We start from the raw sequence: 72,089 nt of genomic DNA, 5'->3' as shown, positions 1-72,089 counted from the left end.
ACCCACTTTTTATTTTATTATAACCATAAATATTATATTAGTATGAATTTTATATTTTTCTTAAATCCTTACACTTGAAACATGTACCTACTATTATTAATAAAATTATTTAATAAGAGCGATTAATTTAAGAAAATTTTAATGGGAATTGCACATATTTGCTTTAGTTTAGAAAAAATATTGGTAATATCTATGGCAATTGGCAACACCAATGTTGTCTATATAATTGGGCAGACATAATAATACGCCAACCGTGTCTGGGAACAGATTTGATTAGACGTAATATTACGTTCTCCGTACGGATGGAATATATTTGTTGTGGCGTATTATCTCGACCATCGCTCTGGAGAAGCGATCTCACAACAAGTCTTCCGTATGGAGTCGACGACATTAAAAATATGATTCCGCATGAAAACTATGGAAAGGGTTAAAAGAACTATTAGACATCAGACATACGTCTATTTAGAGTGTCACAGAGTACTGAGAGTATCACATCAAATCACACCAAAATGACCTTACGGCTCGGGTATATATACCTTCCGTGTGAACGAAACCATAGTGCGATTCAGAAATTCGAATTTCGACCGTGCCATCTATAGGCACATAACCAAACTATGATTTACGTTGAACTTCTGAATGCGCTATGGCTTTACATTATGCATCCTGAACATGCCGCCCACCAAGGACGACATTGAAGGAACGTCCTTCTTAAATTGAACTAAATCTATATAATATGTTTGAACATTTGTACTGCTTAATTAGATTGTTGTAAGGTAATACATATTACTATACAATGGCACTAGAATCTTACTTTAAAACAGTTAATAATACGAACTTAACAAAAATTGCTTGATTGATTAACAGTAAGTTTTTAATCTACAACAGGCAAAATACTTATTTTTGAGGTTGGCCTTTTAATTGTTGACGATTGTGTTCGTACTGTGACCACACGGGTTATGCCATCATCACCAGGATGTTTATGGAGAACTCGACCTAATAGCCACCGGCTTGGGGGCAAATTATCCTCCTTAATGAGAACTATATCTCCTACTTTCGGTTCTGGAATTTGAGAAGCCCATTTGTAGCGGTTCATTAAAGTAGAGAGGTATTCCGGTGACCAGCGACTCCAAAACGACTGTACCATCTATTGTATGAACTGTCAACGAGTTAAACAGCTTACATTTAAACTTGCATAGGAACCGTCTGGCACACTGATCAACGGTTCGCCAATAAGGAAATGTCCCGGGGTTAAAGGTAAGGGTTCGCCAGGATTAGTAACATTAATTACACTCATTGGCCGTGAGTTTAAACAAGCCTTCACTTGATTAAGAAGTTGAAATGTTTATGTCAAGCAGAAATATGGAAAGATCTTACTTTGATTCTGCAACCACCTTTCCGCGAGACGATGTTGTTTGTTGACTGCCGCCGGTCTGGGTACTCTGGAAGCTCTGCTCTGGATACCCTGCTCTGTTGCAAAGCGCGAAACACTGTTCACGACGCGGACCCACTTGTTATATGTTTGTTCGCGAGTTACGTACGACTGTTTATCCAAGGTAGCTGTTTGCTTACTTAGATTCGAAGGACCAAAATTGAAAGGAAATGCGTTTCCAGACAATATCGAACTCTTAACACGCGGCGTGTTACCGAAGTTAAGAGTGGCCTTCTTGGTGGGTTGTGTGTGGATGTTAAATAAAATATTTATGTTGCCTTTAACTGTATAATAAAGGTTAAAATGTTACAATGTTAACTGTTGACTGTTTTGTACGGAACTAACTTAATTCTAGATTTGTTACAATAGGAAGACGCGGCCACCTAGTCAGCAGTTTAGCTAATCTAAGTTACCAGCGAATACTAATAAAATATGCTTATGTTAATTGCCCTCAATATATATTAACTATATAAATCAATATAATAAATGTACGTTTGTTCGTACATGCTGGCGGGCAAAAAGAACCTAAAAGGATACATAATAAACAATTCAACTGTGTTAGTAAACATTAAAAACAATAAAATTAATAAGCTATGTTAGTAATCATTAGGGTCCTTAAGGTCCAAGTCCTTTCCTAAAACCTGTTCATTTGTCATAATCTATACTTATATAATAAAGCTGAAGAGTTTGTTTGTTTGATTGTTTGTTTGTTTATTTGAACGCGCTAATCTCAGGAACTACGGGTCCGATTTGAAAAATTCTTTGTGTTAGATAGTCCATTTATCGAGGAAGGCTATAGGCTATATAACATCACGCTACGGTCATAAGGAGCGGAGTAGCAAAAAAAAAATGTTACAAAAACGGGGAGAATTTTGACCCATTCTCTTAGGTGACGCAAGCGAAGTTGCGCGGGTCAGCTAGTTCACTATATACACATAAACATTACACTGTTGGACACTACACTCATGCACTATTCACTCCTTGTGAACTCGAAGAGCTGTTTGGGGGAAGTGTCATCCGAATTCCGCCGTCTCACAGTAGGCGGGTGGTGTTCAATGCCTGGGTTTGGTTCCGAAGGTCGTATGACCGACATCTCTATATTTTCTTGTAAAGGTAAAGATCTTTCCGTCTGTAGTGGCGTTATCTTACTGTTATCTTTCCTTACATATCTTATGTAACATATGCCGCCGGTGGCAAGGATTATTACAATAGCTAGGGTAATATAAGAGATAGCTGACCCGCGCAACTTCGCTTGCGTCACATAAGAAAGAACGAAAAAAAAATCCCCGTTTTTGTAACATTTTTCGTTGCTACTCCGCTCCTTATGGTCGTAGCGTGATGTTATATAGCCTAAAGCCTTCCTCGATAAATGGTCTATCTAACACTGAAAGAATTTTTCAATTCGGACCAGTAGTTCCTGAGATTAGCGCGTTCAAACAAACAAACAAACAAACAAACAATCAAACAAACAAACAAACTCTTCAGCTTTATAATATTAGTATAGATTGAGTATTGATGCATGTCATGTGTAGTTATCTGTTGGGGAAGTTGGCTATTTTGTTTTACGGCTTCTAATTGGGAGTGTACCTCTTCAAAGGTAACTGTATGGGTTTCTCGAATCCTTTGTAATGTTTCGGGGAGTGTTAATTTAGTCAGGTTATTCAGGTCGTAAGTGTTTGGTAAAGATACTGTTGGGTTTATATATAACTTGCTGTGATATTCGGTCTCAGTAAATAAGTTCGAATCATCCTTTTTTATGGTGCATCCTTGACCTACGGTAAGAATACCACTTTCACTGATACTCTTAGATATTATGTTACCACTATTACACATCTATATACTTATAATAAATCTGTAAAGAGGTCAAGGTCAGATTTTTTCCTGTCTGTATGTTACGCTGCCACGTAAAAACTACCGATTAGAATGCACTGAAATTTATATGCATAGAATAAGTAGTGGAGCAACTTATAGGATACTTTTTATAGCATAAAATTTCATATATTTTTAGAAAATTGAAAAAAATACGTAGAAATCGTTTGAACCTGCGTTTCCCTATAGAGACCTTAGATGGCGTTGCAATCCATTTCACAACATTCGCATAGTGAACGCGGCCCCGGCCGTATCCGATACCTGTTGTCGCACCAACCAATAGATGGCGTTATAGTCTGCGACAAAGTATGTTTTTCCTTATTAATTTATTTTGATAGCTTAATTGTAAAAAAATACCTTTGAAACAGGCTATACATTTATAAGATTTTCAAACATAAATGTTGTATGATATATTACACAAAAATGTGGGTTTACGTGGGTCCGGTGCGGTCGGGATATCCTAGATGGCAAACAGAGTAATTTCGTTTGTTGTTGTTGTTCGCCGCAACTAACAGATGGCGTTGCAGTTCGTAACACATAACCAAATTAATTGGTTGCAGTAAGGAAATAAATTGGATAGATTTTAAAAAATAAACCCGTAATTATATAAAAAATAATTACGGGTTACGCGGTTTCGGACGTATCATCGCAAGTATACATTATTACGCGTGTGAAGAGCTCCGGCGCAGATAGGTCTGTCTGTAGCTATAATAATATTCTGAATCCAGACGGGTAAGCAATGGTCAGTCTATAATAAGGTATTATATTTTACACTGTAAACTGGTACGGATACAGACGAGAGAGGAAAAGAAAGTAACTACAGGAAATCAGGCCTTTTTTTTTTTTTTTTTGACGATGGGGAAATGCATTTACGCATTCCCGGCTTGAAATTGGGGCATAGCCGGGATATGTGGGACTCACCCGAGACTGGGTACTACCCACTAAAACCCCACCGGAACAACGTCTTCGCCATAATGGGGTGGTGCAGGTTCACTTGCGTATTTCACTGCGACCACCCCGGCGCGGCACCTCCATGCCAGGCGCCCAAAGTTTGTAAGGGCGCCCAAATTTACCCAAGTGGGGGCCCCCAAGCCCCCAAGAACACAACATTACAAAAATTTATACAGCACAAACACAAACATAATGGCAGGCTATGGCGGGGGGAGGAGGTGCGCATATCTCCTCCTCCGCTGTCCTCGTCTCCGCTGGCGGCGCGGGTCGGAAGAAGACGCCTCCCGATCCCGCTCCGCGGCCTCCTTCTGCGACATGACTGACTCGCAGAAGGAGGCCACCGCCCTCCAGGACCCCTCGCTTTCAAGCATCGAATTGATGACACTTGGTAGCGAGAGGTCCCCCTCGACGTACGCCGACAAAACGTGCCTTTGTGGGCTCCAGGCCGGACACTCCTCCAGGGTGTGACGCGCCGTATCCAAAGTCGCGTCACACTCATGGCAGGCCGGGGTTGCTTCACGGCCCGCAATCTGGTGCAGGTACTTTCCGAAACAGCCGTGACCGGTAAGCACCTGCACCAGCCGGTACGACAGTACCCCCCATCTCCTTTCTAACCACCGCGTGAGGTGAGGCCGGATTGCCTCCACCGTTTCTCGGCCAGCGGCGGGGGACGACAACTGCTCCTCCCATCTATTAATCAGGTCGGCTCGAGCCTCCGACCTGACTCTCCGCACCTCTTCGCAATCCGGCCTCTCGCCGCGAGCTCGCGCCTCCATCTTACAGCGGAATACTTCCGCTAAGACCCCCGCCTGAAGCTCCCAGGGGGGGTCGCCCGCTAGAAGGGTGGCCGCCGTCCAAGACACGGTACGGTACCCCCTTATTGCTCTCACCGCTATCGTCCTTTGGGGTCTTCTAATAAGAACTCGGTTTTTAGCGGTGAGAGCATCAGCCCACACGGGGGCACCGTACAGCGCCATACTTCGTATGACGCCGGAGTACAGGCGCCTGCAGGCCGAGCTCGGGCCTCCCAAATTCGGCAGCAGCCGACCAAGAGCAGCTGCGGCGGCTATCAGTTTCGGGGCCATTTGTGAAAAGTGGGCCCCGAAATTCCACCTCCCATCAATGGTCAGGCCCAGATACTTCAACTGGGCCCGAACCGCGACCTCCACACCCTGTACGACGATGCGCGCGCCTTGGGGTGGACCCCTGCGCGGGCCGTGGAAAAGGAGGGCCTCCGTCTTTGATAGGGAGACCCTCAAACCCAACCGCGCGAGCCGGTCCACCACCAATGATACAGCGGTGGTGGCCAGTTGCGCCGCCTCCTCGTATGAACTCCCCCGGGTCGCGACGAAGGTGTCGTCAGCGTAGCCGATCACCTCCACGCCGGGAGGGACCGGACCCCGGAGGAGCCAATCAAAACCAATGTTCCACAGGGTCGGACCTAAAACCGAACCCTGTGGAACGCCGCAGCTTATGCGCCGCGCGCACCGCCGTCCATCGCTGCCGATCCAGGCGACTTCCCTGACCTGGAGGTACGCCCCCAACAGCCTCCGGAGATACGGGGGCACTCCATGGTACCGGAGTGCCTCCATGATGGTTTCAAATGGGATGCTGTTGAAGGCATTCGCCACGTCAAGCGACACCCCCAGGACAACGTCTCCTTCAGCCACCGCCGCCTTGGTCAACTTTTTTAGAGTGGTCAGGGCGTCGATGGTAGACCGCCCCGACCTGAACCCGAACTGGGCCTCCGATAGCGGGGGCCCTACCACCTCCAGATGTTGGACGAGACGGGCCGCGAGAATCTTCTCGAGCAGTTTACCCGTCTCGTCAAGTAACACTATAGGCCTGTATGCCGAGGGGGAGTCAAGCGGATGATCTCCCCCCTTCGGGAGCAGGCACAGCCGGCCCACTTTCCACTGCTTCGGGAACTCTCCCCTGCCGATGCATGCATCGAAGAGTTCCCGAAGCTGCACCCCCAGGTGCTTCAGGGCGAGGGCTAATACGCGCCCTGGGATGCCGTCTGGCCCCGGAGCCGTCCTCCTGCCACGAAGACGGTCAAGAGCCATCTCCATCTCCCCCTCAGTAACAAGAGGGGGGGCAATTTCCTCCGCTGCAGGCTCCACGAAACTTGGGGCCATCACCGGGGGCGTGTGTCCCGGCGAGTTGGGGAACAATACGCCTACCACCCTTCCGAGGAGATCCGGCTGAAGCGACTCCGTCAGGGGTGCGCCTAGTGTGCGCAGCTTCTTGCGTGCTGCGCGATACGGACGCCCCCAAGGATCCCTATCGAGGTCCCTGAGGATCTCCTCGATTGCAGCCGATTTGGAGCGGCTTATAGCGAGCTGCAAGTTTTGCTTTGCCACCCTGTACCGTTCCCACAACTCAGCCTGAGCCTGCTCGGCCCCCTCCCGACCCGGGTTTCTCCAATTACGGGCCCTGCAGCGGGCATGGAGTCTCCGGGCTCCATTGGCGGCGTTCCGGAGTTCCGCTATCTCCGGAGACCACCAGTACACCGACCGGCGCGCTTGACGGCGTCGCGCCCTCGGCATGGCCGCGTCGCACACTCTTGTGAGGGTGGTGCGCATACGACCGGCCAGCATCTCCGTGCTGGCTCCTTCTTCCGGTGCAGAGGCGAACCAACGATGAACGATGGCCGCCTCCTCCGCCACGCCGATACCACTGCAACGGGAGGTCGTGGGTTCGATTCCCACACGGAGCAATTATTTGTGCGATCCACAAATAATTGCTTCGGGTCTGGTTGTGCTTTGTGTCCGTTGTTTGTATGTTTGTAAAAGTCCCCGCGACACAAGAGCAATTCTTAGTGCGGGAGTTGTCTTTTTTAATAAAAAAAAAAATAAAAAAAAAAAAGTTCTTTATCCAGCCGGCTGAATACCCATCTCGGGAAAGAACTGGCCGGTCGTACTGCACCCTCTACGAGGGGGGAGACCTCGAATCGTATGTAGAGGTGGTCTGACAAGGTCTCGACCCCCTCCTCTACCCTCCATCCGGATACTTTCCGGGCAACCGCCGGAGTGGCAAATGAGAGGTCAACCACTGACCCCCCATTGTGCCTCACACAGGTGTGGGCTGTTCCCTTATTGAGCAGGGACAGCCCGGAGAGGAGACCCCAAACCTGCACCGCCTCACCCCTCCCGTTCGTGACGGGACAGCCCCACGCCCGGGACTTGGCGTTAAAATCGCCGAGGACCACAACCGACCCTGACGGCCCACGTGCCACGGCCGCCCTGACAGAGTCCAGGAAAACTTCGAACTCTGCCAGGGAACGGTTGGGGGAGAAGTACACGCCGACAATGGTGTACTCCCCCCAACCGGCTACAACAAAACCTATCCCCCTCTCGACAACCATGAGAGGGGGCCCAGCGCCCATACGGCCAACAACCGCCAGTGAGCCGGCCAAGTCCCCGGCCCAATTTGGTTGGGGGGGATGAGGTAAGGCTCTCAAGCCACCGCCACATCAACTTCCCACTGCGCTAGGGACTGAAGGAAGAGGTCCTGGGCCCCCGCGCAGTGGTTGAGGTTCGCCTGGAGGAAGCTAGCGTGTCCGTTGTTAGCCATGGTTATTCGGACATGCTAGCCTCCCGAGTCACTCCCGCTGGTCGAGTCGTGGCGGTGGGAGCGGTCCACGCCCCCACGCCCGATCTACCCTTTACCATGGGGGGAGAGCAGAATCTCCCCCCCATTAAGTGTCCGGCCGGCTTCCCGGCAGCAGCGCAGACGCTGCAACGCATCGCTGCAGACTCGCAGGCCGCAGTCTTGTGACCCTCCTCGCCGCACCGGTAGCAAACTTTGCTTCGGTCAACGGTGGAGGGGCAGGTTGGCCTAGTGTGGCCTACGGCCATGCACCTATAGCAGCGCAGGGGTCGTTGCTCCAGCAATCGGACCAAGGCGGAGGTCCAGCCGACGAGAAGTCTTCCCGCTTCCGAAATGGCTTTGGCGGCCGTCACCGGGCACTCCACGATGCATGAGCCCATGCCGTCGGGACCCGGGATGATCGGGTGGACCTTCACCTGGCCCAAAAGACAACCCCCGGCGTGGGACACGGCGATGGCAACCTTTCCCACGGTGGCCGTGTCCCCGAGTGCCGTCAGTCTCAGGTCCGCACACTTGACGGGGACCGCTATAACCGCAACCCCGTTGAGGGCGGCCTTCAATTTCTCCGCCAGGGCGCAGGCCTTCTCTTGGCCTTGGGAGCCCGGGATTTCGATGATCCTAGCCCCGGTGGCAGACCGACGGAAATGGACGGACTTTATGCCCAGGTCCATCGGGTTAACTGCCTCCTCCGCGCGCTCCATGGCCTGGGCATAGGTCACACCCTTGGCGGCAGCCTCTGAATGGAGGGTTACCACCACCGCCGCCGACTTCGGAACGGTCAGCCTCGGCCTGGCCGGCTGCGGCTTCTTGCCTGCCTGAGAGGCCGGCACCTGAGCCGTCGCGTTAGGGAGGGTTTTCTTCCCCTTGCCCTTCCCCTTGCGTACCACCTCCGACCAGGTGGACGCTGATCCCGACGGACCCGCCTCCGGAGGAGCCTCAGCTGCCCTCGGTGTTGGGGCAACCGCCGGCAGTTCGGCGACAGGGGGGTGGCTTACCCCTTTCTTCTTCCCCCTTTTCCCGGCCCGCGAAGTGGGGAGAGGTCCCACGACATCCGACGTCGGGGCCGGAGTAAGCACAGGCGTCGGGGTGGCAGAGGACCCCGCCGACATTCTGTCCGCCCTAAGGGGAGGACGGACCCTCGCCTCCGGGAGCAGGCGCCCCTCAATTCCTTCAAAGCGGGCGTCCAGCATCGTCCCTACCGAGGCGATGAGGGAGCGCCTAAGCTCTTCCGAGAGCTCCGCGACGGTCGGAGTGGAGTCCGAGGCCACAGGGGCAGGTGGTGGGCACGTTGCTCTTGTTGCAGGAGGGGGGGCCTTTGCCTGCTCCAACTCCCGCAGGAGCGCCTTCCTTTCCGCCCGAAGCATGTCGTTCTCACGACGGATCCGGGCGGATTCCACCCTGGTACAGCGGACTTCATCGGACACCGTCCGGTCCGCCAGGGCCTCCACAATGTCCAGGAGACCCGCTGCCGCCAGCTTAAGGGTTCTCTGGCAACCCCCCTGGAGGTGGCCCGACTTGCGGACAACCTCGTAAATTGCGGCCGCACTCTGGCCGGCCTGCGCCCTCAGCTGTTCGGCGTCCATGCGGTATGGAGACTCAGAGGCCGAGCTCTCCATACCCTCCTCAGGGTCAAAGACGGGATCAGGGGGAGCCATGACCCCACGGGACGAAACCCCGCCTCTGGAGGATGTAGCCCCAGAGGACGTTTTCCCGCGCCGCGCCACCGGCCCGCGCGGGCACTCTGTCTCGGTCTCAGACCCAGACGGCCCAGATCCCAGGATTGGGGAAGTCCGGTGCCTCTTACGGCGGGCACCGCCGCCCGAAGCCGAACTGGAGTCCGACTCCATCAACAAATGCCGCGAACGGCAAATCCAAATCGGAAGCAACGGTATCCACAAAACAAGCCAAGGTCAACGGTCAAAGTATGAGAGATCAGTCCAAAATGCTACGCGAAGTCGATGCAGAATACTAGAGAGTCATCAAGATAACTCTCTAGCAAAAAGCAGTATCAAAGTCCAGAAAACAGGCCAGGTCAGTCAAAAAAAATCAATAAAACGCTCTAACAACACCTCCAGAATATCCTCCAATCAAAATCCCAAAATCCCTCACAGGAAATCAGGCCTGCCTGAGCCTGTGTCACATTGTGTGTCCCTTTCGTAAATAACCATTAGATGACAAAGAGTTGTTAGCATTTTTATGTGTACGTGTATCGAGTGCTTCGCAATTCGCGTGCTCAAACGAATAAGCAACAGTACTAAATTCACGCGAGCGGAGCTGCACGGGTCAGCTAGTCACGCTTAATTGGCATACGTCACAACATACGTAAAGCCATGTGTTTGGCCGGTGTAATACGGTTCAGCTATCTTTGCACTGAACCGCTTGATATGCGCAGGCTTTTTGTTTATTATTTACTAGCTGACCCGCGCAACTTCGCTTGCGTCACATAAGAGAGAATGAGTCAGAATTTTCCACGTTTTTGTAACACTTTTATACTGTTACTCTGCTCTTATTGGTCGTAGCGTGATGATATAAAATATGCTTTTTTTTTCACGAAAAATATTCTTAAAGATATTTATATCTCTTAATGTAACGAAGTCGCGCTAATGCATATCCGCCATTATGACAGTTGCCATGACAACGGAATTTTGTTAATTTAATGTCATTATAATATGATTATTCGCGACTTCGTTCGCCACCTGAATTTTCCCGGGAAATGCGTCATTTTCCCGGGGTAAAAAGTAGCCTATGTCCTTTCTCGGGTATCAAAATATCTTCATACTAAATTTCATGCAAATTGGTTCAGTAGTTTAGGCGTGATTGAGTAGCAGACAGACAGACAGACAGACAGAGTTACTTTCGCATTTATAATATTAGTATGGATAGTATGGATGAGTCCTGGTAATTAACTATTTGTGTATCACATTTCAATCAACTTAGTTATTTAAAGTGAAAGAATAACAATAATGACTCCATCTCTACAAAAAATCGCATTTTAAATCATTGTGTAGGTATTGTTAGGATTTACTTATCCATAAGTAGCAATCTATCATAGAACTTAATCGATTGGTAGACCTTTCATGAGTTGTCGGAACCCTCATAAAGTTGATTCTCGGTTCATAACGATTGAAGTTAAGTCTTCAGAGTGACAGAGAGGGTTTGAGAGCAGGACAGCGAATAAGTCCGAATTTTAACGAGCTAGCTATAACAGGAACATGCCGAGCAATGAGTAATACGATACTTAAGTTATCTGTCAATTTGTTTACCTAATGTATTTGTATATTGTACTTGTGTAATAATTTGTAATATTTCGATTCAAACGAGAATCTAATCACCATTTTATTATACTTTTTTGTGCAATTAGAAGTGAGAATATAATTGAGAGTCTAAGGCCCCGTGAATTTTGCCTTTCTGTGCAAAAGATAAGTAGATAGTATAATATATTTATTAACTACAAATTCGTGTTGCTCTTCAGTGGTTTTAAAATTTTGAAATAGTGAAAGAAAAATTACAACAATACTCGTAATAGACGCCAATTCCTTTGTTGATTAGGTACAGATTAATGTATTGGGTTTATAATGTAATACTTGCAACTGGGTTTCTGGCCAGATGACTTATAATTATCATGTTTAATGTGTATGACAATATCAAGGGATGGTTTGTCCTGAGAGCAATGCAGTGCCTGGGCTATAAAAAATATCTACGATTGTTAATGTAATACTTATTAAAATAAATCCCAACAAGTCTTCTTTCACGAGTTAATTGACAAACACTGTACGGAAAATGTTATACTTACGGCAGTAATCCCCGTTTTCTGAGGTACATTTAGCGGTGGTTTATCTATTCAATAGCGCTTTTTTCAATGAGTTTTGACACTATTGAATAGATAAACTACCGCTAAATGTACCTCAGAAAACGGGGTAAGGTGAAAGATAAATTCTTATAATACTATCGTTTTGGTTTTGTGTTAGTTATATTTTATTGTATTTTGTCGGGAAGACTGTGTAGTCTATTTGAATGTTGCTGACTAATTAATCGAACAATATAGTGTGCGTTATGAAACAATCATAGCACAATTAGATATAAATAAGTTGCAGCAGATAAAAATAATTTTAAGCTATCCTAGCGATGTAACCTCAGTTATCCTGACACAATCCATTAACTTATCCTCATAAAATTAAGGGTAAAAAAGGAATGCAACAGCGCAATGTATCGTCACATGGGCCGGGCCGAAATAGTGCGCCTATATTTAGTTGAGACTCATAGGGCATTCACCCCGCACCTTCCCTTACATCACAAGAATAACATTATTTCGCGCAATACGCTATAACTATTGTAAATATAATGTATGACGGGATATGGCCCACTTATCATCATTTTCTTCAGTGCCTACTAAGACTGGGAGGGACTATATTGAGAGTAGTATCCCCGATAAATGCAACAGCTTCTAGTAGGTACTTCTAGTATAATTTAGAAAGTTTTTTTACAATCACTTATCTATACATGCAATAACTCTGTGTAGGGGTCTGTTGGTATCAGGGGTAAATAAGCTTAAATACGCTTACGCATTAAGTATTGTTCTCTTATTTTCTCAGAGTGTCATGAAGCGTTAGGAAAATGAATTACTTTTCTAATATACTTAAGTCAATATCTTTCAGCGACAGTGAAGATAGCGGAGTATTTCAATCTCTTATAATAATAATTATGTCAGTGCATTGATTTAAAGTTGAAGAGTACCTACTTAAGAATGTAAGAACAGTTGGTCCCGCGCCATAAGCTGCAGAACTTTGCATTACTATACTACATAGCTACATACGAATGCGAATGTTTCCGGGGAGTGACCAGTGTGGCCGTGCAGATTCTGACCATGTTTATTCGATGTGGTCCATATGATCTAGAAGTCTAATAAGCGGCATTCAGCGGCAACACTTTGATGTACAATCAAAGTTATTTGTAAGATTAGTTTAGGTATTATTTAACGCTTCGTTTTGGAACTTAGCTTATAAAGTTTGGAATAGAAAGGCTACATCATACCTACAATTCTTTTTTACCAAAGCATAGGAATACGAAATTTCTAGAACCTAAGTTCGGTTTCCGTCAAAGGCATTACAAAATATTTTGAAACAGCTAATTTGCAGTATTAATTATTCTCAAAGCAGGAATATTTATACTGTAGCACGTATTCGATGTTAAAACTGATGAGTTTTGTTTAAATAAAAGCTAATAGGCTTTAAATATGATGTCTTTGTTGGATGTACACATTTTTATGTAGATTAAGCAAGGGTTGTAGGAATCGTAGCAAGTGGCATTCTTCGGTCTCTCTACCCCAACGGGAAAATGGTGTTATTATTGTGTGTGCGTCTTTATTAATGAACGTGTGAATTAAGTTTTGTTAGTGATAAACTTAAATTAACATAAATTTATCTCAAAACTGAGGTTGTTGACCCTCGGGAGGCTGAAATAAGATTGACAATAAATGTACTTTTCTACTATTACCATTTTAGTGCTTAGACCATTTTCTAGAAGTCAATTCCTATAATAAAATTAAAATGCATCACTGAACTGCTTGCAAGCTATTCGTTAATGCTTTTTGCTTTGATTGTCACGAAGCAAATTTTAAGAGTATTTAAGGAAACGAATTAAATGGCTATTCGCGTCAATAGATAAAAAGCAGCTTTAAGGATATTGACCCAATTACGCAAAACGTTCATTTTTCTTTTCCAAATTACACATTTAAATCCAATAAAGTATGTATAAATCGATCAATTCTGTCCCCATAGAAAGCTTACAATAAATAATGACACAATTACATGTAGACAAAGCGACGGATGTGATAAGTTTGTTCCGATGCGCGCTGGCTCTGATAAGAGACATTAGGTGGAGCAAACGAACTCATAACGAATGAACTCGCCATACATGCTGATAACCCCCTGATAATCTCCCAAATGTAACAAACTGGCAACTGTGTGAGGCGTTTCTTAATACATTTCTTAGTTATGACTCGCGCAACTTCGCTTGCGTCACATAAGAGAGAATGGGTCAAAATTTTCCCGTTTTTGTAACATTTTTTACTGTTACTCTGCTCCTATTAGTCGTAGCGTGATGATATATAGCCTATAACCTTCCTCGATAAATGGGCTATCTAACACTGAAAGAATTTTTCAAATCGGACCAGTAGTTCCTGAGATTAGCGCGTTCAAACAAACAAACAAACAAACAAACAAACAAACAATCAAACAAACAAACAAACTCTTCAGCTTTATAATATTAGTATAGATTTAGTTATTGGTTATAACATAATGTAAAATGTTAGCTTGCTATGTTGATAGTGTTAGATTGTTAGCTTGCATGAACCCCTCCTCGAGTGAAGGTGAAGGTCTCCTCTAAAGAGTTCCATATGTCTCTATCCTGGGCTATTTGCGGCCAGCAGGGACCAGCTATTTTTACCAGCTCGTCTGCCCATCTCGTGAGGGGTCTGCCTTTGAGACGTTTGCCGATTGGGCCTTTCCACGTTGTTACCCTGCTGGTCCATCTTTCGTCCTTTAGCCTTGCTACATGCCCAGCCCATTTCCATTTCAGTTTCTTAGCGTAAGTTAGAGCATCTGTCGCTTTGGTGGTTTCTCTGATTTTTGTGTGACGAATTTTATCCATCTTTTTAATGTTCAGCATACTTCGTTCTATTCCGCGTTGGCAGGTAATGATTTTGCTTTTTAGTTTGGATGTATATTTCCAGGTTTGGCATGCGTAGGTTAGACAGGGTAGGAGGCATGAAGTCATGACTTTTGTTTTGATATTTGTTGGCATGTTACTTTTGAATATCTCTTTTAATGACCAGTATTTATTCCAAGTACTTTGTACTCTTCTTTCTACTTCTAGTTCATTTTGTTTTTTTGTTAAAGCCAATTTCTTTTCCAAGATAGATGTATTTATCTGTATATTTCAGGGTTTCACCGTCCACCGATATTCCTCTCTGTGTACTATTTGTCATGACCATAGTTTTCAAAAGATTCATTTCTAGTCCTATCTGCTTACTAGCTGTATTTAGTGAATAAATCATGTTTTGTAATGGTGTACTAGATTCTGACAGCAGAACTAAGTCGTCTGCAAAGCGCAGGTGCGATAAATACTTGCCATTGATATTTAATCCTGTGTTTTCCCAGTTAACTCTTTTTATTACTGACTCTAGGATTGATATAAATAATTTTGGAGACATCGGGTCGCCCTGTTTCACGCCTCTCTCAATAGAGAATGAAGGGCCAGTGTTTTCTAGTTTTATTTTTGCTGTGCTGCCTTTATAAATGTTCCTGATTATATTTATATACTCTTGTTCAACTTTTTGAGCTTCCAGAGCGGTCCATATACTTGAATGTGACACGGTATCAAACGCTTTTTTATAATCAACGTATGCGATGTAGAGCACTCTTTGCTTCTCTTGGTATTTTTCTATTATTCGTTCTAGAGTATGTATATGGTCGATTGTTGAGAAGCGCTTGCGAAAGCCTGCTTGTTCTATTGGTTGGTATGCTTCTATTGTGACACTTATTCTTTTGTTGATTATGGAGGAAAACAGTTTGTAGATACACGAGAGAAGGCTTATAGGCCTGTAGTTTCTAATATCTTTTGAGTCACCTTTTTTGTAGATTAAAATTATTTCTGACTCTACCCACTGTGATGGTATTTCGGCGGTTTTTAATATAAGGTTAAATAAGTGTGTTATTGATGGAGTCAGTAGCGGCCAGGCAGCTTTTATAGCTTCGTTTGTAATGCCGTCGGGTCCTGGGCTTTTATCTAGCTTTAACCTTTTTATTTCTTGTATGACTTCATTTTCGGTTATTGGTGCTATATTTCCGCTCTCGTCTGTAGAGTTTATATTATTTATGTTTCTAAAACTGGTACACTCTTTATCTCGTGTTTTGTAGAGGTTTTTATAGAAATGAGTTGCTACATCTATGATTTCTTTGCGATTATTTACGGTCTTGTCTTTGCAGTTTAAGCCATCTATCCAATATTTATTTGTTCTTAGATCTTTGAGCGCCTTCTTTGAACTTCCTGCTTTTTCCAAATGTTTTTCGATAGTCTTCGATCTGTAGCTTTTGTAGTCATGTTTAATATATTTGCTTATAAGTTTATATAAAGCCGATAGTTCGTTTTTTGTGGCACGAGTTTTTATTTTTTTGTGTTGTAACTCTTGTCTTCTTTTGATAAGTTCCAGTGTTCGCTCTTTTAGGACTTTATGGTTGCCTTTTGATGCTTCGTTAAGGCTTCGAGCGTCCAGTAAGCTCTGGGTTATAGTTTTGGTCAGTTTGTCATAGAAAGCCTGAAGTGATGTATTTTCTTGGTATTCATTTATATCCTCTAGTTTAGATGCGATGTTTTGTCTGTAAGATATTATTTCGTGTTCAGTTTTCAGAGATGAATATCGATTAATGTATAATAGAATACGGGAATGAACGCGAACACGCATTTTACCTTAAAATGCCTAACGTTTCGGCGCAGGTTGCACTCGCCGTGGTCCCAGGCAGACTGGAGCAGCGATGACAGGACTTCGTGTATATGAGGCGGACGAATGTCCATCCACCCTCATATTTTGATTTTTCCAACCGCCACCACACACTACACTAACCGTGTCCCTATTCTGTGAGCTAACCGATTGCGAAACATAGCGAGGTTTTGTAACAGTAATCACTGGATTCCACGTCGCGGATAATTTGAAGCCGTCTTCCTGTCAGTCTGCCTGGGACCACGGCGAGTGCAACCTGCGCCGAAACGTTAGGCATTTTAAGGAAAAATGCGTGTTCGCGTTAATTCCCGTATTCTATTATACATTAAACATGCAACGCGAGAGTTTAAAAGTTATGAATATCGATTGCTTTTGTAGGCTGTGCGGTTTTTCCTCTGTTTTGTGATAGACATGGTTGCTCTGATTGCTCTGTGGTCCGACGGGTAGTTTATGTTTAAGACTTCTATGTTTCGGAAGATATTTAGTTGATTTGACAGAATGAAGTCTATTTCATTTTTGAATTTGCCATTTGGTGAACGCCAGGTCCATCTTTGGTTTGGTTTTTTACGGAAGAAAGTATTTAAGATCGCAAGTTTGTGTTCAAGGGCGAAATCAATTAGCCTCTGACCTCTCTGGTTTCTTTCACCATACCCGTTTGGTTTCATTATGAGATGTTCATCGTCTCTTGGTTGGCCTATTTTTGCGTTAAAATCGCCCAGTAAGATATAGTTCTTGTAAGCTTGGTCTATGGCTCTATAGACATTCGAGTAAAAGATGTTAATCTCTTCTTCAGACGCAGTTTCAGTCGGTGCATATATTTGTATAAGTGACATAGACAGTCCTTGTATATTTAAGTTCAATAATGCTACTCTCTCATTTATGCCCACGAAACTTTCAATCCAATTCTTGCGGGTTCTATTTATTATGAAACCTACTCCGTGTCTGCCGGGTGTGTGTCCCGTGTGGCATAGTATAAAATTATTATATTCCTCTATCCGGGTGCCCGTTCTTCTTATTTCACACAATCCAACTATGTTATATTTAACTTTAATGAGCGCTTCGCTAAGTTCGATTAAGCGTTCGTGAGTAGATAAAGTTCTGACGTTGTAAGTTACTATATAAATGTGATCTTTTTGTTTTTTGTTTGATTTAAGTATTTCTTGGGTTTCCGTCTCTTTTCTTATTGTTGTAGAAGTTTGAGATATCTTCTTTAGAGGGTTTTGGTCTTGATCTTCCACGGTGACCAGCCGGGTTGGAAGATGGTTTTTGTTGTTTCTTTGTATTTGGTTTAATGTTGCATCGTAGAGGGAGGGGGGCGTTGGTTGCTATGAGTTTAAGTTATCGGTTGTATCGTTGATTTGGTTGCGTGGTGTGTTGATGTTGTTGTTTACGAGGTAACTCAGGATGCTTGGTTTTATAACTCCTTCAGAGACACTTGTATATTTAGAGTATACACTGGGGCTAATTAAAGTCCAAATTAGATATAAAAAACTTTATATTGCAAAAATATTCCGTGTTACAGTGTGACCGATATGGTAGTTCGTATTGGAGTGACAGTTCAAAATAAATTAGCTGAAGAACAATGTAGTGCGCAAGCGCCTATTAAAAGTTTAATAGCAATCACTGGATTGACGTGTTTAAAACTTTCGACGACGTGAGGCGTTAGCCGCAACATATTCCCGGCCCTTGAAAGGTTCCTTTCAAGCCTGTAGTTCGTCAGCGGTGGGCAGCGGGCATAGACGAGTGAACGGACGGCGAACGCAACCTCGCTGAGTTTTGACTTCCGCGACTCGTGCTGCTCCATCTGGTCCAGGGAACAGTCGTAGAACTCGACCTAGGCGCCAGCTTAATGGAGGAGTGTTATCTTCCGCCAGCAGTACCATGTCACCAACGTTGAGCTTAGCATTGTCCTTGCGCCACTTCGTTCGCTGCTGCAGCTCCGATAAATATTCCTTTTGCCACCTCTGCCAGAAATGCTGCCTTATGGTTTCAAGGCGCTTATATCTGTTGCGATTGTTGTTGTCTTTTTCTACCAAGGCTGGTAAAGGCAGCGCGTTTAGCGGCCGGCCTATGATGAAGTGCCCTGGGGACAAGGAGAGGAGGTCATTGGGACTGGATGACAAAGGACACAATGGACGGCTATTAAGAATCGCCTCCACTTGTGCAAACAACGTAATAATTTCCTCAAATGTTAAATTACTATTGCCGATAACGCGTTTGATGTGGTATTTAGCCGATTTAACGCCGGCCTCCCAAATGCCGCCGAAGTGAGGAGCGTAAGCAGGTATAAAATTGAACTTAATACCCTGCTGACTTGCAAAATTAGATATTGGTTCAGTGTTTTGTTTAATAAAATCTCCTATCTCCTTCGCGGCAGCAACAAAATTGCGACCATTGTCACAAAATATTTCTAATGGTTTTCCTCTACGTGCAATAAACCTTCTAAGAGTCATCACAAATGCATCTTTACTTAAATCACTAACTGCCTCCAAATGAATACATTTATAACGTAAACACACAAAAATACACATATAACACTTAATTAAACGACTTCCACGACCTTTACGATTAAGGATAGAAAAAGGTCCAGCAAAATCTAAACCCACGGATATGAATGGATAATCTGGGTTTACTCGCTGTGAAGGTAAGTCACCCATTTTCGGGCAAAGTGTTTTGCCACTTAATCGCCTACATCGCACGCATTTGTTAGCTGTCCGCCTAGCAAGATATTTGCCATTGACAGGCCAAACTGTTTCCCTTACTGTTGCTAACAACAACTGCGGACCTGCATGCAAGTTTACTAGATGCTCTTTTTCAAAATACAATTTTGTTAATTTATGCGCAGCGTGTAAAAGTATTGGATGCCTTTTTTCAAAACTACAGGCGGATGCATTTATGCGTCCACCAACGCGAATTAAATTATCTTCATCCACAAACGGAGATAATGACAATATTTTACTTCGAGCAGGTAGCTGTTTACCTTTTGTAAGTAAATCATATTCATTAGGAAATGACTCACGCTGAGCGATAACGCATAATGAATGAAACGATTCCAACAACTCGTCAGCTGTTAGAATGCCTATACGTTTGTTAACTGGATGTTTTGTATTATAAATAAACCTCCGGCAATATGCAACTACATTCCGAAGTTTATTGAAAGATGCGAAATTATCAAAATTAATTACGGTATTGTTATTATTATTATCTATTGATGTGAATGCCTTTACTTCGGGTAAGTCATTTACCTTGCATTCTTTTAGCAGTGGCCATTTAGATTCATCCTGACTTAGGAAACTAGGACCTGACCACCATAATTCCTTTGATAACAAACTTTTTGCATCCATACCCCTAGATATCAAATCTGCAGGGTTCAGTGCAGTGGGTACATAACGCCACGATGATGCATTAGTTAGTTCAACTATTTCGCAGACACGATTTGCCACGAACATTTTTAATTTGGTTGGATCATTGTTTATCCAACTCAAAACAACACTAGAATCACACCAGTGCACCAATTTTCCCGGGTTGTACCGTAGCGAATCTAAAACAGATTTACAAAGTTTTGCGGCCATTAGTGCAGCACATAATTCCAAACGTGGTATTGTACTTGGCTTTATAGGCGATACCTTTGACTTAGCGCATAATAGTTTGATGGTGGTGTCGCCATTACGATTTACTGATTTTAAGTAAATACATGCGCCATATGCACATTGTGACGCGTCACTAAACGAGTGTAACTCTATGAATTCAGGCTTATCACATAGCACTAATCTAGGAATCTGAAATGAATGTAAATATTTTAAATTATCAGTAAAATTTAGCCATTCGTCTCTCAAATCACTACTAACTGGATCATCCCAATCTAATTTTTGTTGCCACATTTTTTGTAACATGATTTTAGGTTGAATGATGACCGGACTCAAGATTCCTAGAGGGTCAAAAATTTTAAAAGAATTTGACATGACAAATCGTTTTGTGACTGTCGCTTGTTTATCAAGCGAAAAGCCTTTAATTGGGAAAAATAATGTATCACTGGTTGGTCTCCATCCTAAACCAAGAGTACTTGATGATTCACTAATAGTTAAGTTACCTTGATTTAAGTTTATATTTTCAAAAATAGATGGATTATTACTTTTATATTTTCTCAAATTAAAACAGCCCTTTCTTAGAGCTTCAGAAACGCCTCTTTGGATGTAGCGTAAATCCTGATCATTATCTGCGCCCGTTATCAAATCATCGACGTAAAAATCTTTTTGTATTACGCGTTTGATGACGTCATCATTATGTTCGTCGCCTAGTTGCCATAGGCAACGAGTGCTTAAATAGCTAGCGCTTGCGGTACCATAGGTGAGAGTATTTAAGTCGTACGCTGTAATAGGTTGTGATTCACCCTCACGCCATAGAATACGCTGTAGACAACGATCGTTTTCAGCTACTAGGACCTGACGGTACATTTTTTCAATGTCACCAGTTAAGAGGTATTTGTATTGTCTAGCACGTATTAATATAGCAAAGAGTGAGTCTTGAAGAGTCGGACCTACCATTAAAATATCGTTTAAAGCATAACCTGATGTAGAAGCTGCTGACCCATCAAAAACTACCCGTAATTTAGTCGACTCACTTTCTTGTTTCAATACCGCATGATGACATAAATAATACGATGGGCTTTGTATCTCTTTGGCTAAGGAGAGATGACCTAATTCGGAATATTCGCTTATAAATTCTGCATATTCAGATTTTAAAAGCGGATGTTTTCTAAACCGTTTTTCTAAATAATGTAACCGTCTTTTGGCTAAACTATAACTATCACCCAAGCAGTCTGGAGTGTCCTTTAGAGGTAGGTTTACACAAAATCTGCCGGTGATTTCTCTACGAGTGTGAGTGATGAAATGTTGTTCGCAAGCTTTTTCATCTTCGCTCATTACACGTTTCGTAGGAACCTCTTCTAATTCCCAGAATTTACATAATGATTTTTTAATATCATTAATATTTGAAACAATAACTTTATTGCAATAAGTATTTTTGTTGTTAAAATATGAATTTATTGGTCCGGATATTATCCAGCCCAGCTGCGAACTTATCAGCTTTGGATTTTGTGGGCCTAGGGAACGTTGCTCGTCACCTAGGATGTCCCAAAATAGATCAACGCCTATCAAGACGTCTACTGGTGCAGGCTGCCCGAATGTAGGATCAGCCAGTGCTATGTCTTTAGGTAAATTCAATAAGTTAATATTGACCGGGTACCTAGGTATTACACCGGTTAGGTCTTTTAGAACAAGACAACTGCATTTTGCATTGTATTTATGATTTAAAGATTTAATTTGTACATTACAACTTTCTGCAATGTGCGAGGAAACAGTATTTCCAATTCCTACGATTTTTAGCGAATCAATAGGTATAGATTTTAATGCAAGTTTATCCTTTAGCGATTTAGAAATAAATGATGATTGACTGCCACAATCTAGCAGCGCTCGAACTTGCTCCTTTTGCTGGGTCAACGGATTCGAGACTACAATCATCGCTGTTGATAACAGTATTTGATTTGAATTTCGTTTTGCAAAACTAGCAATGGTTTCATCATAGCTAGTTTCATCTACTGATACAAGATTAACATTAGGGCATGACGCAGGACGGTGCAGCAAACTATGATGCCTTTTATTGCACTCACGACACGGTCCCATCCGACATGATTCTACCTGATGTCCCTGTCTAAGACAGTTAAGACACAATTTGTATTTATTAACTTCTACCATTCTTTCATCTATCCCCTTTGCTTTGAAAGTAGGACAGTCATAAATTCTGTGATTATCATCACAAATAATACATAAATAACCGTTAGAACTGTTATCTTTGTGAGTGTTTTTTGATTTATTAAATTTAGTATTAGAAACAGCAAATGATTTTGTAAAAGTATTTAAACTAGGACGTTTTTGGTTATTTGCTGTAGTAAGACTACTGCGCGCACCTGCTGTGTGGCATTTAGGTACATTACTTTCTTGCTTATTCCGATTTGATGACTCCAATACATCCGCACGGTCAGTCAAAAACTTATAAAACTGTTCTAACTTTGGGTCATCATCGTCAGATCGTTTAATAAATTCTTCCCATTTTGCTACAGTATCAGTGTCTAACTTTTCTGACAAAATGAAAATTAGTAGACCATCCCAATGGTCTGTGGGTTGCCCTAAACTGGTCAACGCACGCAAGTTTTTAGTGACATGATCAACTAGAAATCTTAATGACCTTTCTGATTCACGTGTAAACGGCTTAAAATGAAGTAATGATTTGAAGTGATGATTTTTTAACACTCTGTTATTATTATAACGATTACAAAGTAATTTCCATGCTTCCGAATAGTTTGCGTTTGATATCTCAAGATTTGAAACAATTCTCGCGGCGTCACCTTCTAGATAAGAAATGAGGTAATGGAACTTCTGAATTTCTGTTATACGATCATTTTTGTGTATCAAACTTTCAAAAGTGTCACGGAATTCTAACCATCGGAAATAAGAACCGTCAAACTTGGCTATTTGGATTTGAGGCAATTTTACGCTAGCTGCTTGATGATCCGAACAACAAGAATTATCATGTATTGAACTACGTCTATGTTCAGATTCAAGATTGGAAAATTTGTCCACTAAAGTTTTTGCAGTGGCAATGTTCATAATAATGTCAGTTTCGATATTTTCACGCTCATCAATTTCAGCTTCTAAATTATCTGAATTTAAAACCTCAATCTCATTCTGCAAGTCACCAACCCTTACTGACAGTGCCTCGAATTTTGCAAGCTTTAACCTTAGCTCAGTTAATTCTACAGTATCAAGCTTAGTAACTTTCGTAATGCTATTCAAATAATTCTTAAATTTAGTTATCTGTCCTTTAGCAGACGATCTTTTAACAGTCAAATCCCTAAGACGTGTTTTATCTACACTCTCGTTAGGCATTGTGAGTAAATATGTGTAAAATATTAAGTTCAATGATGTATCAAAACAAGTTTAAATGACTAATCAATTAATAACAAAGAATGGCTCACGCTCCTTAATCTCGGCGACACCTGGCTGCCGGGAACCGGTTGCGCTCGATCAGCTGATTGCAGACGGCGAGATAACGCACTCGGTTCAGCGTAGATAACAATCTGAAATTATCGGCATCAAAATAAGTATCTATTGCTAGACTAGGAAACGTTAGCGACCTTTGGACCTAAAGACGATTCTTTCAAAATTACCTAATAATGATGAGCAAATATTGGTCTAATGTTATTTTATCAATAGGTTTAATAATTATGGATCAGTTTTTCAACAAAGAAGCTAATTTATTCAAAAAAAAGAAATTAGTTAGATAATTATTTTATCTTGTAGGTAGACTGAGAATGACGATGCAATTTTCTAGAAATCTACTTAAATTACTAATTTGCACAAATGAATTTGACTGCTAAATAACTGGAAAGAATATTTATGGAATTTGGATTGAATATTAGGTGAAGACTAGGTAATTAGGAAGGACAAGGGCACTTATCTGGCTTTGCAGAAGTCCGATGCGCGATGTGATACTTTTGTGGAATCACTGCTCGCTCCAGCCTGAACTCGTAGATGATTCTGGCTGCACCTTCAGTCTTGAACTCTTCTTCAGTGTTCAATGTCTTCAATCACGTCGAAGAAACCCGCTCATCAATTCGTACGGCACGTGCTGGCTTGGTTCCTCAACAGATTTCATGCGCTGATTTCCACTATTTTGTCGTATTTTTGTTTCTTGATTGTATTTTCCCCTCATGGGCCACCAATATGTATATTTAGAGTATACACTGGGGCTAATTAAAGTCCAAATTAGATATAAAAAACTTTATATTGCAAAAATATTCCGTGTTACAGTGTGACCGATATGGTAGTTCGTATTGGAGTGACAGTTCAAAATAAATTAGCTGAAGAACAATGTAGTGCGCAAGCGCCTATTAAAAGTTTAATAGCAATCACTGGATTGACGTGTTTAAAACTTTCGACGACGTGAGGCGTTAGCCGCAACAACACTGTTTGATCTGGATATAGATGGGTTTGATTGTTTTATTTTGTTTTTCTTGCTGGCTCTTGTTGTACTAGTACCAGTTTGTGGTTGAGTATTGGGAACAGACTCCGGTGAAGCTTCCAATGTTCTTTTGTTGTTTGATTTTAATATGACAAGTTTATCGTATTTTATCGTTACTTTATTTCCCTTTTCACGTTCTTTATTAGCTTCTGCCTGAAGTTCTTTCCTTTTTTCTAATATGTACTTAGGGTAATCTTCGCTCAAGTGATATTGGGTATCTTTCAGTGATCTTTTTTGCTTTAAAATGTTAATCTTTGAACCAAGGGTACAAAACGTAACAATTATTGGTCGCGGCCTTTCTCCTTTTTTTCCCACTCTTTTAATTTCCTGAATATCTCTACAATCCATTTGCAGGGAAAAAATTTCATTTATGAATTGCAATATATTGTTTTCCAAGTTATGGTAGGATGCCTCGCCTTCTTCAATACCAAAGAAAATTATGTTTCTTTGTCTTGCTTGTTTTTCCATAATTTGAATTCTTTTTTCTTGTTGTTCAGTTTTTTCCTTTAAGATTTGATGTTTTTCCTCCAATACTGTAAATTTCTCTTCTAATTTGTTACTTATGTTGAGTATTACTTGTTCTGTCACCTTTTCACCGCTTTTCTGAATTTCTATCTTTTGTGCGTTTAGTTCTTTTTGGATATTTTTAAGGGCTTTCATAATCTCTTCCATGGTGTCTATTTGTTTTAGTACTCGTTGCGCCCTCTAGTAGAACTGGGTGGTACTATTTTGTAGCTATGGTGCGTGTGCTATTGTGCGTGTGCGCACATCAGTCGAACGTAGTGTGTGGTTTTTCTAATAGATAGCGCTGTTTCGCACTTTATTTTCTACGACGAGGAGCGAAATTGCAAATTCATTATGATGTGAGGTTATGTTTTTCTAAAAGTAATTAGAACAACTCAGATCACCCAGTTATTTACACTTTGGCACCTTCACTGATTAACACAGACGCAATTTAAGTTTATAGAATAGCGATAATGGATTTCAAAAGTTTGTACACTGTTGTTTGTTTACACTTCAGTTTTTTAGATTTTTTGGATATAATTCGTACACTGGAACTCTGTCTTCAATATATAGTCATAATCACTCGTTTATTGTCACTTGTACGAATTTTTAACACTAAATTCACTTTAATTATATTTTTAAATAACTTTTCTGTACGGAGTATACGACCACATTATTAAATCACATTAAAAAGAAGCATCCTACCACTGTTGCCATCGAGGAATGTCAGAGTTCAACATCAACAAATGGAGGTAATACCAGTATTCCAGTCGATTCATCTTCATCGCAGTTACTGGTATCGACAAGCACATCGAATGTTGAGCCTGAGCCTCCTCAAAAAAGGTTAAGGCACATCCCCAAACCCGTCTTACTGTGCCAAAAAAAAAATTACGCAAGATTCTGGTGATAACGCTTTAATAAATCTGATAGTTAAAGATTTGCAGCCATTTCAGATCGTGGAAAATTCAGGATTCCGTGAATATATATATATTCGCTTAGCCTTTGTTCCAAACTATGTTGGAGTCGGCTTCCAGTCTTACCGGATGCAGCTGGATACCAGTGTTTTACATGGAGCGACTGCCTATCTGACCTCCACAACCCAGTTACTTGGGTATTAACACGATACCCTTCGGTAAGACTGGTTGTCAGACTTTCAAGCTTTCTGACTACTGTTAACGACTGTCAAAGATCTTCGAAAATGACAGCCGGGACCCACAATTTAACGTGCCTTCCGAAACACGGAGGAACTCGATATGTATAAGATGGTCACCCATCCACGGAACAACCTCGGCAAGCGTAGCTTAACCTCAGAGATCGATCCGTTCGGCTGTTGTAAACTAAGCCACGAGCTCAGGATTCCGTGAATACTCGAAAGCATTGAATGCTGATATTATCAACTACCGAATAGAAAACAATTAGCTTTGATGGTAGATGAAAAATATAAATTGGTGTCCGAATCTTTAAAACATGAGTTACATGATGTATCCTATTTAGCATTGACATCTGATATTTGGATATCTGACAGTAATAAAAGCCTTATAAGTCTGACTGCACATTACATATCAATATAAATTGAAATTTGTAGTTATTTCGACTTCAGAAATACAACTACATCACACGGCTGAGAATATTGCATTGGCTATACAAGATGTAAGGGACCAGTGGGAAATAAGCTCAAAAGTAGTAACTATTGTTACAGATAATGCTGCAGCTATGAAAAAAGCTGTAAGTGAGTGTTTGAATACAAACGAAACCATTTTTGTGTAGCTCACACTCTTAATCTCGCGGTTAAAGACTGTTTCGAGAAAGAAACTTTTGATTTAGCAGGAAACACTTCTAACTGGCAGCTACAACAACTTTTGGCAAAATGTCGAGCAATTGTGTCGCATTTTAAATATAGCACCAAAACTTCTTATGCTTTACTCAAAATGCAAGAGCAACTAAATGTAAATACATTAAAACTCAAGCAAGACGTTCGGACTCGATGGAATAGTATTTTCTATATGCTCGAACGTCTGTTAGAAGTTAAAATACCTCTTTCTGCTACTTTGCCACAGCTAGATACATCTCCGCCTAATTTGGATTCCAATGAATGGATTATAACAGAAGACATAGTGACGCTTTTACACACTTTTGAAAATATTACTGTGATTTTATCAGGAGAAAAATATCCAAGTTTGTCTTCTGTTATTCCTCTTATGCTTGGACTACAAAATGCTATAGAAAACAAGGCGCCAGTAACGGAATTGGGCACGAATTTAAAACGAAGTCTTTCTGCAGGAATAGAAAAACGGCTTGCAGTATATGAGACTAATAGAACAGCATCAAAAGCCACCTTCCTTGACCCTCGCTTTAAAAAAAAGGCTTTAAGTTAGAAAGTAATGCCAATAATGCGCAAATGTGGGTAATCAATGAGTTATCAAATATGACCACCGATCAAGTCCTGCCTTCATCTAGCCCAAATAGCCCAAGTACTTCAATTGTTGCTGCTTTGGATAGAGACGACATTTGGGGAGTTGTCGATAAAGAGCTCATTAGCAATAAGCAATACATAGATATGCAGGCATCAAATGTGAAGCTATGGAAAAGATATGTCGACGATGTGTATTGTATCATGAGGGGAGATAAACAGGACGTAGAACGGCTGTTGAACACCTTGAACTCTATTCATACTAACATAGACATTTTATCTTGCTTTTCTAAGGTATTCGAGCTAAGTGTTTGCCCTGAAGTGTGCGGGGTACGGGATGATAAATAATGAGACGTGTATGCGCTACGAATGGTTTATTACGACTGACTTAATACTAAATACTTATAATAACATAATTACTTATACCACACTACACCATAGGGGTACAAGAAATAAAAAAAATGAAGAAATACATTTTTTTTTTTTTTTTAACTAGACCAATATTATTATTAATATTAGTATTAATTATAACTAAAGTTCAAAGTTGTTAACACAATAAGTAGGTACCTACATAAATTGTATACATTCTAAAAGACACTATTACTCTAAACACATTATAATAAAAGAAACAACATTACAAATTAAGTTTTGAATAATTTTGTACGATTCTTGTAAACAATTTCTTCTTTATTGTTTTTTAAAATTTTTACATTAGGTTCCTGATCATCAATAACAATATATGGACCATTAAACAAAGCATCTAATTTATTTGCAGTTTCATTTTTTACCAATATTAAATCACCTTTGTTATACACTATTTGGTTTACATTATTATCATACTTAGATTTTCGTATTTGCTTACATTTTAACAAATTATTTAGCGCATCTTTGTGTGCTACTTGTAAACGATATTTTAATTCTAAACTGTAATTATCTGGATTATACAAAGGTTCTAATTTACTAGTTATTCTACATGGAATGTCGCAAGGCTTGCCAAAGACTAATTCATATGGCGCATATTTTGTAGAAGAATGTACAGTATTATTAAAAGTAAAACACCAAAATGGTAGCCAATGGCTCCAAGTTTCTGGAAAACTGTCACACTGTATTCTTAAAAATGAACCCAAATGCTATTATGTGTATTTTCAAGCGAACCTATTGATTCGTGATGATATGAAGTAGAATTTAATTTTTCTATTTCTAAAAGTTTACAGACTTCTGTCATTGTTGAGGACATAAACTCTGTACCTTTATCTGTGGCTATTCTTTTTGGATTGCCGAACCTTAATATAAAATTATTAACGAAAGCTTTAGCTACAGTAAGAGTTTCCTTATTTTGAAGAGGATAAGCTTCCACAAATTTACTTAATTCACACTGTAATGTAAGTATGTAATTATTACCATCTATATCTATATCTAAAGGACCTACTAAATCTAAAAACACTTTTTCGAAAGCATATGAAGCCGTAGTTGTTATTACCATAGGCTCTTTAGTTTTGCGCAAAAACTTAGACTTTTGACATTTCTCACACTTACTTACAAAGTTTTTGATGTTATTTTCCATTTCTGGCCAATAATATTTTCTTTTGATATTATTAACCATTCGCCGAACACCGGCATGACCACTAGTTGGTAGTAAATGATAATCATTTATAATAAATCTTTTATCATTTTCATTATGTATTCTCTGAATACCTCGCAATATACAAATGCGTGGACCGGTCCATTTATCTTTATTTTTAATCTCTTCTATTAATTCTTTTATAAATAACGCGTTATTATCTTTTTTTATTAAACATAAATTGTCGACATTAATATTTTTACAAAACTGTCTTAATTTTTCCACAAAAACGTCTCGCGTGTATTGTGCTTTAAAATTAAGATTAATCTATACTTATAATAAATCTGTAGAGTGGTCGATTCTGTACATTGAATATATTTAAAAAAAAACCAAGTGGGGGTGTTTAGTAACGGATACTGATACCGAATCTGCAATTTATAATTTTCTTTTCTGTCTGTCTGTCTGTCTGTCTGTCTGTCTGTCTGTCTGTCCTCCGTCTGTATGTGTCGCTATCACGTAAAACCTGCCGGATAGAATGCACTGAAATTTGGTATATGCATAGAATAAGTAGTGGAGCAATTTCTGGGATACTTTTTATAGCATAAAATTTCATAGATTTTTAGAAAATTGAAAAAAATACGTAGAAATCGTTTGAACCTGCGTTTCCCTATAGAGACCATAGATGGCGTTGCAATCTATTTCACAACATTGAATTGGCTTTGTTAACGCGGCGCCGGCCGTATCGATACCTGTTGTTTGCACCAACCAATAGATGGCGTTATAATCCGCAACAAATCATGTTTTTCCTAATTAATTTATTTTGATGGCTTTATTGTAAAAAAAATACCTTTGAAACTGGCTATACATTTATAAGATTTTCAAACATAAATGTTGTATGATATATTACACAAAAATGTTGATTTACGTGGGTCCGGTGCGGTCAGGATACCCTAGATGGCAAACCGAGTAATTTCGTTTGTTGTCGTTGTTCGCCGCAACTAACAGATGGCGTTGTAGTTCGTAACACAACCAAATTAATTGGTTGCATTAAGGAAATAAATTGGATAGCTATGAAACAGACTATGTGGTAAGTTTTAAAAAATAAACAACGGATGATATATAAAAAAATATTACGGGTTACGCGGTTTCGGACGTATCATCGCAATTATTACGCGTGTGAAGAGCTCCGGCGCAGATAGGTCTGTCTGCACCTATAATAATATTCTGAAACCAGACGGGTAAGCAATGGTCTGTCTATAATAATGTATTATATTTTACACTGTAAACTGGTACGGATACAGACGAGAGCGGAAAAGAAGGTAACCACTGGAAATCAGGCCTGCCTGAGCCTGTGTGTCACATTGTGTGCCCTTGATGATGAGATGACAAAAGGGTTTTTAGCATTTTTATGTGTAGGTGTATCGAGTGCTTCGCAATTCGCGTGCTCAAACGAATAAGCAACAGTACGAAATTCACGCGAGCGGAGCCGCACGGGTCAGCTAGTTTATAATATTTTCTTACTCTGGGAAAATGCAAAACATTCAGTTTCTACATCCCTTTTCTTTCTTATATAACTTAACTCTTTCCCTTCAATTAAAACCATTTCTATAGCATCACTCGGTATCCGCAATAATTCCACGATTCTCGGTTGATCAGTCCGATAGTCTGTGTCATTATTGGTGATAGGAGTATCACATCTATTCCTAATATCTGTCAATTCCCTTTTCTGTGCTCTTGTCATTACGTTAAGTACTTTTTCACTAAAACTTTTTAAATCATCTGAACTTATTGAAATTCTAGACAATGCATCAGCTACGACATTATCTTTCCCTTTAACATAGACCACGTTAAAATCATACTCTTCTAATGTTAACCTAAACTTCAATAACCTACTTGATGGATCCTTCATTCCAAATAAATACAACAACGGTTTGTGGTCAGTCATGATTGTAAATTTTTTACCTAATAGATATGGCCTAAAATATTTTATTCCCCACACAATTGCTACTAATTCCTTCTGTATAGTTGGATAATTTCTCTCAGCCTTATTCAAAGGTCGACTGGCATAAGCGACAGGTCGCATATCTTTATTACAAAGTACTGAGCCAATAGCAAAACCCGAAGCATCAGTTTGAAGAATAAATTCGTTTTCATCTGAAAAATCTGGGTATTGTAAAATAGGTGGTGACACTAGTACCTGCTTCAAAATTTCAAAAGCATTTTGGCATTGTTTAGACCAAACAAAAGGAATATTTTTACAACATAAATTATTTAATGGAGCAGCCATTCCCGCGAAATTTTTAATAAATTTTCTGTAATAATTACAGAATGCAACGAAACGTTTTACTTCATCTGTGTTTTTTGGTATAGGGTAATTTGATACAACGTTTATTTTTTTTTTATCTGGCTTTATACCTTCTTCTGACACTGTATGACCTAAATACAATAATTCCTTTTTCAAAAAATTACATTTGTTGGGGTTTAATTTTAAATTAACTTTTCTAAGTCTTTCAAACACGTCAATTAAATTTTTATTATGATTTTCAAAATTTCGGCCTATAATTACGAGGTCATCAAGATAAATAAAGCATTGTTCATAGGTTAAACCTGACATAGCAATAGTCATAATTCTCGAAAAAGAACTTGGACTAGTTTTTAAACCCATCGGCATTCGTTTCATTTGATATTGGCCACTATTAGTGGTAAATGCAGTAAGTTGTCGTGACTCAGGGTTCAAGGTTACTTGGTAATATGATTGGCTAAGGTCTAAGTGGCTAAAATAAACAGCCCCAGAAAGAGATTCTAAAATATTCGTTATGTTTGGTAAGGGAAATTTATCATCCTGTATAACATCATTTAGTTTTCGGTAATCAATAACTAATCTCCATTTTTTGTTAGAGTCATCTGACTTTTTTGGTACCAGCAACACAGGGCTAGACCAGTCACTTTGAGCTTCCTCTATAATGTCATCCTGTAACATTTGCTTAATCTGTCTATCTAATTCTGGTTTATGTGCATATGGCAATCTATATGGCTTTGTATAAACAGGTACAGTATTTGGTTTTAAATAAATATTATGTTCACATATAGTAGTAGTAGTCAACTTATCACCCGGTAATTGAAATATGTCACTGTACTTAGAACAAATAGCTTCTATCGATTTACGCTCACTAGGATGCAAATGATCCAATTTCAATATTGATAGTAAAATGTCAGTTCGTTCCGCATTCGACTTACATTTATTAAAACTACATATTTGATATTCGTATAAGGGATGTAATTCCGGTTGAAAAGTAGCTATGATAACTGGTTCATACTTAGTATTTAATATTTTAATAGGAATAATATTATTTACTGGCCTTACAATTGAAGCCGCTAAAAATAAATCCTCTTGTAATTGTTTGGGCAATATAACGCAATCATAATTAAATTCATTATTTTTTAAAGGTATATAATGAATTGATTCACCTCTTGCAGGAACAGTTAAATAATTATAAGAAATAGATGGTGACGTATAAAGTGGTATGATACTTGCATTATCGTTTTGTATAATTTTACAAGTATTCATTTCTAAGTCAATATGTGAGTTGAACTTAGATAAAAAGTCTAATCCAAGAATGCCGTCTGACTTACACGGTAATTTATCAAAAAAATACAATTTGTGGTTAAAATAATTTCCATCTCCAGTACGTAGTGTAAGGTAAACATAACCTTCTGAATACGCTTTACCACCAATACCATTTATAACGATATTATCTTCATACAATGTAATGTCTTGCGACAATACCTTCTTAGAAACAGCGGAAATAGACGCGCCAGTATCGAGTAACCATGAACACCTTATATTGTAAACATTAAAATAAACATACCTAACATTATCATTACATGTTAAAATATTATAACTTTTAGGCTCGAAAAAACTGATTATTGTTAGTCATTTCTTTATTTTCAGTTTGGGTATTATCGTGTACTAAAGATGAAAACATCTTCCGTTGCGTACCACGACCTTGAATACCTCTACCGCGATAATATCTAGGGTTACCATTATTTCGAAAATTAGAAAAGTTGTTACCATTGTTACCTTGTGTGTAACCACCACGCGAATTACTATTAAACTTTTGTTGTTGATAAATATTACTATATCTTTGTCCAGCAAAATTACCACGATATTGAGAACCTCGACTATAATAGTTATATCGGTTTCCTCTAGTCAAATTACCTCCTCTAACAAAATTATTATTAAACCTATTAATAGACTTACCTCTAATATTGAAAATACCGTTTGAAGTTGAGGGCTGTGCCAGCTCCTCGTCCTCGGCGGCGCGCACGGCGTCCTTCAGATCAGAATAGTTACGAGCTGAAATGATAGTCCCTAAACGTTTATATTTTAATCCATCACAAAATTTCTTTATACCGAAATTTTCATTAATAGGCCTCAGTATGGCACACGCTTTCTCGTTACCGTCAGCTTGTGCAATAGTGAGGTTTAATAATAAATCTGATAATTTATCTCCATACTCACTAATAGACATGTTATTTTGACGCAAATTGTTTAATTGACACAAAATTGAATTTGCAGATTTTTTGGTAAGTAAACATGTTTTCATATCCTGTAAGAGACTCGATATATCATTATATTCAGACTTTAATTTCAATTTAGCCGTTTTACTGTGCCTTGTTTTCAGAATAAAAGACGTTAACAATTTTACTTGGTCACTATCTTTGAGACAATTGTTGTACAACTCTACCGTGTCAATAATTCTCTCTGTCGTCTCTTCCGAGCCATCCATCAAAGGAATTAAGGATGTAGCTGTTTTTAAGTCAAATTTCTCCATTTTTGTGAAAATATTCTTATTCTCTATGTTCTGAAGACTATATGATAAAATACTTTCATAAACTGTATCTATTCTATCTTTTAACACTTCATAAATGTACTCAGCTAATTCTATAGAACTTTTCTGCTCAGAAAAAATATTTATGATAGTTTTATACGAGGAATATAACTCTCTAGCTTTTAATATTTTTTCATTAACTTTATCTTTATATTTTAACCTTCTATTTGATCCTAACTTCCTCAAATACACTTTAATATCTATTAATCTACCTAAAATGTCCTCTAAATCTTTCTCCATTGAATTTAATGAAAAGCATACTTACAATTAATTATATCAAGCCCGAAATTAGTCACTGCGACATTCCTTTTAACAGATAAAATATTAAATGTGCAATCACATGTTTTACGATACCATATAACACACTGTATACCGACATAGAAAACACATATTATATTAATTAGTAATTAGAAATTCCTTAAATCTAAACAACTAACAGTTCATTATATTTATGTCGCAACTTAGAAAGAATCCGCTGCACTATGCATGTTGCACTCGACGAGCAATTGGAAAAAATGAATATTTAATGTTCTATTACTAACACATTTTTACGAAATTACGATATTCACTATGTAAGGGCGCACTATAACCGATATCACGTAACCATTTCCGTTTTCACATCGCCGTTTTCACTCATTTCCTTCAGACATTTTCATTCGCTTCTTGATTTTCTTGTTTGCCCGAGAGCCGCAAACGCATTCTTCTAACAAATTCGAACTCCACGCGTTTTCCAATCCACCTTTTCTGTTTGTCCTTGACCTTCTTCCAAATCACACCAATTATAATAAGTGCAATTATCACCAAAACAGAACACAACAGGATATTATTCGTCTGGATATGGGACTCCACCACGGTATTAGAACCCCCCGAAGCATTTTGCGAAATTGTGACATCCTTGTCCTCGGTTTTTGAGTATGACTTCCCCATTTTTCAACACTCGCTCGAAACATGGAACGCTCAAGGTAGCAGAAGGCATAATCAAATTTTCATAACGCCAATTATTAAACAGTCTTAACATAGTGCACAGAGGCACACAGGAATGCGCTGAATCGCAAAATTCGCCCGATATCCGATACCCGTCGACAATGTACCTCGGCGCTTGCACAAGGCAGGGTCGCCATGAAGTGTGCGGGGTACGGGATGATAAATAATGAGACGTGTATGCGCTACGAATGGTTTATTACGACTGACTTAATACTAAATACTTATAATAACATAATTACTTATACCACACTACAGCCCAACAGTAACAAAACACACTAAACCCCAACTAGCAGTGCAACAGCATGGCTTCCAATTAGGTAAATCTGTGGAAACCAATCTCATAACCTACATCACCCCTATTATGGAAAATGTAGATAAAGGTTACCAGGTCGACTCCGTATACACTGATTTTGCTAGCGCTTTTGATCGGGTAGACCACAGAATATTAATAAAGAAACTACAAACACAATATGGGATTTGTCATAAAATGTTAGCTTGGTTTGAATCCTATCTCATTGATCGCGAGCACTTTGTTGTCATTAATGGACACGAATCCAGAGGCTACATTGCTAATTCAGGGGTTCCGCAAGGCTCCCACTCAGGCCCAATTTTATTTCTGCTCTTTATCAACGACATTGTAGAACAGGTGCGACACTGTCACTGCTTACTTTTTGCCGATGATATGAAAATATCAAGGAAGATCGATACTGAGGCAGATATTGAGTAGTAAGCAGACCTTGATAGGGTTTATAGGTGGTGTACCGATAACAATATGCTTCTGAATGCTAAAAAATGCCAGCACATTCGATTCACAAGAAAAATAAAGTATTTGTCTTCCCAGTTCCATATTAATAATGAAAACGTGGTTACTACGCAACAGGTTCGTGACTTGGGTATAATCCTAGATTCGGCGCTTACTTTTATTCCACATTATGACAGCATGGTACATAAAGCTGTGAAGATGTTAGGATTTATAAAACGTAATACCAGAGCTTTCAGAACTACTACATCTAGGATTCTCTTACACAATGCAGGGATGAGAAGTACTTTAGAATTCAGTAGTGTTATCTGGAACCCTCAATATGCGGTGCATACGCAGCGTATTGAGTCTATTCAACGGTCTTTCACCCGGCACTTAGCATTCGTCAGTCTTGGCATCAGCCACAGATGTTCATGCGAAGAAAGACTAGCTTACTTTGGAATGAACACCCTCCAACATAGGCGAAGGCTGCTAGATCTAATGTTCTTGCAGAAATTAGTGAAAGGTATGTCTTTTTGCGGAGGGCTCTTTGAGCGCATTACATTGTCGGTCCGTAAACTGAACGCCCGAAGAAAGTGTCAACATTACTTCCAAGTCCCCGCATGCAGAACAAACCTTGGTTCCCGTGCACCAATTGCTAGATTGACATCGACATACAACGAATATTAGCGTTTACTCGACCTAGACCTCTTTCACGACCATCCCACACGTTTATGGTCTAAAATAATTAATAACGTTAAAAAATAACTCTCTTCCAATATCTATATTTATAAAACTAGCTGACCCGCGCAACTTCGCTTGCGTCACATAAGACAGAATGAATCAAAATATTCCCCGTTTTTGTAACATTTTTTGCTGCTACTCTGCTCCTATTGGTCGTAGCGTGATGATATACAGGGTGTAAACGACAGCCTACCGAAAACGAAAAAAAATGACTTTAGACACGATTCTGGTGCTTATGGCGTTGAAAATTTTCATCGGTTTTTTCTTGATTTTTCCGATTTTTTATGCGTTTTTTTTAATTTTTTTTGGTATTATTTCGTTAATACTACACAATGCAACATGAATATGAAAAAAAAATCAGTCATATTACTGTTTTTCACAAAAAACAGCAATGGATTAAAACAACGTATAAATTCGCTATCAGCTGTTCGGCCAACGACACCGCGCCGGCGGCGGCCGGCCGCGACGGTCGACGTCACGCCGCGTACGGTCTACGCGCGCCACACAGACACGATTACGCACACAGCTGTCAACCTCACACTCACTTGTATGCAGCGTTACTTAGTATTTGTTCTATGTTAAAAATGAAAATTACATAATTATCCCGCTCTCCGATAAAAGGTAAATTCATAAGATTTAAAATGTGTGATATCTTATTATTACACGTACAAATACATACAGAACGACAAAAAATCCTATTGATATTCTTTAGCGCTATAAAAATCTCTAATAAACAATTTAACATGTATTGTCGCTTTGTTCCATTTGTTCTTGCAAAATTCTATTCGATATTTACACGCTCATTCATACTTCATACAAGCGCGGTGCGACTCGAAAAGTAGATGGCCGTAGTGACGCGTGACGCCGCGACCGCGCGTGGATGTTACATAGATGGGATGCGACAAAATGGATGCTAAGTAATTCTCCGGGGATTATGAATTATGATAAGTTAGTTTCTCTGATAAGAATATTAATGGATATTGATTGTTATGTACCTACATTTTTTATGGTTTAATTAAATAAACGTTTCGTGTTTATTTTATTTACTTTAAGCTGATTTTATGTAATAAATACCTATCAAAGTATTTTAAACTTACATCAATAATGTTTGTAATGTTATTTGGTATTTGAATAAAACTACAATGCAACCAGTAACAACTGTGACAAGTAAAAATAGTAATGCCACATCAATATTTTATTGAATCTAATCTCTCGCTGGGATCCTAACTCGTCGCTCGTCACCAAATCGCGCGCGGACGGCGGCACGGAGGGAGCGGGTGGCGCGGGCGAGGGGCGGCGCGAGTGAGCGGAGAGGCGCCCGCGCCGGCGGCTCTCTTTGATTGATAGTTCGAGCAATTCGCTCGCGGAAGACGGAAGCTCTTCACCGGTGTCGTTCGTTATGTCCTATTCGTCGTGTCGTGTGTGAACTGTTGTTTATTATTACTTGTTATTGTTTCGGTTTTGAGTTGTTAGTGTTTTTATTGTTATTATTTTTGTTGTTATTGTTTTCGAAGTGCAGTTGTGTTCGTAAATAGGAAGAAATGTTGATGTGTTATGTATGGTGAAGCACGTGGAAGTGCACGGCGTGCTCTGCACCTGTACGTCCGGATCCAAAGGTACTCAAACTCTCGCCATACACCAGGTATTTGCGTGTTAATAGACATTGATAACAATTTGTTTTAGCACTTTCTTATTATTGGTTACATTTTGCTATTATTCTTTGATTTCACGTAAGCCAAGTAGGTACCTACCTACTTACAATTTTACTATGAGCTATTGTAACATACGGGCCTACTTACGATACCATAAACGATACATAAGATTGTTATCTAATGATAGCGTTGCATACTAGTGAGCGCATAGACGTGGTGGTACGCGTACGTACCTACGACGCGTCCCGACATGTCGTCGTTCAGCGCGCCGCCGCCGCCAGAAATCTCGTAGGCATGCGCGGAGATACATCGCGTTGTTCACTATACATTGAACGCTCAAAAATGACTAACTCGGGAACCAATCATTTCCGAGAAATATCGTTGGAGTAAATTTCGCGCATACAGTGTCACAAACTTACCAGTAAAGTTTTCGGTTAGCTGTCATTTACACCCTGTATAGCCTATAACCTTCCTCGATAAATGGGCTATCTAACACTGAACGAATTTTTCAAATCAGACCAGTAGTTCCTGAGATTAGCGCGTTCAAACAAACAAACAAACTCTTCAGCTTTATAATATTAAGTATAGATAACTAGCTGACCCGCGCAACTTCGCTTGCGTCACATAAAAGAGAATGGGTCAAAATTTTCCCCGTTTTTGTAACATTTTTCGCTGGTACTCTGTTTCTATTGGTAGTAGCCTGATGATATATCTATACTTAATATTGTTTGTTTGTTTGATTGTTTGATTGTTTGATTGTTTGATTGTTTGATTGTTTGATTGTTTGTTTGTTTGTTTGTTTGTTTGTTTGAACGCGCTAATCTCAGGAACTACTGGTCCGATTTGAAAAATTCTTTCAGTGTTAGATAGCCCATTTATCGAGGAAGGCTATAGGCTAAATAACATCACGCTACGGTCATTAGGAGCGGAGTAGCAACGAGAAATGTTACAAAAACGGGGAAAATTTTGACCCATTCTCTTAGGTGACGCAAGCGAAGTTGCGCGGGTCAGCTAGTAGCCTATATATAGCCTATAACCTTCCTCGATAAATGGACTATCTAACACTGAAAGAATTTTTCAAATCGGACCAGTAGTTCCTGAGATTAGCGCGTTCAAACAAACAAACAAACAAACAAACAAACAAACTCTTCAGCTTTATAATATTAAGTATAGATATTCTTATTTAATTTAAGTTAATTGTTAATGGATCTCATTAGGGAAACCAAATTAAGTTTTAGATTTAAGTTTTTTAATATTTAGTTTGTAATATTTGTATGTCAGTTATATTGAATGCTGTGCATGTCTCTAATAGGTATAGCACACGCCCATTTATTTAATTTTTTATGTTTTTTCAAATGTTTGTGTTCATACTGTTGACATGCCTTTAATAATAAGTAAATAAATATGAAATGGAGACAGACAGATCGTTGGCCTTTCTCGATGTCGAAGTAAAGGTGAGAACAGATGGTACCTTAGGCCACACTGTTTATCGAAAACCGACACACACCGATAGGTATCTTCACGCGAATTCGCATCATCATCCGCGACACCTGCAATCCGTGGTGCATACGAACGAGCATACGAACTTTGTGACCCTGAACACCTAGACGGTGAACTCTCACACGTTCAGGAGGTACTTAAGCGAAGCGGATACAGGAGAACCGAACGACGTCTGAAGAGGCAAGAATGTCAGACTGGTGTTAGCAGAGTACCAGCTTTTATGCCCTACATAAAAGGAGTAACGGATAAAGTTGGAACAGTACTGAAGAAATACTCCATAAAGACTGTATATAGTCCGTTCTACGTCCAAAGTAGCTAACCATTTGCGCACGCCAAAGGATGTAATTCCTCTTCAGACACCTGGCGTTTACAAGGTGGATTGTAGTTGCGGTAGTTCATACATCGGACAGACCAAAAGAACAATAGCTGAAAGGGTCAAGGAACATATCGCAGCTGTCAAGAACCGTCAAGTCAACAAATCCGCGATAGCTGAGCACTTGTTGGAAGCAGGAACCAATCACTGGATCGAGCTACATCAACCCCGGGTCCTCTCCACAGATCGTCACTATTACTCCAGGATAGTACGAGAAGCGGTTGAAATCAAAAAACATACTAATTTCAACCGTGAAGATGGATACCGTTTATCATCTACATGGAATCCTGTCATCAGCAAGTGCAGCCGTCGCCGGCATGACGTAACGCGCCAGTGTAAAGACGTCGTTAGTGTTGTGTATCGAAGTACCAACAATTCCGAACAATGTACACTTAGTGAAAACCAAGTGAGGGTAGGCGTCGAAACTCGGACCGCAAGGAAACGACGCTTAGCAGCTACATCAGTCAGCTCGTGACCACGGTCGTTGTAATGCGATCGAAACGTCGGGCAGCAAGTAAGGTATCCTAACCTTTAAATTTTCAATCGCGTATAAAACTCATTGCATTATAATATTAAGAAATGTTTATTTCCGCAGTTGTCCGAAATTGCCCAAAAATATTTTTGTCAGCATCGTCCGTCCCTTCAGAACGCTTATTTTCAAAAGCTGGGATTTTGTGCAATGATAGATTCTTCTATCTGTCTAGCACCAAAAAAGATTAACCAAATCTTATTTCTCAACAGTATTCCATGACTGTTTATTTTTTAAATACTTTAAGAATATTTTGTTATTTTATGTTTTATTTAACTTCAATTGAAAAAAAAATTATATTATTTTTGTTAACACTTCTAAGAAGTTTTTTTTTTGACAATAACTAATTGTTAGTTAATTGCCGGGAAAATATTTTTATTTTTGTTTTAAAATCATTTGACATTTTCCTTTATTTAGCACCTAAGATAAATATTTAAGACAAAAATATAAGCATATAATTTAAGTAAGGAAAAAATATTCTTTGTGATACTAATTATCTTGTTTTCTTGAAAATATTGTGGTTACTAATTATTAAACAATTAGCAGCCTGTAAATGTACCTATGTACATACTTGCATCATAATGTAAGTCAGATTTTATTTTAAAAAGACTACTAAGTATATAATTTCATAGTTTCATTGGTACCTAGTAAATATAAACCAAATCGAGCCAAAAATACTTAAATAAATGATTCGATTTCAAACAATAACTTTTTATGTATTTAGTAAACATAACTCTCCCAATACATCTATACTATCTATACTTATCTATACTTATATTATAAAGCTGAAGAGTTTGTTTGCTTGATTGTTTGTTTGTTTGTTTGTTTGAACGCTCTAATCTCAGGAACTACTGGTCCGATTTGAAAAATTCTCATTCAGTGTTAGATAGACCATTTATCGAGGAATGTTATGGGCATATAACATCACGCTACGGTTATTAGGAGCGGAGTAGCAACGAAAAATGTTACAAAAATGGGGAAATTTTTCTCTTAAGTGACGCAATCGAACCTGCGCGGATCAGCTAGTCATAAATAAGTATGAAAAAAATAAAGGATTGAAACATATAAAAATAAAATTCCCTCAACTCCCTCGGCATAAAGCCAAGTTGAGGGAATAATTTGAAAAAGCTCAAAAAACATTTACTTGTCAATCCAGTTAACTCGAGTTACGTAATTCGAGTTCAACCCGAGTTCCATGGATTTTAACTCGAGTTAAATCGAGTTTTGTTTTTCCCGAATTGGCACATCACTAATACAAATTTCAAATAATGTCCGCAATCAAACAGAGCCGACAAACCGCAACGCGCAGGCGCACGCGCCGCCTCGTGTCCTCTCCGCCGCCGCCGCCGCCCCGCGCAGGCGCCCGCGCTACCGACTCGGTGACGAGTTAGGTGTAGTGTAATATGTACCTATGTACCAGTGGCGAAGGGTCAGTTTTTACAAAAGGTAAGCCGGAGCTATTAGTCATTGTCTAGGTATAATACTTACATATTATGTACATCGTAAGAATATCGACGTAAAATTCTGCATAATAACAATATGAGAGTATTATCTACATTCGACTACAGTCTCTTATTTCTCTCTCTACAGTCTAATAATACATATGTACCTACTTACCATGCTACCTAATCATGCTTGTTTTGCATTAAGTTAATCTGTCTTCAGTATAGTAACACGTAGGTAACACAACAGCACATATTTGAGATAACGTATATCGAGCGATTGATGATTGTCTCGCACTGGTTGTTTTATAACATATTATACAAGCAATTTAGAATGTATTTATCAACAATAAAATATCAAACACATTATGGATAAACGCAGAACACTTTAATAGAAATGAGTTTAACCTATAAATCTGACAAAATGAAAATTTACTCGAATAGAAACATGCAAAACAATTACTCTTTAATACACTGATACGTTCACAGTTATGCACAAACATTTAATAAGGAATAATGTTGTAATAAACACAAATATTCTAATTTGTTATAGAGCGCGCGAAAAAACAGTAAACAAACATAACCTAATGTCAAACTGGTGAACAATGTTGGACTCATACTTATATTTCACCATCTCGCTCTTGCACGCGGCTCGCGCCGCGACAGAAACATGCGTAAGATCATGTGTCCGCCGCGGCGCGGCGGCGCGAGCGCTGTAGCGCGAGGCAACCCGCTCTTCCTCCGGCTTGCTCGCCACTATGCAGCGCGGTGTAAAGCGCGATCCAAAAGGTCGTAAGCGACATCGCCGCCATAGTTTTTATTGTACGCGATTCCCGATCAGCGCCTACGGTTTATTTCATTATTATTACTTCACGTTGCGTTTTAGCGGAGCGTAATTTTTGAAGGGTAGGCGTTTTCGTACTGTTTCGATTAGATTATTGATTCTAGTTAAAGATTTCGCTTTAAATATTGTTTATTATTAATTAATTGTGTATTATTAGGCAATAGTAAACAATTAATTTAACACTAATATTTAGTCTGTCCAGAAAGGGAAGCCGGTAGGAATCGAGTTGTATGGAGCCTTCGCCACTGCTATGTACCTATGTACCTATTTATTATATTATTTGATCTACGTAGTACTTGTGTCATGTGACTGAACCGATATGTAACCAATATATAACCGATGTGTAATCCAAAATAAAGCAGTATCATTCCGTACGAGCTAGTGTTTATTCCAAATTCAATCCCGACATCACATGGCGACCCTGCCAGGCCATCTTGGGTTAGCGTCGCGCACGGCAATTGATACCGTGTCTCTATAAGGACAGTGAATTTTAAACATTGCGTTGTAGGAGCATCTATAGTTAAAATTAAGCATTATAAATCCGACTGTTCGTCAACCGTGTTCGGTTCCGCTTGTGAAATATTGTGCAAAGTTTCGACAGCAAAGAAAAATGGGCAATCCTCAAAGTGGTCTGAAGGAGAGTGTAGTGTTAGCACAGAGTGCAACTGGTAGCGGTCAAAATTTGGCGGAAACGGACCAACTGTTGTACCACGCAAGTTCTACTAAGATAATCTTGTTAGTGATAACACTACTGCTGGGCCTTGGAGGCATATTTGCGGCGCATAGAATGTATCGGAGATGTCATGCCAAAATAGTGGAGAAGCATGTTAGCGATTTGGTACTGAGGAGATACGCGAGTCTTCTTCGCGGTCAGCGCAAACAAGCGCCACCTGACAATATCGTCTGACGGAGTGCGTAACGTCCTGGTAACGTCTAACAATTGCGTCTAAATAGTGCGTAAATATCATAAATATGGGTTTACCTATTATTTTAAGTGCGGTTCAGTGAATGTAAAAATCATGAGCATAAAGTGCATACATACATACATAGTGATAAAAAGTGGTTCTAGAAATGTCGCGGTAACTAAGTGCATCAAATGAACTTAAGACTCTAATTTAATATCATGTTACGATAATTATAAAAGATATCGTTACTGTATCCTGAATTGGTATGTATCACTAAAGTTGTTTTTATTATATGAGTTATTAGAATGTTCACATGGCCACTTCATTTTGATGGCAGATTTTATTAAGGAATTGTATAATGAGTTATTAAAAATAAGAACATATGTAATTAAAATCGGTCCCAATAGAAGGCAAGAAAGTATATGTAGTAAAAAGTTTACCGAAGCTGGTATTTTGTATGAACAATATAGTAATTATTTAGAAGAAATTAAAAAGGTAAAGAAGTTCAAAGAGGTATCAGAGATTGAAAGCATTGATAAATATTGTATTAAGTTTAATAATTTGTATTTTGAGATTACTAGTTTATGTAAAAATTGTGAATTAACTGACTCTTCCAAAATGTCTTAAAAGTTGCTCTTAACTTATTGCCTGTTATGAACGACCAAGAATCGGTTACAAAGCAGTTAATAGACGGGATTGAATATTACGATTCCATTGTAGAACATGATTCAAAACGTAATTTGATAGAGTTTGTGCTGAAAAGCAGGTTATCTCAGTCTGGCAAACTGAGGCTATCCCTCAAGTATGATGAGGTGTCTGAATTGTTGAGAGATATGAAAATGTATTTGTTGCCCAAACAATCATCCATTGCTTTACAAAGTAAGCTGCATTCTATTAAACAAAATGAGAAGTCTATATCAGACTTTGGTCAAGAAGTATCCAACTTGTTCGTCGACCTTACGATTTCGCAGTCTGAAGGACATTCTGAGTCTTATAATGTATTGAAACGAGTCAATGAAAAGTTCGCAATGGAGAATGTTACTAGGTATGCCAAATCGCTTTAAATTTTGACACAGTATAGCCTGTATACATATAAACTAGTTTTTGTTTCAGTCAAAAATACCGAATAGTTTTGATTTTATAAGCATTCAAAGTTTCGAAAAATATCGAGTCCCGCTAACGGCCGCGTGAGTGGTTGTGACGTCATACTACACTTGCGCCGCTCGGGCCGCGTCCCGCTTAGTATTAAGTTGCCAGCCGTTGTTGTTGGTGTAATAACTTGCGCAGTATTTTGTTGTATTTGCGTCCGCTTATTACATTTATAGTGTAGTAATAGTTAATATTATTCAATTAATAAAGTGGATGAAAGATTTGAAAAAGGGCAATCGGATAATCTACCTAAAATAGATGAAATTAATGGTTGCGCATTATTTATCAACAAATAGAGATTTTGTTGCCTCCGAAATCCTTTTTATTATTATAAATGCGAAAGTTTGTGAGATTGTATGCATGTATGTATGTAATAATAATAATAATAGCCCGCAGGGCACCTCGAGGCGAGGTGACGGGGAGTAGCGACCCCGCGGTACCTGAGTGCTCCAGGGGGAAGTCACCCTTCCTCATCTCCGGCTTGCCTTAGGTGGCTGGTCGGAGTGAAAACTGACGAGGAAGCGGTCCCCCGCCTCTGGCTTGCCTTCATTGGCCGTCCAGAGTGGAGTCGCAAGAGCAGAGCTCCCACTCTGTTCGGAGGACGGATGCTGAGCGTAAGTGGCTAGTGGGCCAGTGATGCCGGACCCTCAGGGAGCAAGTGATCTGAGTTTAACGTCCAGCGAGGCCTCTCCGTCCTTCAGCCGCTCACGTCCCTGTTGCCCTCTTGTTGCATTTTCAGCGACTAGTTTAGGGGGCCCAGTTTGTGAGTTGGCAAGTCTCCGTCTGCCACTTTTACATGTTTTTAACATAGTTATCGGCAGGCGCCATAGTCCCTACAGATCACCAACACTCCAGTCCACAAGCAACCCATCCCAATAGCCCAAGTAGTTTTTTCCATTAGTTTTGCCATAGTTCCACACAGTCCGGTGATTGTCCTTGGGTGCATTTTATAGTGTAAACAGGGATAATCACCGAATTGTGACATCATACATTTTTTAAATATTAAAGCAGTCGAAAAGGGCCTCTACGTGTTGGCTTCGGCCCCACGCACGCCTACCAAAAATCCGGGACTCCATAGTCCCGAGATGAGGTACAGATAATAATAATAATAAAAATCCTTTATTTCTCCTCACAATGTCAAGCTTAACATAGGTGTTACAAAATTACAAAATGTTTGGTCTTATAAACATGTGTGAGTAGCTGGTGTTTGAGTTGGGCATAAAATGCCTGTATTACAAATCACCAGGTCCCCACCCCACGGGTAATACATATTTTTTAAAACATAATTTTGTTAGCTAAAATCTAGGGGTATTAGTATTAAGTAGTTAAACTTTGAGGGTAGAAGTAAAAATTAAACTAAGTAAATCGCAACGCCTGTAGGTGTGTGTGTGGGTGTCTGTGAGAGTGTATGGATCATGTTATTGTTTATGAGGTGTGTTTTCTGCAGTGTGCAGATGTTTAAGTGTGATGTGGTGTGGTGTAAGTAATAAAATATTAGCATTGAGAATGTGATATATATTTAATTTATGTGTGAAGTAGCCTTTCAGAAAAATTGTAGTCCAATTTTTGTAACCAATTCGCAACCATAAAACCAAAATACAAATGTAAGTACATTTGTATTTTGTTAAGGAATATATTGTTAAGACTCGGTTTATTTTGTTATATAAATTTGGACCCTGGTAGCAGAAAAACCGTTTTGCAAGTTCAGTTTGATAGGACGATGTTGAGCAGACCTTATGTTTACGACGTTTGTTTTTAAATGTTTCTGGTTCATACGTTACTAGAGAATGTTGTTTCAGTACAGTTTTTAAAATAAAGAGCTGTCTCACTGTAAGCACGTTCCATTTTGAGTAGAGGTCTGCCGTTGGGTGGTAAAAAGGGAGAAACAAGCTCACCTTAAGAAGCGCTCTTTGTGCTCTTTCTAATTTTAAGAAGCGAGTTTTACACGAGCCGCCCCATGTGGTGATGCAGTATTCAAGCTGTGACTGACCAAGGGCATAGTAGACCAATTTTATGATAGACGGTGGTGCCGAGTTTCTTAGGGCTTTAAATATTACTATTAGTCTACGCATTCTCGATGATAAGAGATTAATATGATCGTGAAATTTAAGCTGTCTGTCAATAATTACGCCTAAATATTTAGTAGATTCACTACCTTTGAGATAAGAGCACTGGCAACTTATTGCATAAGGGTTTGGACATGAATGAGAGACGATCTTTAATGATGGATCTGGCTTGTCCTTTGATTTGATGGAAAAAGGTATGAAGGTAGTTTTTTCTACATTTAGTGTGAGTAGATTATTATGTAGCCATTTTGTCACTGTGTTCATGCCTCTCTGGGCTTTGTCAAAAACGTCTTGCCAGGAGTCACCGCTAAATAGCAGGGCTGTGTCGTCCGCGAACGCCACAATTTTGGAATCGGGAAGCTCTAACTGGCATACATCATTAATATAGTCCAGAAAGAGCGTCGGACCGATTATACTGCCTTGAGGGACTCCAAAAGTAACTGGAACCTCTTCACTAGTGACATCGCCGATTTTAACACATTGCGTTCTGTCAGTCAGGTAATCTTTAAAAAGTTTCAACTGTACGTCCCGAATACCCAGTCTTTCGAGTTTTGCCAATAGAATAGGGACAGAGACTGTGTCAAAGGCTTTTGCAAGGTCTAGAAATATTCCAACTGTTTTTTTCTTTGAGTCTAGGCTGTTAATTATATAGTTAGTTAGTTCTAACACAGCATCGGCAGTGGATCTATTGGACCTGAATCCAAATTGAGCTTGTGAAAGAAATTTATTGTTTTCTAAGTAATTAATTAACCTTTTGTTAATTACGCGCTCTAAAATTTTTGAAAGTGTTGGGAGTATTGCAATTGGCCTATAATTATTGATACAGTCTCTGTCACCACTCTTATGTATCGGATGAACTCTTGATTTTTTGTAGATCTTCGGGAATACACCAGTTGAGAGTGACAAATTACAGATATATGTTATAGGTAGTGTAAGAATCTCTTTATTTGACTTCAAGATGTCACTAGATACCATGTCTTTTTTTTTTTTTTTTTTTTTTTTTTTTTTGCGTCAGGAAAATGCATTACTGCATGTCCCGCCCCAGGGAGGAAAGCGGGGGTCTGTCGGGCTCTCCCGCCGGCAAGGCGTTCCGGCTAACATGGGCATACCGACTAAAAACCTGACGGTGTTCCTTCTACAGTCACCATAACGTGGCCAGGACGCGGTACCTCCAATCGGATACTCCGCGTCCCAGCCGGTGACGGCCCGCTTTGGATGCGGGCCCTACTTCGAGCGGGGGCGGACTTGAGGATTGTCCCCCCCTAGCTCTCCACTTCACGGGGGTGCGCCAGGAACACACAGCGCACTCCCCACCTCTCGGACCTGTTCCCTGTCCAGGCGACGGAGCGTTCCGCCTCCGCCGCCCACAGGTCCGCGTCACGGGGGCCGGAGATCGTCCCGGCGCCTACGACGCCCAGTGCGTCTTGCGCGGGAAGGGAGGGGAGCGTTGATTTCTCGCTCCCGTTCCGCCGCCTCTTTGAGGGAAATGACCTCTTCACAAAATGAGGCGACGGCCGACCACGCTGCCTCGCTCCCGACCATGGACAGAACCACAGCCGAGAGCGAGAGGTCGCTCCCGACCACCCCGGTCAATTGACGGCGCTGCGACGACCACGCCTGGCAGTGTGCCAGCGTATGCAGCGCCGTATCGGGGCAGTCACCACAGTGATGGCACCTGGGCGTCTGCTCGCGGCCTATGCGACACAGGTACTTGCCGAAACAACCATGTCCGGTCAAGACCTGCGTCAGCCGATATGTGAGCGCGCCGTGCCCTCTCTCCAGCCACTCCGTGACCGCCGGCCACCATGTCTAACCCAACCGAACAGTCGCTCTTTAAGCCTGCTATTAACATGCCAATCTCAGCTTCATCTGTAGGTAACAGACAGAAGGAATGGCAACAAGAGTTCGAACTCCTGAGTTCAATTTGAAAATTATTATTTTTAGGTATTTTTTCTGCTAATAACTTACCGACATTCGCGAAATATTTGTTAACATTATTAACGGATATTTGGGGGTCATTGGCACTTAAAAGCTCTATGGGGCTGTCTTTAGACTTGGTTAGGTATGTTATCTCCTTGACAATTTTCCAAATATTTTTACTGTTTTTTCCCGCGTGTTCGAATTGTAGTTTTTCATATTCTCTTTTAAGTTTTTTTAACAAAGTTGAACAAAAGTTTCGGTAACGTTTATATGTAATTTTATAGGTTTCATTTTCTGGGTCTTTTTTAAATTTTCTGTACAAGTTGTCGCGGGTTTTGATGCACTTTAGAATGCCTGGAGTAATCCACGGCTTTAAAATCTTTTTCCTATTTGATACTTTGAATTCTTTTGTATTGTTTTTAATAGCCGCGTGGAGAATATTGTGAAGAAAATTAGCAGCCTCGTTTACATTATTAATTGTGTATAGTGGATTGAAGTTAACCTGTCTAAGCTCCGCATTCAGAAGCGTGTGATCTAAAGCCTTTATAATTTTGGCAGGTTTTTGTTTAGGCAGAGTAGCTAAGTACAAAGCAACACCATTATGATCTGTTAATGTGGTTTGAAGAATAAGACATCGAGCATGCTGAACAGTCTTTAGAAACGTGTGATCTAAACAGGTCTTATTATGGGTAGGTACTGTGTATGCAGGCATCATACCGTGAAAAGCCATCATATCTAAATACGCAGAAGGATTTCTGTCCGCACTGAGTTCGCTAATATTGATGTTTATGTCCCCTAATAGTATGATGTTTGGTTTAGAAGAATATTTTAGTAGTGTCAGATCAAGAGATTTTAAAAAGTTATCTATATTTTTGTAACTGGGAGGCCTATATATGGCTAAAGCTACTGTATCATTATTTAACGTAATCACGAGGCAGTTTGCGTCCTCAATCTCTGGTTCTTCCACAGTTATGAGTAGACTATTTTTACAGTACACAATAACACCTTCATTCTGCGTAAGGTTGTTAGTTGTTGGAAAACTATTATATCTATCTATAGAGGGTAAACAAGCAGTTGATGGCAACCAGCATTCAGTCAAAACAATACAATCCCAATCTACTTTAGTAGCGGCTATTAACGCTAGTAATCCAGGTAGATTACATTTCACACTTCGAATATTTTGCTGAAGAATTTTAAGGCATTTTTTGGATCTTGGGAGCAGCCTCAAACAGTCTTCCGCATCACATACAGCAATGTCCGCTACATTTAAGGAGTCTATTTCTCTCTGAAGATTGTTTAGCTCATTGAATTTCGATAAGATAATAATTTTCTAGGAGGGTAATTATGGGATAATATTTCTATATGTATAATTTTATAGGAGATGAGATTGGAACTGGGAGCTTTAAACTTATTGTCTGGTTGCGAAGAGTATGTGCAATAGTAATCGGATAGGGCATAATCTTTTATTGAGTGTAATATATTTATAGGAAGTGAGTGTGTAATGAGAGTGTATGTTGAAGGAATGTGGGGTAAAGTATTATTAATAAGTTTAGGAATAATTATTTTGTTGTTATGTGTAAGGTATGTCTGAAAATAATGGTGATGTAAGGCGCTTACCAAAAAAATAATGCCAAGGTTAGTACATGCTGTTTTGTTGTAATGGTGCTTGGAAATCCCAGCTAGTCAAATATTTTTTTCCATTTTTTGAAGATCTTCTTCGCCATATATGCGTAGCCGGGGTTGATCCTTATTTCGTTTTAGGAATACTTTTCCAAAGGAAGTCCAACATTGTTCAAAATTATGCTTTTTGGCAAATAATCTGGTTATATAGTATAGACGTCTCATTGAGGCCGTGAGAGATTCAGCGACGTAGATAGGCTTCGCTGGTCCAGTCATGTCCAGTTTAGTAGTGTTCAGACGGGTTTCAAAGTTAGCCTTGTTGTATGATCCAATCGCCTTTAAAAATTGTTCTCTCTTCATGGCCGTTGTAAAGTCCACGATTATGGGTCCTGAAGGTTTATTTTTCAGCATTAGGCGAGACACATCTTTAATATCGGACTCAAGAATCGGAACATTAATAACATTTCCGATCTTTTTTGTTAAGTTTAATAACTCTTCTTTGTTTTCAGACTTCATAACTGGTACATTTCTTACTTCAATCATTGTAGACCGTGCGTTCCTTTCAAAATGTTCAATTTTCACATCCAAAGACTTTATATGGTTCTTTAATAGTATGTTTTCCTGTTGGAGTGTTTTCATGTCGGAAAGAACGTCATCGTATTTATCTGAGAGTAACATCATTGATCTATTTATTTCAGCATTTTGGTTTGACAGATCTTTCAGTGACAGTTCCAGGGTTGTAAATTTACTGTCTCTCTGTTTTTTTATTTCTTCCATTTTAGTCAAAACATCGAATAATGTGACATCTGCTGTACTTGAAGGATCATCGAGCCGGCGTTTGCTTCGCTTTGTAACGTTAAAATCTATTTGCTGTTGACTTTTAGGTGTATAAAGCGCAGGATCCGATCCAAATTGAGTGAGGGAGATAAGTTTAGTATTAGTTTTAGGTGGAGTACGTGAAGCAGACATTGTTTTCTCCAGCTTTTGGTGATATTCTCAATGGGTACAAAATGCAAGTTTTCGATATAACACAAGTAAACCACGGAGCAATATTTACCCGCCAGTCGCTGTCGCTTATGAACTGTGGCAAGCATCAACGCGCACACACTGGTATAGTCGTGTTCGGTGTGAGTGTGTCGTCTCGCACGCAGCGTCGTTCGTCGTTTACTATTTGCATCGACTGTTGCCGTCTCGTTCTTGCTGGTAGCAGTCTCCGTCGGAGTGCTGGGCGCCTGGTACTTGCGTTAATTTAATGTTTGTATTTTATTCACGAAAAAGCTAATATTTTAAGTATAAACTTAAAGTGGACACGTCCAACTTCACACGAAGTCCGGGGGGAGAGGGTGTATGTAATATTATTAGTATGTAATATTAGTATGTAATATTTATTTATTTGTACTATTTACTCCGTACGTTTGGCGCAGTGGTTTAAGCGGTCATCTCGCCGCAATAACCGTAGCGCCGCGTGTGGAGGTTTTGAATCCCATCCGGGACAAATCTTTGTGTGATGAGCACGAGTATCTATTCTGGTTGTCAATTTATCTATATATTGAGAAGTATATAAGTATGTTTATCAGTTACTAGCTGACCCGCGCAACTTCGCTTGCGTCACATAAGAGAGAATGGGTCAAAATTTTCCCCGTTATTGTAACATTTTTTACTGCTGCTCTGCTCCTATTGGTCGTAGCGTAATGATATATAGCCTATAGCCTTCCTCGATAAATGGGCTATCTAACACTGAAAGAATTTTTCAAATCGGACCAGTAGTTCCTGAGATTAGCGCGTTCAAACAAACAAACAAACAAACAAACTCTTCAGCTTTATAATAAATGGGCTATCTAACACTGAAAGAATTTTTCAAATCGGACCAGTAGTTCCTGAGATTAGCGCGTTCAAACAAACAAACAAATAAACAAACTCTTCAGCTTTATAATAAATGGGCTATCTAACACTGAAAGAATTTTTCAAATCGGACCAGTAGTTCCTGAGATTAGCGCGTTCAAACAAACAAACAAACAAACTCTTCAGCTTTATAATATTAGTATAGATTTGGTTACCATAGTACACGCTCTGCTTAGTTTGGAATCAAATGACCGTGTGTGAGTTGTCCAGCAATATTTAATATTTAATTCAAAATTTAATGTATGTATATAGGTATGTATGTATATACAGGGTGTAAATGACAGCTAACCGAAAACTTTACTGGTAAGTTTGTGACACTGTATGCGCGAAATTTACTCCAAAGATATTTCTCGGAAATGATTGGTTCCCGAGTTAGTCATTTTTGAGCGTTCAATGTATAGTGAACAACGCGATGTATCTCCGCGCATGCCTACGAGATTTCTGGCGGCGGCGGCGCGCTGAGCGACGACATGTCGCGACGCGTCGTAGGTACGTACGCGTACCACCACGTCTATGCGCTCACTAGTATGCAACCCTATCATTAGATAACAATCTTATGTATCGTTTATGGTATCGTAAGTAGGCCCGTATGTTACAATAGCTCATAGTAAAATTGTAAGTAGGTAGGTACTTACTTGGCTTACGTGAAATCAAACAATAATAGCAAAATGTAACCAATAATAAGAAAGTGCTAAAACAAATTGTTATCAATGTCTATCAACACGCAAATACCTGTTGTATGGCGAGAGTTTGAGTAGGTACCTTTGGATCCGGACGTACAGGTGCAGAGCACGCCGTGCACTTCCACGTGCTTCACCATACATAACACATCAACATTTCTTCCTATTAACGAACACAACTGCACTTCGAAAACAATAACAACAAAAATAATAACAATAAAAACACTAACAACTCAAAACCGAAACAATAACAAGTAATAATAAACAACAGTTCACACACGACACGACGAATAGGACATAACGAACGACACCGGTGAAGAGCTTCCGTCTTCCGCGAGCGAATTGCTCGAACTATCAATCAAAGAGAGCCGCCGGCGCCTCTCCGCTCACTCGCGCTCTACGCGCCGCCGTCTGCGCGCGCGCCGCCGATTTGGTGACGAGCGACGAGTTAGGATCCCAGCGAGAGATTAGATTCAATAAAATATTGATGTGGCATTACTATTTTTACTTGTCACAGTTGTAACTGGTTGCATTGTAGTTTTATTCAAATACCAAATGTACGGTGCAGGACCTTACACCTTTTAACTTGATGCTAATGATAATTGATAGAAATGATATGATAGTTAACTAAATTGTAAAACTGATAAAATGCTAAGTGAGTATCGCGAACCGCCGAAATGATAGATACGTGTGTTTGCTTTGATGGATTTATTGATACTAAAAATATAATGATTTTAATTATAAGTAAAGCGAACGCGTCGCAGCGCGTTCGATGCAATTGTCAGCAATAAAACTACATACACACATGCACACAATTAATAGTGTACGGGTTTGCTCGTACATGCTCCCGGGCACAGAAATACTAAAATTACAAAAAGAAGTTATATGCTAATCCAATGCTTATAAAAAGTACCCCATAAAATAATAAAAGAGAACAAAACAGTTTGTAAAGAAAAAGTATTAAGTATAACCCCTACTAGCTAGTTGCACTATGATCATTATATAAAAATAGGCGACGTAGCCTTATTCAGTACACGCGCACTTGTTATGTTCGAACCAGCACGTAAATCGACCGCGGCACTTTGATCACATGCACTTTGAGAAACAACGGCATCACTGATAGTTGCGCACTGCACACTGTCACCACGTGCTGGAGCCGCTGCTGCCGCCGGCGCCGGCGCAGGAGCGCGCCAGGCGCGAACTCGGCGCCACGCGTATATCACCATCGCTATTCCCCCGATTCCAAGTATCATGTAAATAAGGGTGTAATGGTGAATATCATGTATGGTAATATTCTCTGACAGGATGGGAGCATTATTCTTCAAACTCTTTATCTTCTCTCCAATTTCTTTCAATGCTTTTCTATTTGTTTTCGAGTCGTTCAGGGATATCATTGCTGGAATCGATACCTTTATGATACTGTTTATAGGTGGTATTACAGGGGCATAAACCTCCGGTTCTATCTTTATTTTCGTTAATTGTGGTTTATGTGCAATTAACGTAAATCGTTCCGACTTCATGACGCATCCGCTCTCCATAGCGACAATGCCGGCACCTGATATTTGATGCGCCGTAACTTGATCGCCACACATTACTCGCAAGGGGCATTGATCGCAACAAAAATAAATATACTTGTTTATGTTATGGCTCTCTAACCAATTGTTTTTACAAGAAGTAGTGGTAATCTCACACTCAGAGTTCTTAGATTGGCAAAAATCTTTATCACTTCTAAATTGATAAATTGGCTTTTGAATGTGGCACAGGTAGGTATCTGATATTAGGCATGATCTTAATGTACTTTCTGAAATAGTAACGTAGTTATCCTTTTTCAAATTGATTGCCACATAATCCGATGTAGGTATTATATTTACCATATCAATTCCTCTCACTTGTGGTACCGGTAGCACATTGAAAATTTCAAAGGTATCTCTACTAACCAAGGGAAGTCTAATCTCTAAAATTAAATATTGTTCCAACATTCTTGCTTTCACTTTGAGAAGCTTATATATTTTACATATATCGGCGTGAACATTATTAACAGGCAGTGACACGTCTGGGGGTAGTTGGCTTGCTATTGTGTTTAGCTGATCTTGCAACTGCAAGGGTGTCAAAATGTGGGGGTTAAAGTTTCCATGGTAGATATCCGTAACAGTATCTAATAAGGTATTTTGTAAGGTTTTCAAGTTGTTGAGCACATTGCTTGCTATAATGGCTCCTAAAGTGACTTCATTGATAATTGACATATTTTGAGTTACGGATTTCAATTCATTCAAGGCTTTTTCCAGGAAGAATATATGTTGAGTAATCATTTTATGCTGTTTATTCATATGTAGTTTGCTCACTTCGCTTAAGGAAATTGTATTCGGCCTCCATAATTGACGTTTGATTTTGCCAGTATAACGCAATATGTTTTTGATTATTACGTAGTAATGTAATATCTTTCTGATATTGTTCGGCGAACTTTGAATCTAATACCCCGAACAGGGTGTTTGCAAGATTCCCGACACCGTCAATGAGACCGCGCCGCTGTCTGGCGAGTCGCGCTGTAGAATGCTGATCGAGCAATGCCTCATTATAGTAATCTAGTTCGGTGCATCCTTGATTCAGTTGTAGTCATACGATATCACAATTCATAACATTATGTATTGTATTGCACGTTTGTTCAAGGGATACGGTGTATTTACGGAGTGCTTTTATTCCGTTCCAATAAGGTTGCATATTGTAATAAACAATTAATTTCCACTCGTCCCTTATTATCTGCATGTCAGATACTTTATCGAAAAAGATGCTTTGATTTTGTGCGAATTTAGTGACCTCAATATTACCATGTACTCCCGATATAATTGTCATGAAAAATATGATTGATGTAAATAATGATGCAATACTGAAACTACTTGTTTTTGTTCCTTTTCGCGGATAGTTGTATTGCTTCTTTGGCGGTAAATCTGAATCTTGATTGTTATTTATAGTCACGTTTGTGGCTTGCTGGTGCACAGGCAAAATTGATATTTTAGTGATAGGCCGTTTCAGGATCCCGTTTTTTGTTTTTAGACTGACAACTCGAACGTAGCCGTCTGCGCCTGGATGAACATCGACGATTCTGCCCATAGCCCACTTTCCTGGCGGTAAATTATCGTCGTGGAGAAGTACTACGTCATCAATCTTGATATTCTCTCGCGGCTGACGCCATTTACTTCTTGTTGTTAATTGTGTTAAGTATTCTGAGCGCCATCTTTTCCATATATCACTAAAGATTTTTTGCGTGAGCTGCCATCTTGTCCTCAAGTCTCTTTCCGTTTCAATTAAAGTCAGAGCGGGACCACCCGTTAAAAAGTGTGCGGGTGTTAAGAAATTTAAATCTTCAGGATCTTCTGTTAACGGACAGAGCGGCCTAGTGTTTAGACATGCTTCAATTTGGGTTAGAATTGTGCAAAGCTCTTCATAAGTCAGTGTTTGCTCACCTACGACTCTTTTAAAGTGATATTTAAAACTTTTCACTGCAGATTCCCAGATTCCGCCTGCAGACGGCCAGATAGGCGCATTGAAATGCCAAGTTATTTCCATCTCTGTTATTTCCGCTAAAAAGTTTGTGTTAAAAATATTTTGCAGGTCCTGATATTCTTTACTTATTTGTGAATTGGCTCCGACAAAGTTTTTCCCATTGTCACTGTATATGTGACTAGGCGTTCCTCTGCGAGCTGCCATTCTTCTTAACGCTGCTATGAAAGTTGATGTACTGAGGTCGGAAACAAGTTCCAAATGTATAGCTTTGGTAGCCATACATATGAAGACTGCGACATATCCTTTCGTAGTTCTAATCCCACGACCTTTGTTTGCCTTTACCATAATATGCCCCGTGAAGTCTATACCCGTATGTGAAAAAGGACGAGATTGGTTGGTCCTTGCTTCCGGTAAATCACCCATAAGCTGTTCATGTTTCGATGGGCTGAGCTTTTTGCATGTTACACACAATCGTATCTGTTTCTTCGTGGCATCATTACCACCTACAATCCAAAACTTTTGCCTGATATATCCCAACGTTAACCGAGCTCCGCCATGAAATGTGAGTTTGTGAGCTTGCTCTATTATTAGCTCTGTCAATCGTCCTTTGTGAGGTATGATGATTGGATGTTGCATGTCTGTATTGATATGAGCTGTAGTTGTTCAAAAGACGGTTAATGATATTAATGTCTGCTTCTTGCTTTAATATATTGTGTACTATCTTCTGCTTCTTTACTTCTTCGGTTGTTGTAAATCGTTTTCCTAAGTCCTCATTTGGCTTGTACGCTGCTAACCATGACGGCCCTTGCCACCACAACGAATGTCTACTTAACTGAGATATCGAAAGGCCTCGACTAGCGCAATCTGCCGGGTTTTCATTAGACTTAATATACTGCCAACATTCAGCGGGTATTATTGCTGTAATCTGTTTCGTCCTGTTCGCAACGAATGTTGTCCAACGACCCGGGTCGCCTTGAAGCCATCCCAGAACTGCCGTGGAATCAATCCAACCGTAAATGATGATCTCGTAGTCTGATAAACATAGCTTTATTTTAGCTATGAGTTTTGCCAATAAAAGAGCACCACAGAGCTCTAATCTCGGTAATGATAAATGCTTGTTATTCGGTACTAATTTTGATTTTCCCGCCACGAGAGTGATATGTGATTTTTCATCGTAAACTTTGCAATAAACAACACTGGCATAGGCTTTAACCGAAGCGTCACAAAAACCATGCAATTCTATTGTGCGTCCGGGTTTAATGCCTAGCCATCTTGGAACTTGTATTTCATTAATATAACTTAATTCTGATTTTATTTTGACCCATTCGGTGTAGATGTCTTTGGGAATTGGTTCATCCCACTGTATTTTTGCAGTCCAAATTCTTTGAAATAAAATCTTAAGCTTAGTGGTAACGGGTGTGATCCATCCTAATGGATCAAAGAACTTAGAAATGTCTGATAACACAGTTCGCTTCGTTGCCCGATTGGCAGTTATGTCGAGTTTCGATTCAAATGTAAAAATGTCCTTGTTAGGATTCCAACAAAGTCCCAGTGCTTTGGTAGTCTCCGCTGATTGCATAAATGTCTTGTTTTCTTGATTGGTTAAGGTCTTGTCTTGAAGTAAATGTGATTTAGATGATACCCATTTTATTTATTTTATTTATTTATTTATATTTCACAGAAACATACTTAAAAATATTACATTTTCCCACAAAACCGGTGTAGCGGTTTGTCTGTGGGTGTGGGACGCCTTGTTTACAAATTTTTATTACAGTGTAGTAAAATAAGTAGCGTATTACATAAAATGTTATGTTATTAAACTATATATTTATAATAAACTTAACAGATGCCTCTTAAGCTTTTTTTTGAAAACATTTTTATTTGTTTCGAGTCTTATATCCGCCGGCAGATGATTTAATATAAATGGTACACGCTTCTTTAGCGTTCGATCTCCAAAGTAATTGTGTACTCTGGGAACATCCAACTTACCGGCGGCCATAGACCGTGTATTATGTACATTAGATATGTAAGATAGATTATGCTCCTGTTTACCATGTTGATTAACCATTAGTAAATATTTGTGCTTTAAACTGGCTGGTAAAATATTACATATTTTAAATAATTTCCCGTAGTCACCTTTACATCCGGCTTTGGTCTTATCTGTTACTAGCAATTTTAGGAATCTTGTCTGTAGGTTTTCTAATTTATCAATATAAGTTTTAAATGTTAATCCATAGCTATCCAGAGCATAGTCTATCACTGATTCTACTAAGGTAAAATATAAACATCTCAATATATTTAAAGGAACTCTATGTCTTAAATGATAAAATTTGCTTAATAATATTCTTAACTTATTACAGACGTAATTTATATGTTGAGACCAAGAGAAACTTTCGTCTATTTGAACACCTAGATACGTTACGGATTTGACATATTCTATGGTTTTACAATTACAGGTTGTTATATTATTATGTATGCATGAATATTCATGAGTGAGCAATGAAAGAGGTGAATCAGAGTGCTGTAAATAAGGTGAACGAATAATAAGGAGTTTAGTTTTTTCCGTATTCAGAATCAAGCCATTGTCGTGCGACCATTTAACTACTGCGTCTATGTCTTGTTGGACGAGCGGAAGAGTGTCATGAATGTCAGTACCCGCACGCAGCATACAGAGATCATCTGCGTACATGTATGCAGAACAATGTTGCAATACCTCGCATAGGCTGTTGACGTGCATCAGGTAACATATAGGACCGCAGCCTGATCCCTGAGGAACACCACTCTTTACATCTACGCTATCGCTTAAACTATCTCCCACCTTGACACGGTAAGACCGCGACGTGAGGTAATCACTGAACCATCTGTTTAGTGGTCCTCCCACGCCGCACTCCTCCATTGCGTTAAGGAGGGTACTTTTTTGTAAAGTGTCGAACGCTTTTTTGTAGTCGAATAGTATAATTATAACGAGTTTTTTATTTTCTAAGTAATTATTAATTTCATCTGTAAACTTTGATAGCAATATACCCGTACTTTTCCCTTTCAAAAAACCGTGTTGACTACTATTAATTATATCATTTAGTTGTAAATATGATCTCAGTTGATTGACTACACATTTTTCCATAATTTTATCTACACTTGACAGTATTGCTATGGGTCTATAATTAGATATTTTTTTAAAATCACCTTTTTTGTGTACTGGACGTGTGATAGATTCTTTTAATTTTTCGGGAAAAATATTTTTCTTAACTGATGAATTCACAAGCTTAGCTAAAACCGGGCTCACCTTTTTTACAACAAATTTTATATCCGACATTCGTATTAGATCTGACCCGGGTGATTTATTAGTGTTCATATTTTTTATAACAGTTGATACGTCATCAGCGGTAACGGGCTTCCATCTCATACACTTGTCTGTTGTCTTTACGTATTGACTTCTGTCCAACCAAATGTCACTACATTGAATTTCGTAAATTGAATCCTCCCCGTTTTAACAGTTCTACTAAATCGCTCTGCATTTGATGTGAAACAGATACACTATGGGCCCCGTGCATGAGATCGTCCATGTAAAATGACTCTTCAAGGATCTTGGCTGCCTCAGGATAATTAATTCTTTCAACATTAGCTAGTTGTTTCAGCGTCATCATGGCGAGGAAAGGAGCGGCTTTAGTACCGTAAGTAACCATCATTAATTGATATTCCTGTAATCGCTCTCTAGAATAAATTGTTCCTCCAAACGATTTTCTGTAACTGTTGGTCTTCATCATGTATTAAGATCTGGCGGTACATTTTTTCGATGTCTGCTGTAAAAGCGAAGCGATACTGTCTCCACTTCAATATTAGTGACTGAAGGTCTTGCTGTAAATTTGGGCCTTTGTACATAAGGTCATTTAGACTATGACCGCTTGATGTTTTGGATGATGCATTAAAAACTACTCGTAATGCCGTAGTAGTGGAATCATCGCGTAAAACGCAATGATGCGGCAAAAAACACTCGAGTTTCGAGTTACTAATAGCCGGCTTCATATGACCTAAGGCAATGTACTCGTTTATGAATGACCTATATTCTTCTGCGATATTATTTTGTTTGATTAATTTTCTTTCCAAATGTCCAAACTGTGCTATGGCTTTCGACTTAGAATCGCCCAAAAGTTCCTTGAAATTAGTTTTAAGTGGCAATTTCACCTGGTATCTTCCGTCTAACATTCTTTTAGTTGTAGATTTATAAAGTAGTATACATTCTTGATCGTCTGATGAAACCGATGGGGATTCTGATATTTCTTCACATTCCCAAAATTTTGTCAACTGATCTATGTCGACCTGTACAACATTGCATTGTAAAGGGCGTACATTGCCGCACAAGATCCAGCCTAAACGGGTCTGCTGGGCGATAGGTATTGAATGATCAAGTCTGCATATCCCCTCTAGAATGATATTGGAATATATATCAGCTCCAAATAATATATCTATCGGACGACTCACATTAAATTCGGGGTCAGCTAGTTCTATGTTCCAAGTAAGCCCAGTTCGGTTTATCTATACTAATATAATGAAGCTGAAGAGTTTGTTTGTTTGTTTGTTTGTTTGTTTGTTTGTTTGTTTGTTTGAACGCGCTAATCTCAGGAACTACTGGTCCGATTTGAAAAATTCTTTCAGTGTTAGATAGCCCATTTATCGAGGAAGGCTATAGGCTATATAACATCACGCTACGGTCATTAGGAGCGGAGTAGCAACGAAAAATGTTACAAAAACGGGGAAAATTTTGACCCATTCTCTTAGGTGACGCAAGCGAAGTTGCGCGGGTCAGCTAGTTAAAACTATATGTCGGTAAATTTTTTGTCAAAGTTTTCATGATAAATACATCCGTATCGAACGAATAATCCGTCGTCAATGATGTGCACGTAATGTTTATTATTCCTTTGCAAGAATTCTCCTTTGATCCTATGCCAGTAATCACGTTTTTGCACCTTTGTCTAGGCAATGATAATAGTTGCGCTGCGTTCTCTGTGATAAGAGAAGTTTGCGAGCCCTGATCGATCAGAGCCCTTAAGATGACATATGACCCATCTGATTTCTGAATGTTAATCAATGCTGTTGATAATAAGATTTCCGGTACGTCACGCTGTTGAGCTACGTGCGATTTTATTTGCTGCATTTGCTCGCTTGCACGTGCCGCTTCAGTATTGCTTATTGTCGAATTGACGAATTTGCTTTGGGTTTGCGTAAATGCCTCGTGTAACAAAGTATTATGAGGGCCATTGCACTCGCGGCAACGCTTTGTAGAAAAACATGCCTTTCCGTTATGACTGTAAAGACAGTTTTCGCACAACTTTAATTTAATAATTGTTTGCTTTTTGTTAATTGGTGTCATTTCAAGAAATTGCGCACATTGAAATAACCCGTGTATATTTTTGCTGGACACGTTTTGCTGAAATGGAAATTTTTTGTACATGATGAAGATTGCGACATTTCCTTGTGACCCGAATACGTTTGCCTATAGTTCTGTGACTTTTGATAATGATTTTGAAATGATTTTGTACCAACATTTGAAGGTTTATGATGTATGCTCTGAGAATCTTGTTTGCGTCTTGTTGACTCTAAGCTAGTGAATTTATTTTCGAGAAACTGCAAAAATTCCGTTAGAACTGCCATTTCCCGAGGCTTCTTGAGCGACTCGATGTAATCCGCATGGGTCTCAGCATCCAATTTATTGACTAGTAGATACTCGAGTATAGGATCCCACGTACTAATGTCCAAACCTAAGTTCTTGATCGCGTTGAGACATTCTAACGTTGTATCGTGAAGACGTTTGATGTTATTTAGCGAGGCTTGTTGTATTACTGGCAGACTGGTTAAAATATGCATGTGAGAGTTGAATATGCGCCTTTTATGGTCGTATCTGTGATTGAGAATTTCCCAACATGCAACGTAATTTTCGGAACTGATTTTAAGATGTTGTATCAGTGACTCAGCTTCTCCTTTCACTTTACCTTTTAGGAACTGCATCTTCTGAGCTTGTGACAGCGCTGGGTTATCATGTATTGTCTCCGTGAACAAATCCTTAAAAGAAACCCACTGGTTATAATTGCCATTAAATGTTGGAACTTCCATTTTTGGCGTAGACTTCTCTCGGTATGACACGGACCACATTTTGCTATTGAGCGATCTTTTCATGCGATTGAACGTCCTCTCATACGTAGCGAACATTTCCTCATATGCCTCGTCTTTGCCCTCTAACTCACCATCTAGCTCCCAGTGCAGGCTGTCGATAGCTGACCACCTTGTTTCCAGTATCTTCAACACATCTTGAAACTCCCATTTCTCGGTGATATTGCCGATATTGATATTACTTACAGCTCGAGAAAACGCCTTAAAGTTCGCAGTTTGTTTTTTCCTCATCTCATCTAATTTGCTATTGTTTCCTTGCGAACGAAATTTTAGCGTCTCAAGAGGTGCCATACCTGTGTCTTCGGAGAGATACCCCTTTTCTTCTAGGGTCGTCTTCGACGTTCCACCCAGCGGCGTTGCCGGTCTCAACACGGGAACCGACAGTGCTTGCGTAAGTGTATCTCGCGTAGACAAGTAAAACTCTTTCGTTTGTTGGAAGTGATTGTTAACAAAATACTCGCAAGATTTATCGGTAAAACCACCTAACTGAACATGGTTTGATTGAAAATCCTGCCAGTAACCTTCAAGAGTGTCTAAACGCCTCTTAATAACGTCGGGTGTTCTACGGTCATGACCAGACTTCTTAAAATTGGTAAGAAGCTGATTCATTGCTTCTATGATTTGTTGTTGATTTGCTAAAAGATTTGCCATTGCTTGATTCATCTTATCTTAGTGCGTAAGAAAATAATGGAAAGATCTTACTTGATTTCTGCTCAATATATGCTACCTCCTTCCCGTGTACTCCAGGCAATGTTCCCAACCACTGGTATCCGAAACCACCAACGCGAATAGTCTCAAAATCACAAGGTCACTCGCGTTAATAGTCCCGCTTTTTTCGATACTCGAAGGACCAAAAAGATGTACGGTGCAGGACCTTACACCTTTTAACTTGATGCTAATGATAATTGATAGAAATGATATGATAGTTAACTAAATTGTAAAACTGATAAAATGCTAAGTGAGTATCGCGAACCGCCGAAATGATAGATACGTGTGTTTGCTTTGATGGATTTATTGATACTAAAAATATAATGATTTTAATTATAAGTAAAGCGAACGCGTCGCAGCGCGTTCGATGCAATTGTCAGCAATAAAACTAAACAATTAATAGTGTACGGATTTGCTCGTACACCAAATAACATTACAAACATTATCGATGTAAGTTTAAAATACTTTGATATTTATAACATAAAATCAGCTTAAAGTAAATAAAATAAACACGAAACGTTTATTTAATTAAACCATAAAAAATGTAGGTACATAACAATGATAACAATCAATATCCATTAATATTCTTATGAGAGAAACTAACTTATCATAATTCATAATCCCCGGAGAATTACTTAGCATCCATTTTGTCGCATCCCATCTTTGTAACATCCACGCGCGGTCGCGGCGTCACGTGTCACTACGGCCATCTTCTTTTCGAGTCGCACCGCGCTTGTATGAAGTATGAATGAGCGTGTAAATATCGAATAGAAATTTGCAAGAACAAATGGAACAAAGCGACAATACATGTTAAATTGTTTATTGGAGATTTTTATAGCGCTAAAGAATATCAATAGGATTTTTTGTCGTTCTGTATGTATTTGTACGTGTAATAATAAGATATCACACATTTTAAATCTTATGAATTTACCTTTTATCGGAGAGCGGGATAATTATGTAATTTTCATTTTTAACATAGAACAAATACTAAGTAACGCTGCATACAAGTGAGTGTGAGCCTGACAGCTGTGTGCGTAATCGTGTCTGTGTGGCGCGCGTAGGTACGCGGCGTGACGTCGACCGTTGCGGCCGGCCGCCGCCGGCGCGGTGTCGTTGGCCGCGCACAGCTGTAGCCCTACCATGAGTTGGCGTAGTTAAAAACTACGAGTCAGCTAAGTTAGATATTCACGATCACGCATATTATAAAGAAACAATTTTTAATCGAAATAATCGCGTACTTATTGATTTTACATTTTTCCTGCCACTGTAAAATCAATAAATTCGCGATCAATTCGGTTAGAAATTGTTTCATTATAAGATAAAGTTAATTATTATTACTTATATAGGTACTTACCTACATAAAAGGAGATAGGCAAGTATGGGCCTGAAGGTTACAGGATGGAAATTATGCCTAAAATTCATTAAATATTTTCTAGGAATTTGTGGTAAAATATCAGTAATCAATTCTATGGGATATGAAATGTAACAGTAAGCATAACTTTTAAACTCTCGCGTTGCATGTTTAATGTATAATAGAATACGGGAATTAACGCGAACACGCATTTTACCTTAAAATGCCTAACGTTTCGGCGCAGGTTGCACTCGCCGTGGTCCCAGGCAGAGTCTGCCTGGGACCACGAATGCGTGTTCGCGTTAATTCCCGTATTCTATTATACATTAGTAACTAAGCAGTAAACGATACCTACTGTTATCAATGGATGTCATAATAAGCGTATCCATTACAGCAAAGAAAATGTTGCCACTCACAAAAACGATTTTTTTATCGATTCGATCGATCAATGTCCAATCACCTTTTTTTATCTTTGAATTTCTGTACGCAGAAACCGTATAAAATAAAGATTTTTTTTTCAATAACGTGCTAAAGTATTGTGTAATTATTTTATTTGTTATTTCAATGAAATGATTTTCTTATTTTAGAATCATTGTTATTAATCGATTATATAATCGATCGTGCACTAGAATCAACTGGCAAGGATTATAAACTTAAAAAAAAAAGTCAACTATGTCAACATTCGGTTCGCATTGCGGTTTCGAGTTTTTGTGTTGTGATGTGAATTATTTCGTGTGATTTCCTAATTATTTCATCGACACTCGCTACGATTACGGACTCTGCCAATTGCTGCTATCACGAAAGACCTGCACCTGCACAACGGATATTGATTACCTGCCTCAGCGATAAACTACTCATACTACATTGTGTTCGATTGGACGTGTTATACGAGATGAGCACACTAAACTGTGTAAACTGTGGCATCAGTTTTGCCCGTAGCAACGCTATTGGGATGCATTTGTTGCAAGATGAAGCAATACTTGCACTTGTTCAACAGTGGACGGCTCCTCTTACGGTCAGTATTCCGTAGTCTAGTGTTACAAGCCATTTAATTACTTCAGTCTTTCATAGGAAAGTGCTTATATCAACATCGATTTATTTCTATTCTGTTTTTTACGTTATGTGAAGATTCAAACTGTGATATGTTAACATTTGGTTTAACTGATGACTTATTTTCAGGTTAACCATTCTGATCATCTATGTGGAGCATGCTGGAATCTTGCAAACGATTCTCTGGGAATTGAGAATTGTGCAGCTGCCTCTAATATAGGCCATCAACGTGTATGCATTTATTGTGGACGTTCTGTATTGCGTACACGGTCTCATTTGCTGAAAAGTGGCTCTGAACGGGAACAGAGAATTCATAATGTAATAGCAGAATGGATACTACCCTGTAGAGTAAGTATTTTTATGATAATTGAAAAGTATAAATCTTAATGGATAGGTTTTAGCAAGGTTATCTTAACAGATTTTTTTTTTTTATAGATTGTTAGTTGAATGACACATCTATGTCATTCTTGCTGGGTGAGAGCTGACAGAGCTGCTCCACACTTTATGTCAAGACCATCGACATCTTCAGCACCGTCAACATCTTCAGCACCGTCAACATCTTCAGCACCGTCTACATCTTCAGCACCGTCGACATCTTCACCACCACAGATGCAAGCTGAACCTGCTCCTACTCCCCCTGAACAGTTTAGGTCCAGTGAAAGAATCACACTACCTAATTTTATGAGATCTGTAGGAACAGAATCTCACTGTTTTGTTCCAGGATGTGAGAGGCAAGAAAGAAATCGAGTTCCGATCAGTGTAAGGCAATATTTATTGAATTCATATAATTATTATGTGCCAATAAATAATAGAGTATGTGATTATCACTTAAACCCAGAAACATGGGATGTCATAAACAGCATACTTGATAATTATGTTAATGTCTTCACTGCTGTTCATATAGAGGATATGTTACAACTAAAAGAGACACACTCATCCAGTGATTTTAATAATGTGTTCAACATGCCTGATGTATCATTCCGCCATTGGTTTGGATTATCTAAACACCAATTTAATTCCATATTAAATGAGGTTCCACAGTTCAATGAACTGAAAAAAGGGCCAATTGCATTAGCAATATATTTAATGAAGCTTAGAACGGGGGACTCTAATGAGAGAATATCTATATTATTCAATATGCCTCGGAGAACTTTAGAAAGTTATTTAGGTAAAGCACGGGATTTGCTTTACAATTATTTTGTCCCCTACCATATTGGTTTAAACCATATTAATAGACAACAAATAATTAATAGAACATTATTGATACCTAAGGGACTCTTTGGTTATCACGAAGGAGAAGAAAAGCCCGTTTTAATTATGGATGGTACTTATTGCTATGTACAGAAAAGTTCCAATTATTTGTATCAGAAAAGAACATATAGTTTACACAAGTATCAAAACTTGGTAAAACCCTTTTTAATAGTATGTGCAGATGGTTACATTGTCGATGTTCTGGGCCCTTATCCAGCCACTACTTCAGATGCAGACATTATGAAGAATGAATTTAACAATGAAAATTCAATGTTGCGGCAGTACTTTCAGGCTGGCGACGCCTTTATACTGGATAGGGGCTTCAGAGATGCCTTGCCCTTATTAAGTGAATGCAGTTACAGAACCTATGTCCCCGCTACGCTACAGGCAGGTGAATGGCAGTTATCCACTTTAGAGGCAAATAAAACAAGGGCAGTCACTATATGTAGATGGGTTGTAGAAGTAGTAAATGGTAGGTTTAAAAGTGACTTTAAATTATTCAGACAAGATTTTTTTAATACAGCGTCTAAACATTTAATGGTAGACTTTGAAGTGGCTGCCGGCTTAATAAATGCCTTTCACCCACCCATTACAAACCGTATAGATGCTGCAGAGATTTTAGAAATTATAAATGAAAAAATGAATACAGAAAATCATTTAGGTAATTATGTGATTTCCAATAATTTAAACAGGCGCAGGGCTAACTTTTTGAGAATTGAAGTTGAAGATAACAGTTTAGTTAATTTCCCTCGGCTTACAAGTAGCGAAATGCAGTTGATTTCATTAGGTTCTTATCAAATTAAACAGGCGAGGTCCTATTATGGCGAACATATTAGAAATGATGGCAGATATATTATTGAAGTGTGCCGTGACACAGACAGCGACCTACATAATGCACTGTCGGCATCAAGCACATCATGGCTTTTAAGAGGCCGAATTAAGTCAAGACATATTTCAAGTAAAACTTACTTTACCTATATTTTAGTCGACAGTGCTCTCATTGGTAGGCAGGCAATCATAGGATATTATTGTAACTGTTTAGTAGGAAATAGAACTGTAGGTTGCTGTTGTCGGGTTGTTCTTCGAAATAAATTATTTTTGTCAACTTTTCATTATTTTTGGAAAACCTTGATGCAAGCCGTTTTTAATAGGCCTAATGCAATCTGATCAAACTAAAAAAGATTCTAATAGGAAAGGCACGTGTCAATTTCCATTATTTTACGCAATATTTGAAAATTCGTAATTAATCACGTTGATACTAATGACACCATATTCTGAGAATGACATTAACTCTGCTTCATAATGACGCAATGTTGCAGAGAATGATCTACAAAGGTTTATTTTTGTGTATTAAACAACAAACACATATTTAATCAGTTAAAAATCGTTTATTTATGACAATTATCTGCAAAAACAATAACATAATTCAAAGAAAATGAAAAGAATTCGTATGTTGCCGTTGAATTACACCATTTTGTGTTACACTGTTACTTACTGGGAAATAAATTACCGATTAATAACACTGTGACTTAATGCCACGGCTTTTTAGTTTACCCAAAGTGTTACTTAACAGGAACACAGCGGTCAGTTGAGTTACAGTGTCACTCAAAGGTAAAAACACCGTGGCATTGAGTCCCAGTGTTACTAAGCGATATTTTTTTCCCGGTGGGTAACAGTGTAACACAAAAAGGTGTAACTCAACGGGAACAAACGAAAGATTTATAGAGATTTAACGATAGTTATAGGTAACATACCTATAACTATCGTTAAACCTCTCTGTCCTTGGATATTACTTAATTATTTTCTGTCAGACTAAAATAACTTAATCAGCTATACTCAGTTTCATAATTATACAATTCTTTGGTAATCATTTAAAAAATCACAGATAAACATTAAAATCTACTATGGATGTGATAATTATTATGCCACTTTCCGATATAGTTAGCTAATTGGTAATCTATGAGTATCCTTTAAAATTATTGACAAATCTGCATCCGCATCCATAATAATAAAAAATATCACGTATCATAATACAGTCATCTTAATTCTGATCAAAATTATAGACCGGGAATTATTAAAATTAGCAAAATATTATTTAAGTAGAGTCTTATTAGTAACATCAATTAGAACATTAGAAATAATCTGAATTTTCTTTTGATTTTTTGTTTTTGCCAGGGTCACTACGGGGGAATCAAAATCATCGGACCTATTTGTGACAGAAAAATTATTTATAAAACCTAGATGCTTACCATGGTAGCAAATTTCACCAGCGTCACATAGGAAGCAACTCATATTTCTCATAGTTATTTTAGGTTTGAACATGTCCCAAAGAACTTGGTGCACGGAAAGGGTGCCTCTGAACGGCTTCAACTGCTGAGGAATCAACCTCTCCCTCTGAATTATGTCTTCCTCTGAAACTCGTTTTATTATAATATTTTCTAATCTTGATTCCATGATTTCGAAAAACTGATCAAAATTTCCGACATCTGAACCAAAATTCACCATTTGATCTGCTACTCTTTTTATTGTACCACCTACGCCGTCAGGAGCACCCTTTCCGTGGCCAGCTTCAGAATAATTCCAGGTTATTCTGGTTATATTAGGATGCTGGTCCGACAATTGACTGATAATATAAAACATATATTTATTACGATATTGTGATGATGGAGCGTCAGATAAAAAATGAATAGTATCCACGAACGGATTAAGTTCTACGACTTTGTCAAGAACGGGTAGTAAATGTGCCCAAATTGATGCAGCGTCATGTCGTAGGCAGGAACTAAGAGTACACATAGATGTCGGACCCACTTGGCCAGTTATAAAACTGTGAGTGTAAATCACAACTGTATGAAGTGACACTTGTTGCCGACTCCCTCCAAAGTGGAAAGATTGAACTTCTTCAGCAAATTTTAAGTTGTAATTTTCTGAGAAATCGACGTGTATGATAGCTTCGTGGATATTCAAATTATTTTTAAGTGACTTCATTGCTTTGTATTGATTAACGATTTTATATATATGATCCATATAAGTTGGTAGTTCGGTTTCGAATTTGGACGTAGCTTCTAAGGGTTTCATTACTACTTTTTGTTTTTCTGTTAAAGGAGAATGGGCACTCCTGGGCGGTCGGCGGCCATTAATGAAAGTAGTGTCAAATTAAAGTAATGCCATCAAAAACATTCTGTAAAAACCTCAAGTCTCGCCGTAAAAAGTTGTGAGATCTTAATACCAAGTCGATTAATCTATTTAGTCTCTACTTAAAGGACCTTCTGTCTTAAGTTATTACGTATGTTATTATCATGCCAATTAAAAAAAATACCTTTAAAACAAATAGACCGACCTGGCCATCGCATGATTTGATTATTAGTATGTATCACACTACACAGCACGACAAGAAGTTAATGCTCCTGAAATGTTAATGGTGAATTTGTGTTTTCTTGCGATGACCAAGTCGATCTATTTGTTTTAAAGGTATTTTTTTTAATTGGCATGATAATAACATACGTAATAACTTAAGACAGAAGGTCCTTTAAGTAGAGACTAAATAGATTAATCGACTTGGTATTAAGATCTCACAACTTTTTACGGCGAGACTTGAGGTTTTTACAGAATGTTTTTGATGGCATCTCACTTCTTTTTGTAGAGCGAACATAAGTCCAATTCGTATGGAAGGACGATTTTTTTTTCATAATTCAACATATTTTCCTATGGGAATATTGTTCAGTTTCATGGGCTAAACACCCTTACCCACCCTATACCCCCTCCCGATATGCCTCATATAGTAGGTACCTATTTACACCTATTTATTTTATTTTCTACAGTAATAATAATTCATTAACTGCAAATGTAACCTTGTAATCTTATACATTTATATGGGATTACAAAGTTATTGTTGCAGTTGGTGTATTTAGAAAACTGGACCGAAATTAGAAAATATTGAATTTTTCCCATGATTAAGACACTAAACCCTATTTGTATTCTAAATTTTAAGCTTCTAAGTCTGCTAGAAGTACCTTAGACTTTTGATGATCGGTGAGTCAGTGAGTCAGTGAATCAGTGAGTGACAAAATTCAAAATTTTAACAAGTTGTCATTCTTAAACTACTGGTTCAAATTGACTGAAATTTTAAATATACCGTGTTTATACAATGACTGATTAGTTGCTGAAAATCCAGGCTTCTTGTTTTATCCACAACGAAATTATAGGGGTGTCAAAAATAGCCCGAATTGCTTCGAGAAAAGGATGTTACGGCCGTGCCGCTTTTTTTTTGCTCGACTTGCGGGGGCACTTCCGTGCCCCCAGATGATAACTAGGAACAACTTTTACTAAGAACGTTTCGCTGCAATCCTTTCAGGAAACAATATATTGACATGTAAATATAATGGAATTTCATAGAACAAATACAATTATTTCGTGTCTGTAATGCATTTAATGTTGTGTAATAACGTTACATCTTCTTATAACGATTGCAATGCCATCAAAATGAACAATAATCGTAACTCATATCTATCTATCATATGGTTCACCCAGTTTCAAAGTTGTTCAAGCCGCCCGAATGTTATCTTAGTTGACAACAACCGGGACCGACTTTTTACGTGCCCTCGGAAGCACGGAGAAGCTCAGTTCAAATACCACAATGCGGTCACCCATCTATAGAATGACCGCGCCAACGGTTGCTTAACCAACAGATTGTTTACCGACCAGTGAGCGCAACTGGCTATGAACGCCTCGTTTTTAAGCTGAGCATTCAAGACAGATAAGTCGTCTCAGTGAATATATTATAGAAGAGCAAGATGTTTATTTGTTACGATATTTATATATTTACATGTTATGATTGTTCGAATATTAATAATGTCTACATTTGTATGCAATAATATAAATAGTACTTTTTATTTAATCTCCGAATATAAGCCAAAAATATGTTTTTATACTATTAAAAGTGCTCAAAAACAAAAATGTATTTTGTTCGTCATATAAGTGCGTCGCGGCAATAAAACTTCTACACGGTAATTATAGGACTAAACTACATTAAAAAAACAAAAAATCAAGTTTGGCCGCGGATCGCCCAGGCTCCATACTATTTTGCCCATTCTCCTTTGCGTTTTCTTTGTTCCATTTTGTAAAACTACTCCTTTTTTAACTCTCTTCCATTGAAAAATCGTTAGATCAATCTCATTATTAAATTCTCTGTATACAACGTGGCGTGTTGCACA

General features: G+C 39.2%; 2 protein-coding genes and 1 pseudogene across 2 annotated transcripts; all 3 read right to left on the bottom strand.

The window, feature by feature from the left end:
* Positions 1-14,197: 14,197 nt before the first annotated feature.
* LOC142985778 (uncharacterized) lies at positions 14,198-17,023 on the bottom strand (annotated as a pseudogene).
* Positions 17,024-17,683: 660 nt separating this feature from the next.
* LOC142986016 (uncharacterized) lies at positions 17,684-25,109 on the bottom strand. The gene is made up of 3 exons (XM_076134250.1): positions 24,378-25,109; positions 23,964-23,970; positions 17,684-17,781 (listed from the first exon to the last, which is right to left on the bottom strand). Exons 1-3 carry the CDS (start codon positions 25,107-25,109, stop codon positions 17,684-17,686), a joined length of 837 nt encoding a protein of 278 aa, XP_075990365.1.
* LOC142986014 (uncharacterized) lies at positions 17,937-21,114 on the bottom strand. The gene is made up of 2 exons (XM_076134248.1): positions 19,690-21,114; positions 17,937-18,441 (listed from the first exon to the last, which is right to left on the bottom strand). The coding sequence occupies exons 1-2, from the start codon at positions 20,900-20,902 to the stop codon at positions 18,059-18,061; spliced, it is 1,596 nt and encodes a 531-aa protein (XP_075990363.1). The 5' UTR covers positions 20,903-21,114; the 3' UTR covers positions 17,937-18,058.
* Positions 25,110-72,089: the final 46,980 nt, after the last annotated feature.

The sequence above is a fragment of the Anticarsia gemmatalis genome, chromosome W (assembly GCF_050436995.1).
Source record: "Anticarsia gemmatalis isolate Benzon Research Colony breed Stoneville strain chromosome W, ilAntGemm2 primary, whole genome shotgun sequence".
Lineage (NCBI taxonomy): Eukaryota > Metazoa > Arthropoda > Insecta > Lepidoptera > Erebidae > Anticarsia > Anticarsia gemmatalis.
The sequence above is the reverse complement of the archived record's forward strand: the minus strand, read 5'-3'. Positions and strand labels throughout refer to the sequence as shown.

Bases quoted from the DNA above. Each gene is read 5' to 3' on its own strand.
- LOC142986016 (XM_076134250.1), bottom strand. From the start codon at position 25,109: ATGGAAGAGATTATGAAAGCCCTTAAAAATATCCAAAAAGAACTAAAC.
- LOC142986014 (XM_076134248.1), bottom strand. From the start codon at position 20,902: ATGGTAGGTCCGACTCTTCAAGACTCACTCTTTGCTATATTAATACGT. The intron at 18,442-19,689 runs GTTTGTTATCAA...CCTTGTCCCCAG, and splicing joins TAGGGGTATGGATGCAAAAA to GGCACTTCATCATAGGCCGG.